Source organism: Phocoena phocoena, chromosome 7 (genome assembly GCF_963924675.1).
Source record: "Phocoena phocoena chromosome 7, mPhoPho1.1, whole genome shotgun sequence".
In the NCBI taxonomy this organism is placed as follows: domain Eukaryota; kingdom Metazoa; phylum Chordata; class Mammalia; order Artiodactyla; family Phocoenidae; genus Phocoena; species Phocoena phocoena.
In genome coordinates, this window is record NC_089225.1 from 56157053 (window position 1) to 56229141 (window position 72089).

Sequence of the window (72089 nt, forward strand, 5' to 3'; positions counted from 1 at the left end):
CAGAATGTTAAAAATTGGGGTTGTGTTCCTCAAATGTATTTTGAATAATAAAAATACCCAAGTGATGATGAAACAAAAAACGCATTTTACCATACACGTTTACCCAACACAAATGATTTTAAAAACATGTATTTAAAATGTAAATACAGAGCTATCAGAGCTCTTCCTTTTCAGAGAGTTTGCCCGATGAGCTGAACCAGGGGAGCTTTCTACAATACAGTGAGTTTGGAAAGTAGACACCTTCCATCCCAGGTCAATCTTGTGGCTGTTAAAGGATACTTTGATGGCTCTGATGATTCTGGAATTGTATTTAAATTAGGGTCATTTGTCTGAAATTTTTTCTTAACCTAGCCTGTATGCCTGACTGATTATAAGTCTTTGGTAAATGATGGTAAATACTGGGAGAACAATGTCCTTGACAAATTCATATTCTTCGAAGATTTCTCACTCTTTTATTTCAAAAAGTTCTCACTGCTCTACCACTGAGTCTAATCATTTCCCTTCTCCAGAATGCTGAGGTTCTACCAAGTTGTTTTCCTTGAAGAACCAAAGTATCCTTTGCTTTCATAGCTAACTCACGTTGCCTCAAATATCATGCTTTATTTCCATAGGGATGTGTTTTCTTAATGTTTTTATTTTCTCTTTTTTGTACCGTATTTCCTCTTCTTAAGTCTGTCAAAGAGTAAAAATCATTTCAAAATTTGAAGCAACTTGGCAAGAAAGAGAGAAATCCTGTGATACAGATTCACTCCGAGGGCAGTCGCAGAATCATTTCCAACTAGGATGCACCCTCTGAGTTTTTATTAGAGTCAAAGTAGCCCTGATTATGACATGAGACTGGACCACAGTCACAAATCAGGTGGCCATCATCTGAGTGCAGCTGGGAGCTTTAATTTCTTTTAAGGTAGTATTTTGCTATTTTGTGGGTGACAAGCAAATTTTGCATTCAAGAGAAGAAAATGGGATTTGTTTTTTAGAGAAGACCCTCCATTTAGTTGGGAGTGACCACTCTGATGAGCCCTTTTAGTCATGTAAATATAATGTGAACACTTGCCCAGTGTTCTCGGGAAGACCCTGAGGTAGAGAAGTGACCCAGAGGCCAGGGCTTCAGCAGGAGAGGTTGAGTATCCTGTTTATAATGTCAGTTGGGCTTCTTAGCAGCACTGTTCTCTGTGGAGTCTCAGCAGACTATCCCCCACACCCAGATTTAGACCACCTACAGCCTGGGAGAGCTTGTGTCTTGTTGGATTCCAGGCATTATCTTGTGGGAGGCTGGGACCTGAGGCTGAACTCTCAGGGATTTGCAGATCATATCTCCTCCTCTCCTGACTCTGGTGACACAGTGAAGACCCTGGATTATAGCCTTGGTAACCAGCCCAGCCTGGATGGGAAGTGTCCCCAACAGGGTATTACCCACAGCTGACTGAGTCCATCATCATAGGGAGATGCATGGTGAACTCTCACTGGGGCCATGGAAAGTCCTTCTGGAGGAAAGGGATCTGCCCACTGTCAATCACCCAGAAGCAGGAAATGAGTGGGCATGCACTGGAGGGTGGCAGGACAGGTTCTCTCTGAAACTGGGAGTTGATTGGACTCCAGGTCTGAACGCCTGGGAATTCCCATTGTGGAGGGTGAGCTGCCCCCACCACTGGGATGCCTGTGGGGATTAGGAAGGAAGATTTTTGGCTCGTGGGCTTTAAGAGCGGCCCCTGCTGATGCGGTGAACCACTCTGTGTTCACAAGCCTGACTGAGTTACTCAGAGGAGAAATAAGGAGGGCAATGGTCCCTCCCCAAGGCTAGAATAGGCATGCGCTGGAGGTGGGCTGGGAAAAGGCAGGTGAGCTCATCAAAGTGGCTATCTCTTGGGAATCATCAGTAGTATGGGCAGATTCTGGCATCAAGACAAGAAGGCTGAACAGAAGGAAAGACTAGAGGGACTTGTTCTCAGGAACACTTGCATCTGGTTGTCAGGAGCCCAGATTTCTGAGCAGCTCACAGTGATAACTGAGAAGATACTTTGAGGGGCCTTCATTTCTGGAAAGAAGGCCAATGGGAGCTCATGCTGTAATAATCTGGGTAGAAAAGGATGGGTTATTTCATTTTGTCACAAAATGGTCAAGCAGTAGACAGATGGGCTGAGTTTTAACAATTACTATGGGGTCTATTTGTGACATGAAAGGTACTAAAATCAGATCACCTGTAAAAGACAGATAAGAAATACTTATTCCTTTTTCCTTTTCTCCAAATTCAGATAGATCTCCTTTTCTGAGATTTAAGAGTAGAACCAAAAGGTCTCTACCCAAAGGAATATGATAGTATGTCAAGACAAAGAATTAATAATGGCCTAGTGCATGTAGTAGAAAATTTATGACATATCATTATTGGCACTTTTTTTTTTTTTTTTTTTTTTTTGCGGTAAGCGGGCCTCCCACCGCTGTGGCCTCTCCCGTTGCGGAACACAGGCTCCGGACATGCAGGCCCAGCGGCCATGGCTCACGGGCCCAGCCGCCCCGCGGCACGCAGGATCTTCCCGGACCGGGGCATGAACCCGTGTCCCCTGCATCAGCAGGCAGACTCTCAACCACTGCGCCACCAGGGAAGCCTCTTTATTGGCACTTCTAATCCCTGGAAGTACAGTACTCTTACCCTGAGTGTAGCCACTCACAAGTGAAGGCGTGCTGTGGGTCACAGTACACTGTCCTTTCACAGATCCTGTTTTTCACAGTCGAAAGCCAGATTCACCAAATATTTTTTGTACCCATACCTTTCATCAGTGAAGAAGAGCTAAGTGTAATACTTAGCTTTGAGAATGGAAGTATAAATAGAATGTTCAGCCACAAAAGATATACACCTTCCCAAAGACAGGGATATAAGGGAGATAAACTTCTAATATCCTCCCTTCTCCATGACTCAGGGAGTCTACTGCTGATTCTACAGCATCTCTGCTTAATTCTGATTTTTCACAGCTAATACAAAGTCAGGTGTGAGTCAGTAGCAGCCAGAAACAGGATTTGCTAGAAATGAGGCCACAGATCTAGAAGCACAGCTCTAGCTAGCTCCCCTTACATTCTCTGTTTCAATAAAATTTTGTATGATTCTCAAGCTCTATAGTATTTACCCCTACATCACAGTTAGATTCATTTAAAGTGAGATACGGTTTTCAACTTGAGTCATCTTTAGGCCATTTGTGGACGAGCTTTGCATAATTCAGGGGGAAGAATGTTCACCATATTGAACAAGTTGGATAAAAAGACACATAGCTTGATTCAATTTTTATTTATTGTCTTACAGCTTTATTGAGGTATAATTGTCATACAATAAACCGCACCTATTTAAAATATGCAATTAAATAAATTTTAATTGATGTATTTACCCATGAAACCATCACCACAATCAAGATAATAAACGTGTCTATCACCCTCCCAGATTACCTCATGCCCCTTTGCTTGACTCAATTTTTAACCAAGGAGAATATACCCACAAGGTCTTTCCTATACTCCCTGCCTCAGAAAGTCAAATTGCCAAGAAATCGATTTCTGAGCCTTATTTGGCTTTTATTTGGACACGTTGAATAAATACACTCAATCTGTTGACAATGCATTCGTGAGAGTACAAGAAATCTGTCTTTAAATTGCATCTTCAAAGAAGACATTTCCATAGTAAACTCTATTTGTCCCGGGAAGTATTAGACTACTTGAAAGATGGAAATTGAAAAGTAAGCAATCATACTTTGAAAGGTCCCTGGTTTTCATCTCTTACAGGTCTGCAAATTTCTCAGAAGCTAAACTTGAGAAAACAACAGATTCCTGACATGGGCATTACAGCTTCTGCCCTGCCTCAGACTCAGTGATGGAGGTGAAACCCCAACCTTGAGTTTTATGTTGGGGAAACCACATTTCCAACTGGCTTCTAGTTAAATGTTATTTAAGAATTGTTTGATAAAAAATGTTACTGTTCCAGATAAAATAATGTCAATAGCAATGTTGATAATATGATAAAATGATATCTTCCTTCTATGGTCTCTGCCTCAGTTGGAATCCAATTTTCCTGGCTCTGCTGCTACTAACTATGAGTGCCCCTAGGTAAGACATTTAACATCTCCAAGACTCAGCTTCCTCGTCTATAAAATGGGATTCATGATAAGATAGGGTTTCCTTGAGGATGAGCTAATATAATAGATAATTAATGTCAACTATTATTGTATATGTATTGCTTTTGCTAACTGTGCTATAGGTTAGAAATGAAAGATAAAAGCCTCAAATTTCAGGGTTGCTGACATTCTGGAGCAAGTATTTACTACCCATCAATCTTTAGTGGAGTCGGCTATCTTCTGGTGGTACCTGGACACCTGCCTATGGCCAAGAGGTAACTTGCTCTCTGGATCATTTTGGTTTAGGGAGAGAAGGAGGGGACACTCACTGCCAGGGATGAAAGTTCCTCCCCAAACTCAGCTTCCTGAGGATGGAAGTAGCCCCATCTTTCCCTGGAAGACCTCGATATTACAGTACAGTGCTCATGTTCTCTTGCAAGGTCCCAAGGAAGCAGTTCTCTAAGTTTGACGTGGTCCCATGGGGGTCCAGCCTGTCCTTTGTAAACAGCCCTGAAAAAAACAGAAAGAGTTCCAGTTGGAACAGCTCTCTTGAAATGTTGTTTCACATTGTAAATTATAATCATTAAAAAGTGTCCATCTTAGTTCTGGAGCTTATCCTAAGGAAATCCTCCAAAATGAGAAACAATTAAAAAAAAAAAACCACATACATAGGCTATACCTCCAAAAACAAAAGGAAAGTATACCCAACACAGAGGCTAACAGTGAAAAATTCAAAAACATAATGCAATATCTAAAATTCTGGCACATCCATGGGCTAGGATATAATGCAGGAATTAAAAATTATGTAGAAATGGAAAATGTTTCTGCTGTAATATTAAGTTAAAAAACATTTGATTTATTGCACAAAAAATCTAACTTCATAAAAGTATATATAATATGAGCAAATGAAAGCAGTTTTATGTTAATAGAGTAGGTGATATTTTTCTCTTATTTTCCAGACTTTCTATAAGGTTTTCTTATTGCATTTTTAACCTGTATAAAAGGGTAGCTTCCCAGATAGCTTCAAAAGAAATTGTGACGTCCAGGATCTTTTCTACAGTAAAGAAAGTTGTATGCAAGTACTTACATGATGTGTGAGTGTTATCGTTTTGTGGACTTTTTTGCTTCATCATGCCAGAGTTTGCCTGGTAACCAAAAAGAATCCCTCAGGGGAAGCATCTCAGTTGTAAGAGATTTGTAACTGTAAATATGGCAGTTAAAAGGTAACCAGAGGGCTTCCCTGGTGGTGCAGTGGTTGAGAGTCCGCCTGCCGATGCAGGGGACACGGGTTCGTGCCCCGGTCTGGGAGGATCCCACATGCCGAGGAGCGGCTGGGCCCGTGAGCCATGGCCGCTGAGCCTGCGCATCCAGAGCCTGTGCTCCGCAGCAGGAGAGGCCACATCAGTGAGAGGCCCGCGTATCACAAAAAAAAAAAAAGAAAAGAAAAAAAAAAGGTAACCAGGAAAAGGGGAGCCTGGCAGATCTGGCTCCAGGCAAAAACAGAGGTAGTTTTGTATGGTGTAGAGAAAAAATGGCTGTGGGGTATTACAGATCTGTGTTCAACTCTGTGACCTTGGGACAACCAATTCTACTGCAATTCAAGTTACTTAACTTATCTGAACCTCAACTTCTTCATCTGTGAGATGTTAGTAATTATCATTATCCTCCCCCAGAAAGCTCTAGTGAGAACTTTAGTTTGGTTTACTGTACTAGTTTCTGGGGATAAAATAATGAATAAGATACCAGCCTTGCTCTCAAGGAACAGACATGGGAAGAGGATTCTAAGCAGAGGGTGAGGCATAAGTAGAGACGAGAAGAGTGATATCCCCGTGCTGTGGACAATTACTAGCACATCAGTATCATACAGTACTGCAGAGCTAGAAAACTATAGAGGTAGGGAGGAAACAGACTGATATGTCCCATACCATTAAACTTTACCCTGAATGTAACAGAGAACCACTAAAGGATTTTGTGCAGGAGAGTTGGAACCTTTGTTTTTCATTGATGTAAACAATCCTATGAAGGATAAGGTTCAAGGCACAGAAATCAAGTGAGAGGCCATTGGGTGGTCCAGTGAGAGGTGACGACCGAATGCGTCCCATCTCCTCCCTACTCATTCCCACCACAGACCCAAGAGCCGCCCCAGATTGGTTAGTGGTTAGTAGCAGCCTTGACTACTCACTCTCACATCCCACATCCTTTCAATCAGCAAATGCTCTAGTTGGTCCCACCTCTAGCTTATAGCCAGAATCCAGTGATTTCTTGCCATTTCCACTGTTTAGCACTCTGGTTGATATACGCCAATATCATCTCTTGCCTGGAATACGGCAGTAGCACCCTAACCATTCTCCCTGCTTCTGCTTCTCCCTCTTCAGGCTTCCTTCAATACAGCAGCCAGAGGGATCCTTTTAAAACATGGCAATCATGTCATTCCTCTACCCAAAACTCCCCAGTGCTTCTTTATCTCTCCCTTGCTTCCTTTTCTTCTTTTCAGCTTCTACTTCTAGGTGATTAGTAGACAAATATATGTTAAAGGAATGATTAAATGGTGAAAGTCGTGATCTAAGTGGTAGAAGAGGGAAACAGTGGAAAAAAGACATTTTTGAACATGACGTTGGAGGTGAAATTGACCAGATTCAATAACTGGCGAAATGTTTAGAATGAGGAGTTAGGACAACTCGCAGGTGTCTCACATGGGCACCTGGATGGGTTGGTGGTGCCATAACTTGAGCAAGGGAGAGAGGCGGTGAAGCAGGCATGAGGCGTGGAACGTCTTGAATGAGAGGGCCCTGGTGGGGGCACAAATGCATGCATCCGGTGGACAGCTGGGGACAGAGGTCACAAATGTCCCTTCTGCCCAACCAGATTTACCCTTGCCTGGGTTCTACATGATAACGGAGAGGGGCAAAATCCAGTTCAGAAAGTCTCAAACTTCAGGGTACATAAGAATACCTCTAGGGATGCTTACTTAAAGTCCAAATTTCCTGCCCTATTGATTCTGATTCAGTAAGAGCTGCATGGAGCCCAGGAATCTGCATTTTATCTAGGGCTCAGGGGATTCTGATGCAGGTGACCTGCAGGCCATACTTTAAGAAACGACGACCTTGATCTTCTCTCTCACTTTGGTCCCCTTCATTGCTCCCAGCTGACTGAAAAATATATTTACATTCCTATCATTAAAAACCTGGATGTTGTCAGATGGAAACACCAACACCTGAGTAACACATAAACTGCATTATTTGCATGTATTTGATAAGGAATTTTATGATAACATTATATGTCATAATTATATTATAGAATGCAATAGCAGATTCCAGTGAGTTACACATAATTATATTAAAAGCAGTATTTAGGGCTATTATATTGTTTGTTGAATTGTTGTAATTTCGTTAAGTATAGGAACCTGTAATGGATTAAATTCAGAAACAGTGACGTTTTACAGTGGTTCCCCTTGAAAAGTATTAAAGAATATGGGGTTTGTATTGTTCTGTTGAGTTCCAGTTAGAGACTAAACACAATAGGGAATTAGCTGCAATTTGGCTTGCACAACCCTCTTTGGTTTTGCTCCACCCTCTCCTCCAAACCTACCACCTTCATTAATCACTTACTCCAGTCTCCCTGGGCCTAATCCCCCACCTCCCAGACATCCTCAGCTTCTGTCTGCTATGCTCTCCATTCATTGAAAAATACAACATCTCATTTTCTCAGAGACTCAAGGGTCCAACTTCAGTTTGCTTTTTCAGAGTATCCTAGCAGGTTCAACGTTAGATGATGACCCTGGTTAGGGAAAGCAAGGCCCGTGTATCAGCAAGATCACCTGCAGCATCACAGCACCTGGCAACTCTTTGGGCCTCTGCAGACTCTCCGACCACACCCAATGCAAACCTACTGAATCAGGAGCTGCCTTTAAACAAGATCCCCAGGTGATTCCTCTGCACCTGCAAGTTTGAGACACTCGCTCAAAAGTCTAGAGTAGACCAACTTTCCAGATGAGGAAACCAAGACCCAAAGAGGTGAGCTCACTGGCCTAGGGCCCTACAACTGGTGGTTAGCAGGGTCATGCTAGAGCAAGAAAGAAGCTTTTACTAGTTTACTAATAGCTACAATTAAGCACCAACTATGTGCTTTACATACATTTTCTCTTTTAAGCCGCCCAACAACCCCACAATGAGGTTATTAGTGCTCCCACTTTCCCAAGCAGAAACCAAGACTCAGAGATGGAAACTTAGTCAAGGTTAGAGTTAACCCAGGTTCAATACCAGATCTTTCCAACTCCAACTCTATTTTCCCAAAACAGTGCTTTTCATTTCTAACCCTTCAAAAACAAATGGTTGGGATACCAGTCAATGAGGCTCATGAAAGAATTATTTCTCTGCATTCGGGGTCTGTCCTTGGCCCTCCCAGCCCAGGACCAAAGGGCTCATGAGCTCTTTTTTCTGAAAGAGACTGATTATGTCTTCTTACATCCACCAGCTCTCTTACTTTTCAAAGTATTTTACATTATTTCCTCCAACTTCCAAGGCTTCACACTGGTGTGGTGGTTAATTTTATGTGTCAACTTGATTGGGCTAAGGGATCCCCAGATAGCTGGTAAGACATTATTTCTGGGTGTACCTATGAGGGTGTTTCTGGAATAGATTAGCATTGAAACAGTAGACTGAATAAAGAAGATTCCTCCTCACCAGTGTGGATGGGTGTCATCCAATAGTTGAGGTCCCAATAGAACAAAAAGGAAGGGTGCAATTTCTTCTCTCGTTTCTTGAGCTGGGACATCCACCTTTAGACTCTAGGACTGCTACCAGTGGCCTTCCTGGGTCTCCAGCTTGCAGACAGCAGATCGTGGGACTTCTCAGCCTCCATAACTGTGTGACCAAATTCCTATAATAAATAAAAAATTTTTTTTAAGATTTATTATTTATTTTTGGCTGCACCAGGTCTTAGTTGCAGCACGCAGGATCTTCATTGAGGCGTGTGGGATTGTTCATTGCAGGGCGCGGGCTTCTCTCTAGTTGTGGCGTTCAGGTTTTCTCTTCTCTAGTTGTGGCAGCAGGCTCCAGGGTGCTGGGGCTCTGCAGTTTGAGGCATGCGGGCTGTCTAGTTGAGGCGCGCAAGCTCAGTAGTTGTGGCACGTAGGCTTAATTGCCCTGTGGCATGTGGGATCTAATCCCCCACCTCCTAGACATCCTCAGCTTCTCTTCTCTACAGATTTTCAACAATTTCAGATATACAGAAGGATGTGGTTATCCACTGTTTGGGACAAACTAGTTTTCACAGAGTAAACTGTCTTTGTGATGTCGATGGTGTTCCTTGAACAGGCCCAGTCCCGAGGCATCATTTCCTCCCTGACCTGAGAATCTCTGTAACCTACTGCTCCTCTGATACACCCGTTTAAGCAGCAACCCTGATAGATCTTTCCTTCTGTATAGGTGAAAGCTGAGAGATCTCTGGCTTTATTACTTAGGTTGACCCCTTCCAAAAGAACATAAGCATATAATGGGACAGCAATAGAAGATGGGACAACAATAGAAGATAAAAAGTAATACAGCTGTTATCAGAAATGGGTGCCTGCCAAATTCTTTTCATTTCATGTCATTAAAGCAAAAAGTGGAGTTTTTAAAATGAAAAGTTCCCTGATTGCTATGAATTTATCTCATTGGTTTTGCTTAAGTAATCAATCTAATGTTTTCATATGGCGAAACGAGTATAATCCTCAAGAAGCAAAAATAAAAGTAGGGATTCTTTCATTCTTTTAGTCAGATATCCTCGTATTACTCTGTAAAGGACAAAAGTTATCCCTATTTAAAACTCTTTTGTCTGTCTTATTGACCACCACCTTTATGCATTTTACTTCCTACCTTTATATGTCCTCTCCCAAAAAAGCCATGTATTTGAAAGAGAGTATACTGATTGCATAATTATTACATTGAAACCCCTACAATAGCCCTCTGTGAGGAAATACACTCAGATTAACTCGCTCATGTAAGATCACAGAGCTCAAAAGTGTCCAAGCAAGGATTAGAACCGCTGTTTCCTCCTTCCAAACTCATAGATCTTAGCGCTACATCACCACTATCCATCTTCAAAAATATTCTGGAAATACATAGAACATACTTAGGAAATTGAGTTTCCTTTGATTTGCGGTTTGGGGCCCAGTTGGTGAAGAGTGCTATCTACTATCTCTTGGAGGTAGTCCTTCTTTCTTGAGTCCATATCACCTGAGCGGATGTAAATCTCTTCTGGAAGCTTTAATTCAGCAGTTAAAATAGTAGAGATTTCAAGGGCTGCCCATAGCCCCCAGTCAGTACTGAATGGGCTGAACCTACCCCTCCCTTCTTCTGCTCAACTTTTTTCCTAGTTCATGAATAAATTGGCCTAACTCAGCTATACTAACATGCGATGTGAGAAAATGCCAACAGTTAATTAGGGATGAGCCTGTGAAAACTTGGGGGAAGCTACATGTTTCAATTATATTAATGAACACGCAAATGCAATCAAATCAAATGGATAAGCATTGTGTCAGGTTTTTACAAGAAGAGAATGGCATTTCACATGCATGGAAGCAACTCTCTTATAACTTACAGAATACGATACTGAAAATAAGCACACAGGAGAACCATTAAAATACTTATTATTTGAGTTAAATTAGAATTCTGCGAGGATGGTTTCATCAAATGATTTGTGTTATTTTAATTTCCTTTCACAATCAACCAGATTCAAATGACTATATCTGTAGGTTACATGGTTAAGCAGATGCTCCTTAAACATCAAACCCGCTTTTTATAACATTCGTCATTGATTTTTAAAAGGTTTAATATCAACCTAAAGCTAGCCACTAAATACCCTCTGATTTTTAAAGTTGTCAACTCTTTCACATAATATTTCATAGATGTTGATCTTAAAGAAAAAAGAGAATATCTCTCAGAGGCAAGAGCTTTATATCTCAAAATATTTTATGATTTAACAGGTGTCCTTGGAATTGAAAAAGATGATGCTAGACTCAGCTAAAATTCAATGCTTGTTCTTTAAAGTGTGCTAACAGCAGCGTGGAGTTCTGACACTCATAGCGCGCATGAAATTCTAGTCCTTCAGCACCAAGAAATCACCCGTGGAGAAGGAACTGCTTCACGAATTCAATTTTATTACCCATCCATAAGCAGCTGTATTTCTTCAAGTAGCTTTGATATTTGTGAGCATTAATAGTGACTGATTGCTCCCTGCTTGGGATTTCTCGGTGCATTTCCTTTAGCACATCTGAGAGCCATGTGCTTCCCTAATGGGAAAATAAAATTTTTAAAAAATTAAATGGGGTCAGTGATTTCATTTAAAACTAGGAAGAGGGCTTCCCTGGTGGCGCAGTGGTTGAGAGTCCGCCTGCCAATGCAGGGGACACGGGTTCGTGCCCCGATCAGGGAAGATCCCACATGCCGAGGAGCGGCTGCGCCTGTGAGCCATGGCCGCCGAGCATGCGCGTCCGGAGCCTGTGCTCCGCAACGGGAGAGGCCACAACAGTGAGAGGCCCGCGTACCACAAAAAAAAAAAAAAAACTAGGACGAATTAGAAATGGACCAGAAGACAGACTCGCTACCGTCCAAAGCCCAACTAGTATGCCACCAGCTAAGCCTGTGCACCGCAACTACTGAGCTTGTGCTCTAGAACCCACGAGCCACAACTACTGAGCCTGTGTGCCACAACTACTGAAGCCTGCACGCCCTAGAGCCCATGCTCTGCAACAAGAGAAGCCACCGCAATGAGAAGCCCGCGCACCACAACGAAGAGTATCTCCCACTGGCCTCAACTAGAGAAAGCCCATGTGCACCAACGAAGACCCAATGCAGCCAAAAATAAATAAATAAATTTATATATAAAAAAAATGCTGTACGTTAACTGACTTTTTGTAAAGAGAATCACACTCCCAATATAATAGAGAATCTTGTTATTTAAGGAAATATATCGTAAATCATTCAGTAGAGAATTCTTTTGGAAAGAGAAAAATTACCCCTGTAATGTATCTTTCACGTGGAAATAGAATAATATGGATATACCAGAGCCTATGTTAGATTTCTTAAGACCAGAAAAATATGCAACTAAGTCTCTGTATAAGTGGGAAGTGATTTTCTTTCACCATAAACATTCATAAACCACCGGAATTAGACACCAACAGAGTGGTAGATAAAAAAAGAAAGCCTTCCCTCTGACAGAATCGTCTCCTTATTACCTCAGGAGATCAAGGTATCTTACTGTAAGCAACCCACACCCTCCTTCCCGGCCCTCAAGCCAGGAGACTGGTATGAGGAAAATGAAGCCAAATGAGAGGTGATTGTCTACAGTTGACCATGGGCATCTTTGCCTTACAGTCCCTACTCTCTCTTGGCTAAATACATACTAAACCAACCAATGTTTATGGTCAATTTTGTATAGTCTTGGTTTCCATTTTCATGCTTGATTCAACATTATGTCATCCTTACAAAGCAAGTTGGGAGAAAAAAGTGATGAGAGACTCAAGTATGTTTGGGGGAATAAGCCAGTTACCCTAGAGATCGAATCTTTTGGATTGATCTTTTTATTTCAAAATATCAATCATTTATCACAACTTGCACACTATATATGCAAGACACTGTGTCAACCACGGTCACATGTCCTTATGATAAAAAGATGTATAAAGAGGTAAAAGATGTATAAAGCAAATCAGAACTATGCAAATAATACAATAAAATGTTAGAAGATAAAGATAACCTTCAACTAGTGAGGTGTGCGAAGAGAGAAAGAGAGTAGAATTCAAGATGGCTCCACAGAGAAGGTGACACTGGAAAAATAGGTAGGATTTGGACATGCGAACATGAAGGAAAGAGACCTGAATGCAAATTATACTCCAGGAGTTTTGCAGAGTACTTTCACACATGACTTCATAAAACCCTTACCTTACCTCCATGAAGAAGTTGGAGACTTGTGGCTGATACTTGCTAGAGGTCCCTAATTGCATTTCTTTCCCTTGCAGTGGGGTTGGAATCGTGTTACTCAGTCTGGTCAATGGAATGTGGATGGAAGTGAAGGATGCCACTTTCAGGCTTGATCATAAAAAGCCATATAATCCTCCACACTTTCTTACTTCTTATCAGCCAGCTGAATGCAAAGAATCCAGCAGAGAACTCCAAGGAGGTCTCAGAATGTGACAGCACCACAAATAAAATGCCCTCAAGGAAACCTGAGTCGCTGCTTATACTAGAATTCCACTCCTCACCACACACACTCTTGTGACAGCTGCTTTAGGCTTCATAAGAGCAGGAAATAACCTCTATTGTGCCGAGCAATCAGGATTTGGGGACTGATTGTTGTAGCAGCTGGCATTAAATGCCCTGATTGATACAGGGAGTTACTACAACCTTCATTTTATACGGGAGAATAAAACGAATCTCACAGAGGGGAGAGCATGCCTAAAGAATAGAAGAAAGTAGAAAAGCATGGTACAAAAGCAAAGAGAGTACAAGTTCAGAGCCCTTCATAATCATACCCCCTCTCAGTTCTCCAGCAGCCCCTGTAGGACTTGCCATGTTCCCAACATGCCATACCTATGCTGTACCACTTCTGCTTTTCTGTCCTTTCCTTCTGGAATTCCCTTCCAAACTGTGTCTTCCAAATATGGACTAATTTTTGTAAAAGTCATCGCATTGATTGACCCTCAATGTGATGTGGCAGAAATAGTGACAAACTGGAGCCAGAAGAGAAGGGTGTAGACTTGGGGTTCACCTCTTACGAACATGACCCTGAGCAAAGGACCCAAACTTTGCGTCTTTTTCCTCTTCTCTAAAATGGATTTAACAACAGTTATTTTACAGGACCATTGTGAAGACAAGGTGAGGGAATAAGTGAAAAGGTGTCCCTGGTACACAGAAAATGTAAAATAAAATTTTCTCCATCTATTCTATAGCCCTTTACTAGTCTATTCATTTATATCTCCCCATGAAGATGGAAGTCCAGAAGAGCAGAAGCCTCATTTTATTCACCTTTATAGTCTGTATCCAATAAGTAGTAGGTGTTTTAGTTAAAATTAGGTAGAGCTACATTTGACACCACCACAACCACCACCACCCCTGAAAAAAAGCTTAAATCCACAAGGTTTTTATCTCTTAAGTAAAACTCCAGAAATAAGAATCCAGGGCTGCTAAGGCAGTTCCACAAATGAGTCAGGATCCCACACTCCTTCCAGCTCTATTCCCTGCCACCCTAAGGATGAGACCCTTGTGAACCTTGTCTAAGATGGCAGGTGGGCTCCAGGTAGCATACTTATACCCAAGTAGTACAGAGGAGGAGAAAGACACGGCTCTCCCTTAACAGACACTTCCCGGAAGTTGCACGACCACTTCTGCTTATCTACCATTGGCCAAAATTTAGTTGTGTGGCCCCACCCAGCGGCCCGGGAGGCGGGGAAATGTAGTCTTTAGTTTGTGCCTCCATATACCCAAGTAGTATTCAAAGGTTCTGTTACGGAGGAAAAAGACAGGATTTCTTAATGGAGACAACCAGCTGCATCTGTTATATGAAACATATGACTATGTTTTGGGAAGTTGATTCTGGCAGTGATGTGGAACACGGAACCAAGGGGCAAAAGCTAAGAGCAAGGAGAATAGTTGGGATGTTATTACAGTAATACTTACAAAAGTGAACTCTTGCTGAGCGTTTACTAGGTGCCAGCCACTGTGGTGAGCTCTTTACTCACATTAGCTCATTTGCCACTTCAGTTTTTCAAAGCAGCATTACAGTTCAGATTTTAGCAAAACATTTATCCTAACTTGAGGTTGTTGGATGGCTTAAAACAGCAATCATGATATCTCATGATTTTGTGGGTTGGAAGTATGGGCTGAGCCAGGTGGTCTCATTTACAGGGCTCTAAATCCTTTATTCACAGTCTGAGCTTAGCTGGGACTGTACCAGAGCACCTACCAGTGGTTTCTCCAGAACAGTGTCAGAGCAATAGGACTTCTTACATGGCAGCTCAGAGCTCCCAGAGAGAGTCCTCCAAGAGACAGAAAGTGGAAGTTGCCACCTTCTTGAGACCTGGGCCCTGACAGTATTCTACTGGCCAAAGTAGTCCCAAAGCCCGACCAGAGTCAGGGGAGAAGGAAAAGACCCCACTTTTCAATGAAAGCATATAAAATTATTTGTAGCCATCTTTAATCTTCCACGGTGCCTTGTACTTAATCAGCATCCAATAATGTTTATTGAGTGGTTCACAGGTTTGGTTCAGTTCTAGACCCTGAAAAAATAATGTAACAGGAAGAGATACTGAGTGGAGGATAAGGATTTCAAAAATGAACATGGATTTGGGGCACAGGATCTGATTCTATATTAGGCAAATAAAAATGCAGTTTATTCCAAAACATGAGGGAAGAAAGTTAACCACCATTCTTCCTCATTTCCTACACTTCACCAACAGTCTGAATTGGTTGATTGCTTTTTGGTATTAGCTGGGAATTTCTCCAAGATTCAAGCCTGATTACTCCTTTCAGTCCTAGAGACAAGGAAACAAAGCCAGACAAGAGTGAGTTATTGCCTAAATGTAAGCTTCCTTGGCAAGTCTTGGATAATGGAGGTAAAAGGCAGTGGCTGGAAAATGCCCCAGGGAGAGCGCTCACGTGTGGAAAGAAAAGCAGTAGCTGACAGGTGTCTTTTCCAAGGTGTTTAGCAACTCCCTCTGCAAATGAGGCAACGCTCAAGACTTGATGAGGCGTTCTTTCCTGCTAGTGACATTTTTACTGACAGCGTGGTACCAACAAGTTTGGAAAATCGCCTCATTGTCATTCAGGACAAGTGGGGCCCCAAATAAAGGAATGGATTTAGAGTCGGTCTTGAAGTTAAAACCATCAGATGCTGGTTCTAATGATACTGATACAAACCCTCAAGCATCCCGGACAACCCACAGAAAACCAAGTAATTGCAATGACGACTCCCATTCATCAAAATCAGACTGGAGTAAGTTCTGCTTGTCCTGATAATGACTTGAAAATGATAAGTTAGTGAAATAAGCACTTAGAAAGACTTTTCCTTTTCACCCAGTTAATTGGCCACGTCATTTGTAAGGGAGCTTTGGCTTTCTTTTTAACTAGCTTTTCACTCCAGCTATTACAAGACTTCCTAGACCGTAAATCTTTCTAGGGTATGGCTTGACCACACTACCGTTGAGACAAGTTCTTTAGAAATGAGTTTCACATCCATTCCTGCCATGCCATGCAAGTCCTTTAAAGGCCATGAAAGCAAAAGCTAAATAGATCCAATTCTGTAAGAAGAATAAAAATGGGCTTAAAGGAATTCAGCCTGTGTATCTTATAAAAATCAGTAGTAACCTTTCCAGAAATATGATATATTGAATAATATTTCTACTGTTTTCACTCGAATCCTTAAGGGAAATCTCTATAGTACATTCACTGAAAGAAAATCAATACTTAATGTTTTTGCTTAGTGAGAATGAAAGGATGAAAAGTTGCTGCGTTTGTTTACAGGGATGATGAGGTACTATAAGCACATGTAGGAAGGACCGATGCAAATTTAGCAAGTCAGATAATAACTGGACAAATATGACTTTTACCATAATGGTAGTGTTGTTTAAGCATGTGGAGAGCCTTGATTGGCTGACCTGAGAATAACCTTCTTTGACTGTGTAAACAGGATCAAACAAGTGACTTCATTGGCCCTGAATAAGTTATAGAAGTAGTTATCCAGCCTACACCTATGTATAAGCAGCTCCTTTGGAAACTTCGTCCTTTCTTGCTCATAGAGATGTTCCTTGACCCAAGTTTTGCCCAATGGTAAGTGTAAAACTTTAGAGGACTGTCACCTAAACTAGCTAGAAGCTGCTCAAAATCTTGTGGGATGGAGAACTTAGACCAAGCATTCCTCACTAGCAAGGCAAGCAGACCGCCTAATACATCCATCTCAAGAAAAAGAGGGCATTGCTCAATCAACCTCACTCTCACCAAAGCAGCTCTCCATTGTCCTTGGATTTCTTGACCTAGATGTCTTTGCTCTCAACTGTGTCCAGATTTACAAGAGAGTTTTCCACAGTGCATCAAAACCTGCCAAACCAGACCATGCTGGACACAATGGCATAATGGTCAAGTGCATGGATTTGACATGAAATTACATGGGATGGAGCCCAGCTTTGCTAGTCTCTAGCTACTACTATAACTCGGGGCAAGTTACTATGCTTTACAGATGTTTCCTCATCTGTACAATGAGAAGCATAAGGGTTGTGAGGATTATGAGAAACCACACATCTGCACATGGTAAGGGCTGAAGAAATATTACCTATCATTATTATTATCAGTTGCCAGCTAATGTTCTGTACTTTGGTTGCCCAAAGGAACAGGGCAGGGGGGTCCTGATTGCACAGCCTAATTCCACTTAGTGACTGAATTCAGGCCCTCATATAAAAACAGCAATGTGTTTTGTGGGCAATAAACATGAAATATTCTTTTTGCAATCACATTTTTTTACCCCCTGAGGTAGAAAATAATACCTCACACAAATATATATATATTTTTAAAGCACATTAAAATCCAATCGTAGTAATACCTGCTGGGCATTCCTGTTCCCATACTTAGTACAGTACGGAAAAGAACAAAACCAAAGCAAAAATTGGGGTGGGAAGGGGCCTCTTCTGAGGTCGTGTCCACTACCAACCATGATTGACAAACTAGTTCAACCAAATTGATGTCTATGACAGGGAATGAGGTACAGTTTAACGATCCTGCTGGCAGACAGGCTAAACAGGTCTTAATTCATCAACATTCTTTGATTGGAGCTTGAATTGAATAGAGATCCAAAGTGATTGCTCAGGATGGTTCAGCTCTCCTGAAGCTTTTTCTTCTCACCTACATCTGTCAGAGAAAATGGTCCGTATTTACCTCGTGGAGAATTTCTTTTAGGATGTAAGTGTGTCAAAACTTAGGTTATGTCAGGATCTTTCAAAATCTCTAGGTATTGCACTTCCTGGGGAACAGCTGAAAGCTACAGACATTCACAGCCTGACTGATTTTAACCCTTCACACTGAGAAGGTGATGTCTCATTATAAATCGGGAGAGATTTCCACCCACCATCTCACACTCTGTGAGAAATATTTACCATCCCCATCAGCCGCTGCTAGCCTTTGAGCTGCTCTGTGAAAAGTGTAAAGGAGGGGGGCCAGGGGAACCAAAATTCAGCTGCCAACCTCTGTAGCAGAAAAGATTTATCCCTTGGAAAATGTAGGCTATCACTGAAGAGATCCACCCCTTAATGGCTTTCAACTCTGCAGAAATTGTTGTCAGGGAGACTGAAGCGGGTGCTTGTCATGCAGAGACCATCTTGTCAGCATACTCGCCCAGACGGGAGGACTCGCTCTAAGTTACTGGTTTCTACATCCCATTTACCCCAGCTCCGTCAGAACCGATATGCAATCGAACATACAAAAGACCTGATGTTGCCGTTAATGATAGATTCACAAAGTGGGCCAGATGAGCCTCACAATCAACTCCCAAAGCAAGTGCCCAGACATCTCTTCCCGGAAGCGAGATTGTCGGCACGAAATGCTGTGAGTTGTTCCATAGTCTCCCGTTCCCGTTCTCTGAATCCCTATAGCACTCATTACCCGTACCACACAATTTAGTGCTTGATTATATACTGTCTCGTATTGTTCTCTAATTGTTTCTCCACCCAGATAAGAGGTGGAGTTTCTTAAGATGTATTTTTTTCCTAACATGATTTCTATAATTGTCTGTAGCTGCTTCCCTTAAACCTCTGCCCAGTAATTTTCTCCCATCATGGTATAAACTTCAAATGTACCTAGATGAGGAGAAATAAAAACATCGACCATCTCCCCTCAAAAAAAAAAAGCAACTAATAGAAAAATACGAATTACCTGCACGCATAATACATACCAAGCAATGGGATCTGTGGAAGAAAATATCACTAAAGGTAAGAAATTCAATCAACATTTGTCTCATTGGCCACCAAAATACCTCGCCTAGTACGAGAACACAGAAAATCTCTTCACTCTGCTGTGTCCTCCTACCCTTTTCAACAGGGAGAGGAAAGTTTCTAAAATAATATGAATGGCAATAACCCGAATCCACCTCTGGATTAAAGTTAGCATCGTATAACCCACACCCATTACTCCCAGAATTGGTTGCTTGAAATGCAATCTGCAGAAACAACTAGGACTTTTGTTTCTAGAAGGAATATATTATCTCTCCCCTCATCGTGGCAAACAAACAACCATTTCAAATATTTTTGGAAAACCAGATGGTTTTCTTTTACTGGGACCCGTCTCGAAGGGCAGAATCGACCTCATTGTGAATTCCTTTTTAAATATGCGGTGAGGCCTGTCATCAGAAATGCTCTCAGCCTTTCCCGGACAACGGTTTACAGCAGCCCTGGCAAGCCTTCCACGTGCCCTGAACGAACAGGAAAGTTGTGCTGGGCGGGGACACTCCCTTGCATCTCCCGGATCATTTCAGGCTGTCACAGACAAGTTTTTGTGAAGTTCAATGCAGGCTATAAAAAGGGAAAAATGGTTTCTTCACAAAACTTTTATGTAACAACTAGAAAAGAAAAAATCCAATGCCACATGGATTCCCTGACCTTCCTTGAAGTTCTCTGTTCTCACAAAGGATTTGTAGACAGGCAGGCAGTCCCTCCAGAATAATGCCCATGTGCCCACCATTAAGCAGAGCCGTACGTTTACACATCGCAGAAGAGTGAGGCTTTATGCCATTTTTAAAACTCTTCAAAGAAAGGGGAATCTACAACCTCCTCCAGTTCATGGTTTATCAACGGCTGTATTAGAAAATGATTCTGCGTACTGACAATTCGTGCTTCACCAACATCTGCCCAGATTGTTCTGCCCCATCACCCCCTCCGCCCTCGGGCAGGACCCGGGACAGGAAAAATGAAAGTACAAGGCCCCTTGTTAAAAACACTAAGATGACAACCGCAGAGCATTAAACCACGAGCAGTGCCCTGTGTGGTCAACCTCAGGGAAGGCTATGCAGAGGTATGGCAATCGCAAGCCCAGTTCAGTCCATCTCTGTCATATTACCTTCTCTTTTTTTTTTTTTTGCGGTACGCGGGCCTCTCACTGTTGTGGCCTCTCCTGTTGCGGAGCACAGGCTCCGGACGCGCAGGCTCAGCGGCCATGGCTCACGGGCCCAGCCGCTCCGCGGCATGCGGGATCTTCCCGGACCGGGGCACGAACCCGTGTCCCCTGCATCGGCAGGCGGACTCTCAACCACTGCGCCACCAAAGAAACCCCCACCTTCTCTTTTTTAAATTTCCTTATGTGTATTTCTTTGTTTACTTATTTACCATTTGTCTTTCCCATTAGAAAGTAAAGACCATTGATCTTGTCTGTCTTATCCAGCACTGTATCTTCAGCATCTATGCTGGGCACATAGTACGTATTCAGTTTGCAAGAAGAAGGAGACAGACGGAAGAGGGGAGGGAGAGCAGGAGGGAGGGAGGAGATAAAGAGAAGGGAGGAAGAAAGGGACCACTGATTGTAGTTCATCCTCGGTCCTCCCCCAGCAACTCATGTATGTTTAAGTGCCTTATCTCCCCTTGCAGTCCTTGGGGCCCCAGCTCTATCCTGACAGAGAGGGATCAAAGGAAAACCTGGAAGGGGTAACAGAATGTAACTAACATGACTGAGCACTTGCTACAAGACCCCGCTCTGCGCCTGTCCTTTAATACACAGAATCTCCTTTGTTTCAGCTGGAATCTTCTGGCTGAGAGAAACAGGCACCCACTACATCTGCTGTGAGACCTGGGCTGGACCAGGACAGCACCCGGAGCAGCAGTTACCCCACCCTCCCACCCCCGTACTTTTGCTTTGGCTGAAGCTCCGCTCTATTGACACCCAGCTTCTCAGATTACCCACAAGGGCTTCGCCTCCTAACTCCAGCTTTCACATGGCCTCTTGGCCCCTGACTCCACTTCATGACTTTTCAGCTAAAGAGCCCACCTTTAGCGACTCATCTCAATATCTGTTAGTCCAAATTCCTAAGAGAGGCATTTGAGTGACCCAGCTGTCTTTCCACAACTAGCCAGCCAGGCCTGTGGACTGTCTGCCCTTGGGTCTTGCTCCAGTCAGCTCGCAGGGGGAGGGGGAAGGTGGAGGCGATCACGTCACGTGATACATAACTCCGCTGCCCAGGGTGTGTGAGCAGAGTAACTCCCATGAAATGGCTTTTGGGGTGGGAAGGTAGCTTCTATGTTCATTTGACAGCACTAGGTCCTTGCAATAACCCTGATGGGGTAGGTGTTATTAGCCCCATCCTACAGGTGCAGAGCCCGAGGACCAGAGATGCTGAGCAGTTGGCTCAAGCCCTCACAGAGGATATGCATGGGTCAGAGATCAGGCTTAGCTGAGACCGCAAAAGGCCTACATGAAGCCGTCTCCAAACAGTGGAACGAAGCAGAGGGTGGCCCGGCATGCTTTTCACCTCCTCTGAAAACCGGGGCTGCTTCTTCATACACAAATCCCAAAAAGCCGGCCTATCCGTGAGTATATTCGTTTGCTAGGGCTGCCACAACAGAGTATCACAGGCTGCACATGGCTTAAACAACAGAAGTCTACTGTCTCACAGTTCTGGAGGCTGGAAGTCCAAAGTCAAGGTACATTCGTCTGTGTATAAATGTCCCCTTTCTCTGAGGATGCCAGTCATAATGAATTAAGCCCCACCCTAAAAAGCTCATTTTAACATCTGTGAAGGTTAAAAAATTTCTCTCCAAATAAGGTCACAGGCTAGCTACTGGGGGCCAGGGCTTCAGCTTATGAATTTTGTCAGGATGCAGTAAGTGAGTTGCAACCCTCTCACTAAGTTCCTGCTCGTTACACCGTTCCTCACAATCCACTCACCTCCACTGCTGCCGGAGCCACTGGAGACAGCTTTCTTTGGAGCCAGGAGGGGACGAGGTTCGCTCTTGCTTTTCCTCCTGCCAGCCATCTCCGCCCTCACCTAACCTCAGGGGAGGCCTCCTTCCCATCTTACTGCCCCAGCCCTCAGCCCTCGCAGACGGCCTGATGGGCGCCAATGTCAGGTCACTGGTTCGGCCTCTTGACGCAGCAGGGGATGCTCCCATGTGCCTCCGTGCACCCCAGGCCAGGCAGGACCCTAACTTTTAACAACTATCACCTGCCCTGTTCTATAAGATAAGCAGACTTAAAGTCAAACACAGGTTCAGGAGACAGCCACCCACAAGGTATGAGTTGAGAGTATAGCAATGAGGCTACAATACATGAGTCGGGGGATCATTCCCCAAAATCAATGGTACAGAACACAGGGATCCTGAGTGGGAAGAAGAGATTTAACACTTTTCACATAAATTGGCTAGTGTCACCCTAAATCGTTGACACAGGGTTTGATGGTCAACCTAAAGTTTTTGGTTTAGTGTCACCTGAAGCCTGGTTCAAATCCCTGCTCCACCACTGACTGTATGACACTGGGCAACGTTTTTAACCTCTCTGAACTTCAGTTTCTTTACGTATAAAATAGGCATAATGACATCTACTTTGCAGAACTGTTGAGGATTAAATGAGGTGATATATATAAAATATTAGCATAATACCAGGCAGTTAGTAAACATTCACAAAGTGGTCATTGCTATCATTATTATCATCATCTCAAATTTTTGCTTACAACTCATCTTAATAACAAGGTTATTTCCTACCACTTCCTAATGTAACTTGCACAACTGTGTAGCGAATATCAATTGAACTTGAACAAGAAATCTAATGGATGGGTTTGTAAGTCAATACCTGCTTGTCGAAATCAATCTATTAAGCAGGGTTTCCCTGGTGGCGCAGTGGTTGAGAGTCCGCCTGCCGATGCAGGGGACACGGGTTCGTGCCCCGGTCCGGGAAGATCCCACATGCCGCGGAGCGGCTAGGCCCGTAAGCCATGGACGCTGAGCCAGCGCGTCCGGAGCCTGTGCTCCGCAACGAGAGAGCCCCGCATAACGCCAAAAAAAAAAAAAAAAAAATCTATTAAGCAAAGATAATTCAGATTCAGCAAACAACCCCTGGGCATCTGCCATCTACCAGGCATATTTTACGTTCTTGGTAAAACCCTTTTCTTTCTTATGGCTCAATCATATTCCATTATATGTACGTACCACATTTTCTTTTTCCATTCATCCACTGATGTACATTTAGGTTGTCTGCACAGACACTTTTTAGTTTACAAAATGCTTTCAAATATGTTATCACGTTTGATCCTCACTAAGGCTGGCAACAGCTCCATTTTACAAAAGAGAATATAGAGTCAGAAGGTTAAGTGTCTTGTGGAAAGCTAAAGCCAAGATTAGAGATTTTATATATATATATATATATATATATATATATATATATATATATATATATATATAAAATCTTCGTGCTGACACTCCACTTTCTCTTATAGTGGTAACCAGGAAGATAGTCTTGAGAAGCCTGCTGGGAGAGGCAAAAAGAAGGCAAGGAAAAAGAAAGGAAAAAAAAAACTTCTGCATGAAAAACAAATGGGAGTTTCAGGAAAAGGGGAGGGAGGAGAGTGCACAGCTGAGCAGTATGAACAAGTAAAGAGATAAACGGTCCTTTAGAAATGGGAATCTCTGGAATTAAAATTGTTAAAGATGTTTGCATTTCTTTGATGTAAATCTCCAAATTCCTAAACCTTTACAAACATCTGCCGCGTACCCCAAAATTCTTGTGAGAGTGGGTTTTAGTAAACAGGCTGAAACGTCACTTCAGACCCAAAAGAAAACTCGCGAAGGAGAGTGAGGTGACCCAGACACTGAAGAGTTCAGCGGATGTCAGAGCCTGGCCAGAGGTGACAAGGAAAACAAGCCACGCCCCAGGGTGCCCAGAGAGCTCATGGGAGGCAGAGGTGACTCCTGCTCTCAAGATGGTATTCAATCCAATTTCATTTGAATTTCAGGGGACAAGGAATTACAAAACGATTTGGCACTTTGAGGAAAGATAGGGTCTAAAACCCGTGACTGATTGCCAGTTTGGGGGAAGTTTTCAGTTTGGAGTTTTATTGGCTGGAGATGGAGATGAGAAGATAATTTGAACAGAATACCTCCTGGCTACAGTTCCAAGGAACCTTGAAAGCCCTTGGACTTCTTTGCAAGGGAAAGATTAGGCAGATGGCTCTCATGACCAAGTAATTCTGGACACTATTAAGTGTACAACTTCCCAAGGACTCCTGTGGCCAAATGCGTTTACAAATGCACATAAGCTTGGAGCTGAAACGATTAGAGCATTGGCTTTCAAGTTTTCTTTAGCAATAAATCCTTTTCCTCATACCAACTCTTACACAGACAGCACAGGAGAATGAGGCGGGGAACACGAAGCCCACCCCCCCCACCCCAGCCAAAACCGGGAAAGCACTTTTTTAAAACCCTAGACATTTAGGGGGAAAATCAATCTTTCCTGGAAAAGTTTATGTTATGTTAATTTTCTGTTACAACAGAAAAGAAAAATCCTCAAAAATATTGTTTTGACCAATCTAAGGTGGAAAAACATCAGATTGGGTTGGGGAGTGTTGGTGGGGATTGACATGGAAAGGGGCATGAGGGAACGCTCTGGGGCATTAGTAATTTTTTTATATCTTGTTGGGGGGTTGAGTTACATTTGTCAAAATACAACAAATGTATATTTCAGACTTGTATATTTCATTGATGTAAATGTTATATCCAACGGGTAAAAAACTATAAAAAATATTGACCTCTAATGATATGCATGTTGAAGTATTCAAGGGGAAGTGTACAGATGTCTGCAAATTACTTTGCAATACATCCAAAACAAAACAAGATGGCTTGATGGATGGATAGAGGGATAGGTATGTGACAAAGCAAGGATGGTATAATGTGAACAGGAGAATCTAGGTGGTTGAGCATACAATTTCAATTGTGCTGTATGCTTAAAATTTTTCCTAACAAAATGTTGGAGAAAAAGAGTCCTTATCTTTTAGAGATACATATTAAATACTTATGGATAAAGTTATACAATATCTGATTTGCTTCAAAATAATGTGGAGGATCAAGTGTGAGGGAGCATAGAGGAAATAAGATCGGCCAACAGATCCTAATTGTTGAAACTGGTAGTGGGTACATTGGGTGGTCTTAGTCAATTCAAGCTGCTGTGACAAAATACCACAGACAAGGTGGCTTAAACAACAAACCTTCATTCCCCACAGTTCTGGAGGCTGGGGAGTCCAAGATCAAGGGGCTGGCAGATTCAGTGTTTGGGGAGAGTCCTCCCTCTGCTTTCAAATATGTTTCAAATATGCTTTCAAATATGATATACCATCTTCTCAAAGAGGAAGCAAACTCTCTCCTGTCTCTTTCTAATCTCCTCATGAGCCTCCACCCTTGTGACCTAATCACCTCCCAAAGACCCCAACTCCAAATGCCATGACTGGAGATTAGACTTTCAACTTATGAATTTAGAAGGGGACACAAACATTCAGTCCACAACAGGAGTTCGTTTTACCATTCTGTCTACTTTAGTGTATATGTGTACAATTTCCATAATAAAACCTTTTTAGAAATGAAGAAAATAATACTGCATTACATATCCTTTTTTAAATGTTTCTCCTAATTTCTATTTTGTAAATATGATAAACTATTGTGTTAAAAAGCTTTTTAAAAAGCAGCAAACGTTTTATTCCTTATGTCCACTAGAGTAATGGGTCCCCATTTAAAAGATCAAGGTAGCAGACTTCCCTGGTGGCGCAGTGGTTAAGAACCCACCTGCCGATGCAGGGGATATGGGTTCGAGCCCTGGTCTGCGAAGGTCCCACATGCCGCAGAGCAACTAAGCCCGTGCGCCACAACTACTGAGCCTGCGCTTTAGAGCCCGTGAGCCACAACTATTGAGCCCACGTGCCACAACTACTGAAGCCCACGCACCTAGAGCCCGTCCTCTGCAACAAGAGAAGCCACCGCAGTGAGAAGCCCGCACACCACAACGAAGAGTAGCCCCCACTCACCACAACTAGAGAAAGCCCGCGCGCAGCAATGAAGACCCAACGCAGCCAAAAATAAACATAATTAATTAATTTAAAAAGATCAAGGTAGAGATTGTGCTCTCTCATCAAATTCGTTTAACTATATTCATGCCTGAAGTGAAGAGCCAGTATCCATTCTGAAAGGAATTCTCATGAAGCATCAGTAGGGAATTCCAAGTTATGAAATTATACCTGACTCTGGTTCCTGACATAGGTGTCCCCGAAACAAGATAATAAGAAGCTGCTCTTTCGGGTGTGGCTGCCGTGCCAGCTTCTGGAGCACAAGCCCCGGCCACCCCGGCCAGGAAAGAACCCCAGGCCCAGGGAGTTCCAGGACTTGGCCGCACAGGAACCCAGGTTTCCTGTGGCCAGAGTCACTGCTCCTACTTGTTTCCACACTGCCTTTCTAGCAAAATGCTAGAACTCTCAAACCAAAAAGAAAAAGGGATCACAGTCTTGCAATTTATCAAAATTAAATTTCTCCTGTATGTTCCCTGTGCAACAAAGCTTGTTTCAAAGCAACGCCCCCACATGCTGACGTTTGGCCAAACCAGCTCAGGCTTCACAGTGGGGTCAGAAACATGACAAAGCCCAGCTAGGTTCCCAGATCGTCCATCCTTCCCGCTCTTAAGAAAAGCTCTCTCACCCCACTCCCTCCTCTGGGCACTCTCTCCCCCGACTTGAACTTTCCTGTGGTATTTCAAAACTTTCCTTATGAACCTGGACAAAACCTGAACAATCGAGGCCTTGGAACGTTGTTTCCTGAACAATTTCAAACCTAAAAATAAATGAGTTACCGTGTGTTCTGAGTTCTGGACAAAAGCCCCAAATGTCATTCTTTTGCCCCTAAACTGGTTCACCTGTACCTGTGCAAGGGAGCCCCCCACCTCCCTGGGTGGAAATAGTGCCAGTTATTGTGCTGTGTGTTTTAAGCTTTGGGTATTATTAGAGAGCATTCCCCTAAGGGCAACAGATGTACCTGGATGATGGAGCACAGAGAACAAAGCGAGCGTGTGGAGGGAGTGATGGGCTCTCAGGGACTGGCGGGTTCAGTGTGAACTGGTCGGCCAGTAGGCTCTGCCCTCCCTGAGGCCCGGTCAGCGCACTGGTAACAGAGCAGGGAACATGCCCAAAAGCTAGAAGGCCGTGTGGGAGATGTCACGGGGAGCGGATGTAGGTCAGCCCTTGGAGATGAGCTGGTACCACACACTGGCTAAGGGAGAGGACTCCGGCGCCAGTCCACCTTGGGCTTGGACCTCGGCTCCCACTTCTGGCTGGGTGACCTTGAGGAAGTAACCCGGTTTCTCCAGGTCTCAGTTTCCCCACCTCTAAAGCAGGGATCATCACAGCCACCTTGATCAAGCACCTTCCACAAGCCAGGTCCTATTCCAAGAGCTTGATGTGCAACCTCTGGACAACCACCTATGTCGATATATTCAATATGCATGTCCCCATTTTAACTGTCTAAGTCAATGTCTAAAGGTCACACAGCTGCTCCGTGGTGGAGCCCAGCCACAAGCCAGGTCATCCGACTCCAGAGCCTCCTCCTTTAACCATTAGACTCTCTTACCCCCATTTTGGGGTCATTTTGCAACAATGATTATTCATAAGATCCTCTGGGGGGTCCCCCCAAAAAATGTTGTAAAGCAATAGCTGAAGGAGCAGGTCCTATGCACCTAAGACTGGAACAAGCAGGAACAAGTTCCCCATGGCTCAGTTAGACTCAAACCAAACTGGGAAGAGAGGAGAGGGCCAGGGCCCAGGGGAGGACGTCCAGAGGCTGATGCCACGAGGACCACCGAGAGACACCAAAGGGGGCTGCCAAACCCAGGTAAAAAGGCCAGAAGGGAGTCAAGGTCCAGATAAAGAAGAGCCTTCCACAGGGAGCCCAGTTACTGTCAGGAAATGTGACTGTCAATCCTGGAAATGACACCAACCCCAAATCTAAGAAGTTCAGCACAGCATCCAACCTGGAGAAGGCTGGACAGAACAATCACCACAGGCAAACCCTGGAGGATTAGCACAATGCCACCTAGAAGGCAGGTGTAGAAAAGGGGATGAGAAGAAGCCCAGGCCATTTGTAACTCAGGGTAAAACCTGGAACAATGCACAACTGCTATTTCTTAGTCTACGTTCCTATCCAAATATGTGTTACTTGTGTCAGCTCCCCTGAGAGACTAACAGTAAGAAGCCCTTACAAATGAAAAATATTGTGCATGTATTTCAGTGACAGCAAGGAAGTAGGGTTGATGGAAAAGACACAGCTTGCTTTGAAGACAGCTCCAGGAGAGGGAGAATTTGGAAATGAGAGGCAAGTGGGCCAAGTCCCAAGGGCTTATCGGATAAAAGAACGAACTATGTGGCAGCCCGTTGAGGCTGCTGAGATGGGTGCAGGGGAGCTAGGAGGAGGGCTTGTGTTCTTGGACTCATTACCTAACCCTTTGGTGACACCCACAAGGCCTGGAAGGGTCTGCAGATAAAACTCAGACCCAGAGAGGAGACAGTCACGGGGCGCTGCCGGCTGAGCACAAGCGCGTGGGAGCCCAGGGCAGGGTCTACACCCTACTTTGCTTTCCCATCAGATCACCTTGTCATCAACACTGCCAGCCTCTGATGAGCCTCCATCCTCTCTGCACCTCTATCCTTGTGAGGAGACATGAAGGGAAAAAGGAGCTCTGGGTCTCTTCAAGACTAAGAGGCAGTCAGAACTGGGGCCTGTAAAAAGTGAGGGGATGGGCTTCCCTGGTGGCGCAGTGGTTGAGAGTCCGCCTGCTGATGCAGGGGACACGGGTTCGTGCCCCGGTCCGGGAAGATCCCACATGCTGTGGAGCGGCTGGGCCCGTGAGCCATGGCCGCTGAGCCTGTGCGTCCGGAGCCTGTTCTCCCCAACGGGAGAGGCCACAATAGTGAGAGGCCCGCGTACCGCAAAAAAAAAAAAAAAAAAAAGTGAGGGGATGGTCTGGGACCCTAGAAGCTGACCCCGAGAGGGCGACCCACGAAGGGATCCTGCAGAGAATGGGTCTCCCGGACTGACCACCATCCAGGCAGGGCGAGAACCTCCCCTCTGGCACCCAGAACCCACACCAGCTAATTCTCCTTCAACGCATGGAGAATAGGCACCCTGGTTGGGGAACTAGACCCCGCAAGAGGAGCAGCACGGCCGAAAAAAAAAACAACAAAAACAATGCTTTGCAAAGAATGACAATTATGCCAAAGCTACACACTCCAATTTCTGGAATGAGGTATAAAGAAAAGGACTACATGAAATAAAACATAAAATATCTTGTGACTGGTTTAGCATGTAAAGTGATCGTTTTCGTGTAACTAATACCAGTCACTTAAAACTTTTATAGATGACTTTCAGTCATGTCACATTTCCAAAATGCTCTAGTGCAACAGAAACATTTAAAAAGCATTGCCCGTTACTCTCTGTTAACAGTGATGTGCTTGAGACCAACTCCCTGATGAAATATCGAAAACATCAGAAGAAGTGCAGATTTCAATGAGACTTGAGTAAGCCATCCCAGAACCAACCAAAGATCTATCTATAAAACCTGGCGTGCGAGGGCTTCCCTGGTGGCGCAGTGGTTGAGAGTCCGCCTGCTGATGCAGGGGACACGGGTTCGTGCCCCGGTCCGGGAAGATCCCACATGCCGCGGAGCGGCTGGGCCCGTGAGCCATGGCCGCTGAGCCTGCGCGTCCGGAGCCTGTGCTCCGCAATGGGGGGAGGCTGCAGCAGTGAGAGGCCCATGTAGCGCAAAAAAAAAAAAAAAAAACCTGGCGTGAGAGCATTGAGACTCTTGTGCAAGCAAAGCAAAACGATGACTCAACCGACATCAAGTGTTGACTCTGGACCAAGGAAAAGCATCACCTGGGCAGTGATTTTGCCCTCTTGGAGAAAAAGGAAAACAGTTCTGTGCTATCACTAGAAAATTCCTTTAATGACAAATCTATTTTTACATAAGTTTCCATAGCAATACTGTGGTTCAAACAGAAAAATAAAAAAATTTTGTATGTCCTACAGGAAGTAATTTTTGAAGTTGTGACTATATTTCTTTCCCCAGCCACCAACTAAGCTTCTCACCATTACCCTGCCTGGGAAAAGAAACATACTGTTTTTGTGTAAGAAGATAAGGTATCAGGCTAAGCTAAAAGCAAACTGGACTCCATCTTAACAGAAGGCAATTTAGCATAAAATTCAAGGGTCTGGGCTTTGGAGTCAGAAAACCCTGCCTGTGGACCCTAGTTCCCTCCTAGATGTCAGACCTTGTTCCTCTTTCTGCCTTAGATGCCCCTCCTGTAAAGTGGTCTACCTTGTAGAATCGCTAGGAGAAATGAGAGAGATTCTTGGAGCTAACACTTAGGGATCTTCAGTGAGATATTCAGCTTGAACACATGTATTTACCTCATTTCCCTTCTCAAAGAAATGAAATAGATAAAAACTCATGAGGATAAGGACACAGTTATGTACAAAAAAATGTCAACAAAATTCAGGAGATGGAAAGTGGATGGGGGAATGGTATCTGACTCAGCAGAGTCCCTGCAGAGAGGGATGCCAATGAGGGGCAAACTGAGTTGCTCCCACAAAACCCCAGGAAGACAAAGGGGCCGAAGCCCCAGGGGCCTAGGACGGCGTGGCTAAGGCATGAGGGGGACACGGAACTGAGTGGAAGGCTGAGGCACGGCAGGGTAGATCCCCAGATTCCCTTTTGACCCCAAGCAGCAATCGCCTACCATTCTACAGATCAAAGCTATACACCCTGGAGAAATTAAGGTAGAGAGGCATGAAGGATGGAGGGAGCAAGCTATAGGACAAAAAATGGGGGTTCCATGAACGTCTGCCTGCTGAATGGTGAGACCCCTGGCTCACTGCCCTGTCCTGCTCCCGGATGCTGGCAGCCACGCACATACTTCCGCCATCCTCCCTCCAACCCCAATCACACCCCAACGAAAGATTCAGGGACTCCTTTATAGAGAAATTGAACAGCTTCAAAGGATAATCCAACATGGGTCCCCCAACAAAAAAAGCCAGCTAGCCACCCAATCACGCTACAGTGAGGAAAAAAGGAAAAAACAAACAAACAAACTGTTGTCAAGCCTCGTGTGTTCGCTCAGAGGTTCCTATCAGCACGTAACACAATTGTTCGAACCTAGCAGGTTCTCCAGATATTTGTTGAATGGGGAAATCAATAAATCTTATTTGTATTCGGGGAAAAGGTATGGCTGCAAATATTCAACAGAACATATAAACCATCGTTTTCTCTCCGGGAGGGGTCAAAGGGCCAAAGACAGTGAGGTTTCAGCTTGAGTTGCTGCTTAAAATATAAACTATAGTTTATATTTCCTTTCATCTGAGTTCTGGTAGAATAAAATATAAGTGTTAACATTATTTACCATTAAGACAACTGGAAACACTGGAGGCAAATATTATAAAATGTGAAAATTTGTTTTCTAAATTGAAGAAAAACCTGATTTTAGAAGAGACGCATATAGTCTATAGGCAGGTCTTTGGGCAAGAACTCAAATCAGAACCTTCCAATTTTGGAGTTTTCCAGAGGGATGGGCTCACTGGGAAAGCCTCTATTTTGCCAAGAGGAGTGAATGCTCTTCTGTGCTTTTCCTTTTACACCAATCACAAGCATAAACAAAAAAAAGCAACTCCATTTAGGTAGGGTTAGTAGTTTAAGAAGCCCCTCTGCCAAATCTCTTTCCCAGCTGATGTTCACGAGCAATAACCAGTCATAGAATCTTTGCACTTGGAAGTCATCAAGTTCAAACTCGTCGCTTTCCAGGGGAGAAAACTGAGGCGTAAGGAGTAAGATGTCCAAGTTTACAGCAACCGTCATGGCCATCGGGGTCTTCAGCTTCCGGCCTGTCGCTAGTGGGAGGAGCTGGCCCTCCTCGAAGCCCCAGCCCACCTGGGCTGGCTGTTGGTTGAGACCTGAGAGAGGGGTGACAGCACCCTCTGGGTGCCAAACCAGACAACGTCTGCCCTCAAGCAACTAACATTCTCATGTGAAAGACAGACCATAGACTGGTAGAGAGGTCAGATAACGTCCATTTCTGACAAACACTGTAAGGGGTAAAATAGGCTAATGTAGCAGAAAATAACTGGGGTTGGAGACGTGAGGGAGAAGCCTTCTCAGAGGAGGTGAGAACTGAGGTAAGACCTGAGTCATGAGGCAGAGTCAGCCGTGGAACGATCAGGGGAAGAACTGCAAACGCCTCATGTGGAAACCAGTTCAGCACATTCAAAGCCAGAAGAAAGCCGGAGCCTAATGGGAAAAGGTAGGAGAGAAGGTCTGAGATTAGATGGCAGCTTGGGCCATGGATGGCTGTGGCAATGGAGATGGTGAGAAGGACGTATTCTGGAGTGGAGCCCACAGGAATGACCAAAGGAGATGTGGAGACAAGAGAAAGAGAAGAAGCAAGGTAACCCCTTGATTTGTGGATGGTGGTGCCACTTACCAAGATGGGCCACTCCTGGGGGAAAGAACTAACAGGTCTGTGTAGGCAGGTTAAGTGTGAGGTGTTTGTTAGCCATCAAGTACCGGCTGAATTTATTTCCACAGTCTCATTCCGTGGCCCCCTCCCTCCGTCATCACATTCAGCCACTCTGGAAATCGTTCAGTGCCTCAAACATGCAAAACTCCTTCTTGCCTCTGAGCCCTCACACATGCTGTTCCCTCTACAAGAACTGTGTATGACCTCTCTTTGTGATCCTTCAGGCCTCAGCTGAAATGTCCTCCCTTCAGCAAGGCCTCTGCTGACCACCCCATCTAAATAAGGACCCCTCTCCTTATAGTCTATTTTAGCGCTCTGTTTCCTTCAAGGTGCTTATGATTTGTAATCATGCATCAGTTTACCTTAATCATCTGTCTTTCCTACTGGAATATAAGTGTTATAGAGACCCAGCACCTAGCACACTGCAAGACACATTATTACTGCTCAAGGAAGAGGTGTTTAAGAGGATTGGGGTTGACAAAATTGTACAAGGGCATTCTGGGAAGGGGCTGTGTAGGCAAAAAAGTGAGTCAATGAGGGCTTCCCTGGTGGCGCAGTGGTTGAGAGTCCGCCTGCCGATGCAGGGGACGCGGGTTCGTGCCCCGGTCCGGGAAGATCCCACATGCCGCGGAGCGGCTGGGCCCGTGAGCCATGGCCGCTGAGCCTGCGCGTCCGGAGCCTGTGCTCCGCAACGGGAGAGGCCACAGCAGTGAGAGGCCCGCGTACTGTAAAAAAAAAAAAAAAAAAAAAAGGGTGCATACTAGCAACGTGCTTATCACTGTTGCTGTTGACCTTGATTATCTGGCTGAGGCGTTATCTGTCAGATTCCTCCACTATGAAGTTACTCTTTCTGCTCCCCTTTCCACACTGTGCTCTTTGGAAAGCAGTCACTGTGCACAGCCCACAGTTATGAGCGGAGAGTTAAACTGCCTCCTTCGGGGGAAGAATCTACATAAATTATTTGGAATTCTTCTGCACAGGACATTTGTGTCTTTCCCTCTGTTTTTCTATTTACCCAATCCTTTATTTATATCAGTATGGACTCTTGGACGTTTATTTATACTTTGGGTTATAATCCAACACTATTTTATCACTCAAAATCTTCCAGCTTTGGCCATTGAAGCTCTTTCAGTGGGTTCCAGTCTCCCTTTGACATGCCCCCCAGTCAATGCGGGTTTGGTTTGGTTTGGCTTTAAGGACTTTCCTACTCTCTGGCACTTCAAGAATCAACCTGTTTCTTAAATCACGTCCTCAGCATACCCTGATTTAAGGCGGCCCCAGAAGTAGGTAATTAAAAGGATGTCCCTGCCTTTTATCCAAGGGAAGGGATGTTTCTAGACTGTAAGGCTCCGAGGAGCTCACTTTTATGAGGCTTTTGCTTTGCATCTCCACCAGAGGTCATTTGTCAAGTGCCAAAGGGCACAGGAAGCCACGGGATATGAGAGGTGCCAATAAAGGAGCCTGAAAGACTGGGATTGGCTGTGGCGTCCATGCTAGCTGAGTTACCTTAGAGACATCTCTGAACCCTGGAGTCCTCATCTATTTGTTGCAGGACTTTGTGAAGATGAGAATAGGCATGAACACCCAGCACAGTGCCGGGCCCAAAGTTGTTGCTTAAAAAATGGTTACCCTCGTAGGAGAAAGTACGAGATAGCAGGTCCACTCAGCAGAGATCCCAGCGCTGGAAGGAAGAACAACCAGCTCTCCCATCAGCCACAGCTCCATCAGTTCAAAACCAAACAAATGACTCATGAATTCTAATCCATTCTTCTACTCTCAGCTTCCCTCCTTCATGCTGGGAGGCCAAATTACAGTATTTTATTATTTTGCCTCTTTACTGTGCATTTTATTTATCTCTTGTTGGGCTGCCTAGTTTTAGGCATTTTTTCAAAAGCCCTACTTGTTCCTACCTGCTATTTGTATTCCCGGTAAAACCACCAATCGCTACAGTGTACCTCTCCCAACCCTCGGGAGGATTTCTATGTTGTATTCTTGCCAAATTGCTAGCTTCATTAATCTGGAACTGAATGCTGAAATTCCACTTACTGTTTTGATCTATATGTTCTCTCAGTATGCTTGTCATTTTCCAGAATTAGAGCTTCTGCTCCGGGATAAGTGGCTGCTCACCATGGCCCCCACCAACCAACCACCAGCTGAATAATGGAACAGCTCTTGATAGAATTAAGGTGGGTTGTATCAGACTTCTAAATTGACCTGAAATCAGGAAGAGCAACAGTGCTGCAGTCAGCCATCCTCTGCATATAGAGCATAAGTTGGTGTCTGGCTTTCCTTCACTAAGCTCCAAGAGGGCAAGCCACCTCTGTCTTGTTTACTGCTGTATCCCCACAGTGTGGCACAGCGCCTGACACATATTAGGTGCTAAATGAATACTGAATGAATGAATGGGGTTTTTTAAAAAGTAGGCACTCCAGTTTTTCTTTCATTTCCTAGTAGATGCAGAAAAAGTGCTCTTTTCCTTACTCCAAAGGTTGGCTCCACTTTATGTGGCCTACCATGTTCACTGTCTTCTAAACTGTAATTTGAGTTACAGACTGGGAGGCAGTGCTTCCAGCCAGGGCCCTGGAAGACAGAATAAAGATGAATTTGAATAAGAATGCTCCAGTCTAAATGTCTGTGTCCCTTTAAAATTCATATGCTGAAACTTAATCCCCAAGGGCATGATATTTGGAGAAGGGGCCTTTGGGCAGTGATTAGATCAGAAGGGTGGAGCTCTCATGAATAGGGATACAGAGGGCCAACTGTGCTGTGCTATTTTTATGTAAGGGACTTGAGCATCTGCAGATTTTCATATCAGAGGGGACTCCTGGAACCAATCCCCCGTGGTTACCGAGGGATACCTATCACTACGGGGTCTTGTGAAAAAGACCCCAGAGAGCTCCCTCACCCCTTCCACCACATGAGGACACAGTGAGGAGACTGTGGTCTATGATCCTGGAAGCTGGCTCTCACCAGACACTGAATGTGCCAGCACCTTTATCTTGGACTTTCCAGACTCTAGAACTGTGAGAGAGAATTTGTGTTGTTTATAAACCACGTAGCCTGTGGTATTTTGTTATAGCTCTCACCTCCTTCTCCACTGAACTTTCCCAACCATCCTAACCATATATAACTTTCCAGGCCTGGCCCATGCCCAACACCAAGATGGACCTCTTCCATGAAGCCTTCCCAGCCCCACTGACTCACCTTCCTTTAAACCTATAGCATGAATGACCCACGAGGTTCCTCCACATGACAGGCATACTTTTTGAAGACACTTCTTGGACTGTCATTTTCTCTCTTATAATCTCACACTTTATGACTATTCCACTTTTCATGTCTTCATATCTTCCAGCTACATTAAAAAATTCCTTGGGACTTCCCTGGTGGTGCAGTGGTTAAGAATCCACCTGCCAAAGCAGGGGACATGGGTTTGAGCCGGGAAGATCCCACATGCCGCAGAGCAACTAAGCCCGTGCACCACAACTACTGAGCCTGCGCTCTAGAGCCCGCGAGCCACAACTACTGAGCTCACGTGCCACAACTACTGAGCCCACGCGCCACAACTACTGAAGCCCACGCGCCTAGAGCCCATGCTCCGCAACCAGAGAAGCCACCGCAGTGAGAAGCCCACGCACCGCAGCTAAGAGTAGCCCCCACTCGCCGCAACTAGAGAAAGCCCGCGCACAGCAACGAAGACCCAACGCAGCCAAAAATAAATAACTTTATTAAAAAAAATTCCTTGAGAGCAGAGACTGTCTCATTTCTTTACAGTTCTCTCTGACGCGCACCACCTCTGGCACGTGGAAAGTTCTTTCTAAAGTCCACCTTCCAGGCACTAGCTTTAATCACTACATCCCTTCATTTAAAAAGTCAGAGAAAGGAGGATGAGGAGAGAAGTTCAGAGAAAGGAAAGCGAGAGGATGGGGCAAGGCAAAGAACAGGAGAAAATCAAAATACAAAGGATTGAGCCAGGACACGCCCTGAGGTTAAATTTGGCTGAAATAGAGAGCGGATTAGAAAATCCGGTGCTGCTAAGGAAGAAACGAGGAAGCATTGTAAACCAACTTAATAACCACCACCACCACCACCACCACCACCCCCCCCGCAGTGCATTCCTCATCTGCATTTCGCGCTGAATAGTAGGACTCTTTACACAAGCTCCAACTACCTGCCTTGTGCCGCAGCTCTGCTAAGTTAATTACTATTCCAAATAACAGACCCTTAGCCACCTGGAAATCCTAGAACATAGGTTTTCCAAGCTGGAAGAGCTATAAGAGACCAGTCAAGGTTACAATACTAAACTTAAAGTCCAGTGTCTCCTTTCAAAATATACATGACCCTCTGGAAATGGTATGAAATATCTAGTATAAGCCCATGTAAACCTGCCTCGGAAAAAGACATAAATTTCATCGGATTCTTAAAGGGGTCAGGTTGCCAAAAGGTTACAGATCACTCCTCGGGGCTAAGTCCTTGATGTTACAGACCAGAAAGGTTAGCAAGTGGACCCACAAAAACGGGGGGCGGGCAGGGAAAGCACCAGAATCCTGGGCCAATCCTCCTGACTTCTAGCTGCCACTTTCCCTCCCGCGCTCACACTCCTCCCTCTTTTGTTGTAAAGGGATTTTCTCTGTGACACCATTTGCTCTAACAGGATTTGACCTGTGGCGTCTGGATGCTTTGCTCTGTTACATTTTAAGTGTCTTCCATTGGCCTGCTTTCCTTCATTCACCCTAATGATGCCCACAGAGATGTAATTTTCTCACTTCTCTTTTTTTATTATCACCTTATCTGGCCTTTGCCCACTCTCTTTTCTGCTACACATGGAATGTCTCTGGGTACCCTTTTGTCCTCCCATCCTGATTTTATGAGAAGTATTTATTTCCATGTTTTCTGTATTTGCCTGGATGTATTCTCACAGAGCTGATGGTAAAACTCTTCTGTCTCAGCGGGAAACGATTGCTCACGGCAATTACGCCTGCTGTCTTCCTTTTCATTTTCCTTCAGCTCTTGATGAAATTGTGTTTCCAGAAACCCTATGAATTCTTTCTCCGACTCTTACATAACTCAGTGTATTCAGACGTTTCTTTTCCATATTGTTTTGTTTGTTTGGTTGGGTATCTGGCTCATTTTCTCTTCAAATAATTTGGTGGCTGTTGTATCTTCGGTTTCTCTCATGCTGTAGAGGATTTTCTGCATCCAAATGAATGGCTCAAGATTCAGTCAGATTTGGTTGGTATTTGTATCATTAGCTGCAAAAATGAGTCTATGAACCTGCCAGTTGTTTGCGAGCCTGTTTTGTTGATTTGATGTTTTGGGGGGACTTTTTGTTGTTTACTCTTTTGGGGGAAGGGGTGTTCATTTTGGGTCCAGTCTTAGGGCTAAAGTTTAGAATGTGTTTTTTTGCCCCAAGTTGTATCCTTTATACCTTTAAAGAGTTTGCCCCATGGGCAAAACTCAACGTGTGTGTGTCTATGTGTGTGTGTTTTCTGGGAATGATTCTAGAAAATATTTCATTGGGGCTGGAATATGGGTTTCAACATCTTCACTATAAATAAATCAACATGTGAGGATAAATTCTCAATTCCACTCCCCCTACCCCACCCAGCCCCATGCTCTTGTCCCATCCTACTCTCAAGGCAAGATTCCAACCCTAAAGAGAAGCAGCAGCAAAATTAAGTCCGAAATCAGGCCCTTAAATACCACATGAGGGTTCAGAAGAGGCCAACAGAGTCATAGAAAGGGGCGGGGGATAAGGAGGCGGGCTGGGGGGTTGCAGGAGAAGATAATCCAAGAGCAACTTGGACACCAGACTATTCTTTCTTTGGGCCAAGGGGTTGACTGATAGTAAATGTACCTTAGGAACAAATGAGACGTAACTGATTGTATCTGTTGGGACAAGGAGAGAGAAAATCCATCCTAAGCCCCACTGAATAAGCAAAGGAGTGAAGGAGGGGTAATACTGAACCTTCGCTATACTTCCTGGCAGGGTAGGACCAATTGTATAAGGAGTTCATCATGATCCCTAGGAAAGGAGTTGGGGGAGGCAGAGGCAGTGAGGCAGGGCCTGACATCCTTAGGGCTTTCACTATGGCAACCGCTTGCATCCCACTTGTTCTCTGTGTGTGTGGTACCCCGGTGAACCTTGAACCCTGCCAGGGGTGCCATCAAAGTTCGATCAAAGTGTAAACTGTACTTTTGCTGTAAATGAGAACACATACAGGCAATGCCTGCCAGATAAAATCTTGAGCTGAATGGGTCACAGTATGCAGCCTGGGGTCTGGTACAAGTTCCTGCCAGTAGAAGGAAACAGGTATAGGATAATGTCAAGCCAGCCTGGAAGAGAGATCCCACGTTCAACGCAACTCACTAGGCCTTTACCCCTACGAATTTACAAGACAGTGTAGCCCAGCCAGTTAACAACGTTATGCAAACAGCATTTGGTGCTAAAAGAGTCGGCAAATAAATAATGTGATAACTGTTTAAAACATTTTTCAATTTTCTTTTTTTTTTCTTTGACCTTCAAGGGTGCTGGCAAAAAATTCAAGTATTCAAAAGGTTGCCATGAATTCGGAAAGAACCAGTGGAACAGATGATAGGATTTTAGAAACCTGGAAATCAAAAAATAAAAATAAGACACATACATTCTCTTCCTCCCTCCTAAGATACTCAAAATGCCACCAATGGAACTTTGAGAGGCAATATAATGAAGCAAACAGTGGTGTCAGAAAATGAAGGCATTGACTTAAGTCTACCTTTCACATGATATAGGTCCCTGGGCAAGTTACCAAACTTCTTAGATTCTCAGCTACCTTATCCATACAATGAAAAGGTCAACCTGATTAGTGAAAGTAGACTTTCTCAGAAAAAGCTAATTAAAGAAAACTAAAGACATCAATGAGCCAAGTGTGTTCCTTTGTTCACTCGGAAAGTGAATTACTGGGTTTCCTTGGTGGCACAGTGGTTAAGAATCTGCCTGCCAATGCAGGGGACACAGGTTCATGCCCTGGTCCGGGAAGATCCCACATGCCGTGGAGCAACTAAGCCCATGTGCCACAACTACTGAGCCTGCGCTCTAGAGCCTGCGAGCCACAACTACTGAAGCCCGCACGCCTAGGGCCCATGCTCTGCAACAAGAGAAGCCACCGCAGGGAGAAGCCCGCTCTCTGCAACTAGAGAAAGCCCACTTGCAGCAAACAAGACACAACACAGCCAAAAATAAAATAAATAAATTTATTAAATAAATATAAATAAATAAATAAGAAAGTGAATTACTTTGATTCCCCATGGCAAAAAGTGAATATTATATCAATTACTTTATGAATAGAAGAATAATAACGAGAATATAATCATTGCATTTACTCTATTAAAATGTTAACAACGAGACGTTTTTGAGAAAAGGCAATAAGGACACAATTTTCTAATCTTTCCATCCTTCCAGCTGTTTCCATTGCCTCTCAGCCCCCACTGCCATGACTTCATTTCTTCCTCCAAGACACCCTGGGAGAAAAGCATATTCATCACCCTCATTTTACGCATGAGGAAACTAAGGACAGTGAATTGAAAGCAGAGTGGAAGCTAGAATTAGTTCATTATGTTCAAAGCACGGCACAAATGTGGGGAGTTTTTTATACTGTATAACAGAATGTGTCAACATTTAGAAGATGTGCATAGCTCAGTGGACCAATATTTCCCAAACAACCAATGAAAAACAACACAACATGCATGGGCAAGAGATCCATTCAAAGTACAAGACAGATCAATGAGTTTTAACAGAATATGAAAAGTTCATTGATCTATTTTCAGATTTCATATTATAACTAACCTGTAAGGAACCGCCCCTTGTTGAGTTTTAGAGTAGTATCAGAGATGAACGTACATGATTGTCTGAAAAGGCTGTGACAATGCTGCTTCCTTTTCCAACGACATATCTATGTAAAGCGGGATTTTTTTCATATACTTCAACTTCAACCAAAACAACATATCCCAACAGATTAGATGCAGAAACAGAAATGAGAATTCAGTCATCTTTGAATAAACCAGAATTTAAAAAGATTTACAAAGATGTAAAGCAATGCCACTCTTCTTGCTAATTTTTTTTGTTTCAGAAAACAGAACTTTAAAATTTTTAAAATGTTATGCTCACATGTAATGAGTTTATTACTATTATTTTTAATGAATTAATAAATAATTAATCTTTTTTTAGTTTCTAACATGGTAAATATGGATAGATATAACCCATACAAACATAAATCTCTGGGGTTCTCAATAATTCTTAAAAATGTAAAGAATCCTGACCAAAAAGTATAGAGAAGGCCACTGTATCATGATAAAAGATTCACTTCACCAGGAAGATAGAACAAATCTAAATGTGTATACACTTTAAAAAATAGTCCCCCCCCAAATATATAAATCATAGAACTTAGCAAGTCCACTGTCATAATGGAAGGTCTCATCCCACCTCTCTCAGTTCTTGTTAAGTCACACAGCAAAAATGAGTCCAGAGACTGTATCAGTCAGATCTTAGCAGATCTGAGCAGTGATGCTACACTCAGATGAGGTGAAGAGAGAGAGTTTAATTAAATATTCACAAGGTATGGGTGAGGTTAAGGGACCCCAACCAGGGATGGGTGCAGAAGCACATCCAGGGCTAGCAACAGGGGCAGCTTACCCCACCTAGGCCTAAAGGACTCGGTCACCAACACCAGTGAGAGCTGTAGCTGAAGGAGATGGTGCCTGACATGCTCGGTGGCCTTCTTCAGAGGACTGCAGTCTTTGCTGAAATGCCCAAGAAGGAAGGAGCTGGATGAGTTAATATTCTGACCTTTCTCTCTACCTCTTTCCAATCTCCTACCCACATCCCCATTGGCTGAGCCAAGGAAGCCAGGGGTAGGGAGTCCTTGATCTAGTGCATACTGTCAGCCTCCTGCAGCACAAAGCAGGGTGAGGAAACTTAGACAGAACGTCTGGAGGGGCAAAGGAAGAAGAGCCAGCACAGACATAGCTGATCTGAACAACATCATTTTTAGGTTTAGTTCACTGGATGCAAACAGAAGCCTGGATCCAACAAGTAAAGAACATACATTCCTCCCAAGTATCTGCATGGGACATTGATAAAAACTGACCACAATTCTAGGCCAACAAGCAAGTCTCCGCAAATTTCAAAAAATCCGTGTCAAATAGAACCTGCCCTCTGACCACAAAACAATTCAATACTGAGGGATCAGAAGTCAATCACAGAACGATAGTGGGGGCCGGGGGGGACCTACACATTTGAAACTTTTAAGAACAAATTTCTAATAACTCAAGAAAAAAGTCATGGAAATTTAGACATACTCAGAAATTAATGCTAACGAAAACACTACCTATCAAACCTTGTGGATGTAGCAAAAATAGTACACAGAGATGTATATCCTTAAATGCTTATGTTAGATCATTTAAAAACCAAAAATTAATGAGCTAAGCATCCAATTTAGTACATTCGGAAAAAAAGAAGTTGATAAAAATATAAGTGCAGAAATGAATGAAATGGAAAACACACAAAAATAGAGATGATCAACAAAGCCAAGTGTTGGTTCTATAAGATTAAAATGAAGAAACTCTTTGTGAAATCAATTTTTAAGAAAGATGAGCAAACAAGAACACACAAAGTTTCATCTCTGCGTCCCTCTTCATGGCCTCAGTCCCTACATGTCCAACCTCCAGCCATCATTTCTCTTGCTTTATGTGAGCTGAAAGGGCGTATGTGAAAGTAGAGGCTAAATGAGCAAAGTACACAGCTGATTAGGTGACCTGACAGCATCTGTTGACATTCTTACAGATTCTGCTGCGTCCCTGGGCTTAGCAACAATGGCTCTGGGTTCTGTGCTCCTGGGTCCTGGAGGGCAGGCTTTGCTACCTACACGAGGATTAAAAGAGCAAAAGGGATGCTCAGTGCCTGAAGTGGAAAAAGAGTAGAAGTGAAGCTCCTGGGGGGGCGGGGTGGGGGGGAGGACAGTGCTGACCTGGGAGGCTAAACAAGCCGAAGACAAACCAGAGACCGGCATCGCTATTTTATCTAGAGCCGGCTCTGCACTCAGCTGTTCGTGAGGCATGTGAATGAACACCGCTGTTCAGGTGGGATTTTGGGTACTGAAGGGCTCTCCGTGGCTACAGAAAATCTTTTTGTTGTGCTGTTGGGGGAATTTTCTTTGGGTTTTTGTATTTTCCATTTTTCTTCTGCCGCTTTATAATAATACCTTTTCTGCAGGGACCACAAACACCCTCACAGTGTTCAGGCACCTTTATACAATGCAGGCCCGTTGACACATCCTATCTCAAGATGTGTGGACCAGAAATAAACATTCCCCCAAATCAACCATACCCCAGGGTTTTATATTCATGGAAGACTGTGAACAGCAGAAAGAACCGTGAACCAGGTGCAAAGAGTCATTTCCAGCTTCATAATTACTGAAGGGAAATGGCATTTCTAAACCTTAGGTGTGGAAATGAAGTTGGCATAGGACAGAGGTGCTATTACACAGGTTAAATAATGCCAACTACACTATAAATTAATAATATCAACACTCTAACTTTGAAATCTATTATTGTTAATGCATCTCAAACTACAGCTGAATAAACGCTTAAAACGGAAATACAATGGCTCCTTTCTCTCACATCAAAAGTTGGTTCAAGTCCTTTTCACTCTTGAAATGATTGGTCATTAACAACTAAAATATTCCATGTAGTTGGAGAGAAATCCCTGCATTCCAATTTATTGGAAACTCAATTCAGAATTCAATTGAAAATATCAATAGTCTTCATTCAGAGAAACAGCTCCCAAATAACTCTTTCATCTCCAACTTTAATTAAAAGAACTGTCTACGAATTGCATGTTCTGTTGCTTTACACACCCATTAAAAACCAGAAATGGACTGAAAGGGATTGATATTATCCTTGCAGTAATTACTTTAAAATTTTCTCGCCCTGGTCATTTATAATCACCATAAATAAGTGAAATACTTGTCTCTATTTGTTTAACGCCTAAGGAAAGAGACCTCATCTGTTCTCCAGTCATTTCTTCAACATGATAGAACTCTGACTTGAAAAAGAATTTTCTTCCGTTTCAATATCGGGGTATGATGAGATCTCCGTGGACGATTATTATTCTTTTGTTTTTTCATTTTAAATTTGGATTATTCTTGTATATGCATGAAATCATACTCCATGCTTTTTAACTCTACGACCCAGAAATCAGAAACAATATTTATAATCTCTGAAATTGCCCAGTAAATACAATACATAATGATTTTACTGTTCCAAGGTTTGCATTATATTGGCATTTGTATTACTACTATCAACCTAAGACATAGATAAGGTAATAAACCTCTAGGCTAAATCTTATTACACAAGACCGTAATTCTTCTGAATTCTTCTTAAGAATTACCATATGCAAAATATGAATGTTTTCTTGTTTCAACCTATTTTTCCTCCTTTGAAACCTGGAAATTATTTTTGTTAAAAATTGTAATGTAATTCCATGATAAGTCTTACTCCACATGGGGTACAAGGGGCTCATCTTATTTAAATAAAAACATGGCTCCCATGCAAAAGCAATACTGAATTTTCACCCAAAACTGCATGTAAATGACGTGTAAATGAAGTGCTCCCTGAAGAGGCATTAATGAGCATTAAGAGGGAAGACCATAAAATTCCATCATTTCAGTGGTCCCAGCCCAAAGGCGCTCGAGTCGCTTTGACACATTCGAGTGTGACAGCTTCATAGACATTGTTTCAGGCTGCTGGGTCCAAACTCAGTGGAAAAGAGGGAATGGAAATAAGTCCAGAGAGTCACTGAAGGTTGTAGCCCATGCCCTTGGCTCCAGCTCACAAAGCTGATCACTTTCCCAGACTGGACTGGCCTCCTCCTTGAGGAAGGAGGGCTCTATGTAATTTTACTTTAAGTAGGTGATGAGCAACAGATAAGCCAACCAGTTAACTTTTTGTTTGAATCCAAATCTTGAGCGATGTTCGCGAGATGCTTCCCAAAGGACAGGAAGTGGTTCCTATCCCTCCTGGAACATCTCAGAGAGAGCAGCCTCTCCAGAGTTCCTACTCCAAGCTTTGCGTCACGTGCTGAAGGTGTGCAGGGTGAATACCTAAAATGCTCTCTGCCTTTTGCCAGCCAAAGACTACTATCTGTAGATTTTTCTCCCATAAAGGAGACCCCATGCAACAGTCCGATCTCAGTAAGAATGCATCTGATCACATAGGAGAACAGATCCAATGCTGTTATGGGATCTCCACATATCCCAGTACCTATCAAGCCTTGAGCATGGTAGATACTCAAAATTACGTCATACAAGTCAACCTTAGGTATTTCATAAATATCAAGGGTGGATATATGCCATCCATCCATGTACTTGTATCCAATCCCCTAGGCCTGAATTTGCACCATGTCTAGCTGGAGGTGGGAGTGAAATCTATGTACAGAACACAATGTCATCACTCAGTTTGTAAGAAAATTACCCATAAATTGGCCTCATTAATATCATTCCCCACTGATATCATCAACCCACGGAATGTTCTACTTCTCAGTTATTTTGTTGAAGGAATATATTTTATATCTAATAAGGAAATTAATATCTAAATATTGGGATCAAAGAATATATTTCCAGGAAATAAATAAATATGTATGTATAGGCATACACACACAAACACATGTATATTACACACACACACACATACACACACGCTATAGTCATCTGACCTCATGTATTAGTTTATTTTACAAATAATCGTTTCTTTTCGAAAATAAGTCTTGATTTTTATCATTTTTATGACATTTCTTTTTTAATATGTGAACACAATAATGTAATTTAAACTTTTCTCAATATTTAGGGTTGACCCTAGAACAGAAGTTATGTTCTGTGGTGTGATGAATTGGGAGATTGGGATTGACATATATAAACTAATATGTGTAAAATGGATAACTAATAAGAACCTGCTATATAAAAATAAATAAAATAAAATTCAAAAAAAAAAAGTTAATGTTCTGTCCTGTAATACAGCGGTACTCTTGGCGCCTGTCAATGTACATAAAACTCTCTTTTGGGGGGGTTACACTGAAAGGCTTCAATCTCGGGGTCGGGGGAGAAGGTGTCTATTTTTGGTTATGTCTTTGCTTGTTTGGGGAGTTCTGTCTCCTCAAGCGAGAGAACGAGAGACCATCATCACCTCTCCCTGCTGTCATGTGTCATCTGCCTCTGACTCTCTTCTTTCCTCCTCAACACATACCCCACGACACCATTGCATCTTCTGACGCTAAATGCTTGTTGGAATGTTCATTCACTCATTTCTTCATCCTACTAGCACTTAATGAGCATCTCCTATGTGCCAGGCACCATCCTGGGGATAGTGTAGAACCTGTTCTCGTGGAACCCACAGCCAGTGGGTGCAGACAGACATTAGTCAGAGAATCGCACAAATGAATGCAACATCCCCTCTGAGGAATGAGAGACTCCGATGCAGTGGAGAACCCGGAACTGGTCAGGGAGGCCAGGGGAGGCTTCTTTGAGTAAGTGGTGTTTGAGCTGAAATCCGGAAGTGTTGACTCGGTGAGGAAGAGCCTAGAGAGCTTTCCTAGCAGTGGGAAACATGTGTGCAAAACCCCTATGGTCTAAGAGAACAAAAAGGATCCACGACACAGGACCCCCATGGCCGAGACCCAGGCCTTTCAGTCTCCAGTCTAAGAGCAATGGTGGCAGCTGAGGTACAAGTGAGTGGGGGACAGGTGACAACAAATTTTGCATTTTGGAAACACCACCTTGGCCACAGAATGGAGGATGGTTTGGACGTGGGCAAGTGTGTACATCCAATAGGAGACTGTGGCAGTACATCCAGTGGCTTGGACTAAGGCTTGGGCTCCACAGAAATCTGTGAACTTGGGTGGGAAAACAAGCACTTCTTTACTTTCACCAACTTCTGTTCCAAATTTAATATTTCCTTCCATGATGATTGTAGATAATAAACCACAGTAGTATCAGCAGCATCTGTGACCCTGCAGCCAAGAGGAGTCACAGGTGTGTTCAGATCACATTACAGCTGCTGCAGATACATCAAGATACCATTTACGCTCATCACTACTTGAAAATTACTGTAGTTGTCAGGCCTGCCACTATATCATATTATACAATGCATTAATAAAGAAGCATGTATTTTATTATAATTCAATTTTTAAATGTTTTCATAACTGCATCCTAACATAATTAATTTCCTTTGTAATCCTATGTACTTTACTTAATGAATTTCAGTCTTATTCTGAAAAGGGGCCCATGGCCTTCACCAGGCTGCCAAAAGTCTCCATTGCACAAAATAAATGAAGAACTCCTACGGGTGAAAGGGAGCAGACAGTTTGAGAACTATTTAGAAGGTCAATGCGGCATGGCCTGGATGGGTGTGCTAGGATGAAGGAAGGAGCCTGGGATAATTATTAGAGGTCTGGCTCATGCAAGCAGGTGGACAGTGGCACACTAGTTTACTCAAGCGAGAAAACACCAGAAGAAAATCACAAGAACATCTATGGATAAAGTGCAAGGGCTTTAGTTAATGGACGTGGGGACGTCTCGTTCAGCCAATTTTTTCTCACTTTTTGAATCATGGCAAAGTTGCAGATAACTGAGGAACATTGATAAGTTAGGTGTCACCACAAACAGACACACGTATATAATAGAAATTGTTATCAAGAAAAGTACAAGCTTCTATTAACAATGTCCAGTTACAAAGTATTTTTAATATTCACAAATGAAACAGTTATCAAAAAGTCTGCCACTTCCTCTACAAGATTATTTTCCAGGGGATTGAACTCCTTCTCCTGGAGGAACCCAGGAAACCCTTTAGTTAAGGAATGGATGTCATCCCCCAACATCTTCTTTCCTGGACTCTTAATCTCCTTTCTGTTTATTTAAGACCAAAACATTCTACTGCAGCTCCTTCAAAAAAATCGGAAACAGCATCAACCCAAATATCCTCATTATTTCTACTTCCACCCATGAACAACATACTGACTTTGCCAAAACAATTAAACAAACTTAAATCATGAGTCACTAGCCAAACAGTTCCCTCGGTGACTTCATCCAAGCCTCTTGCCAGCTATCCCATCAGGCATCTGTTGAATTCCAGGCAAAGGAAGGGTTGCAAACAGGGAGTTTAAATTCAGTGTATGTCTCTATTCCTGTTTACCTTCAAAGTTGTACAAACCTTCTAAATACTTATGCATTCAGAATAAAGTTTTAAATATGAGAGTCAGGGGATGCAAATATTGGTTTGCCCTTAGCTCTGCATAACTTGATAGAAATTTTCTGCTCTTTTTCCTTTTGCTTGTGGAAAGAACACTTCTGGCAAGAATAAATTCCAAAGATGGTAGACGGTATCTGAGAAAAAGTGGTTTCCCTTGCCCCTATCATGCCCAGGTGTTCATTCACATTGTGCCAGCATTATAACTCTCGCGATCATTTTTTTCTTTTCATTTTCTTTTGTCCGCTCACCAGGCCTCAACTCTCTCCTGTGGAAAAATCTCACAGGAACCAAAGCCATGGAGATTTTCTTTTTTTAAGTCCCCTCTCCCATCAAGAACTCTATGATTTACACTACACTGTGTAAAATCCATTTCAGTTGTCCTGCCTTCAAATTTCCAGAATTTAATACAAAAGGTTATATTTGATTTGATTAATGTACCTATTCAGTGTTCTATTACTACTTTTGGTCACGTGCTCAAGACAAAAACATTTTTTCCCCCAAAGGTGTTAATTACTATGAATAGGTTGCTTTTTGAGAGAGCCGGTTCTTCTCTGATCTATAAAGCATTTCAACAAAAATGTTTGCATCAAACTGGTTCGTTTTAAAAGAAAATTTCCAGATTAAAGTCTGTCTGGCAGACTGGACTGCGTGGCAGTTGCATGAGCTTAGCCAGGTGGCTCGGCACATTTCTCAAACGTTATTTTTCTAATTTCCTATTACATAAATGATATAGAAGAATTATTGAAGTAGGAGAGAACTTAGAGGAAAAAAATATAGCGTGCCTGTACATATCTGCCTCATGCAGACAGTGCAATCTACATTCTAGGGTAGAGAAGGTATATTTGCTTAACTTGTTTATCTAACAAAGCAAAACAAAATCTGCATGCTAGAACTGTTTGGTTCTAACAAAGCGTTAGTTGGTTGCAAAACTTCAAAACACAAACTAGCAAAAAAGAAAAAGAATAGATCCCATTAGCCAATACCAGACCACAGGAAGAGGGGGTGCCTCCTGAGCAAGAGAACCAGATCCTCTCACACTGTCAAAGATCTCTCTCTACCCACTCCTCCTCCTCTCTGCTCCTCTCTGCTGCCGGCCTTCATTCCCTCGGATCACCTTTACCTCCAGGCTACAACCGGAGCCACTTACAGTTCACACAGTTCCACCTTCCCAGCATCCAGGCAGGAGGGTAGAGTACCACTTCCTCTTTCCTACGGGCTTCTGTTTTTCTAAAAGCCAAGGAAAGACGCTGATTGGTCTAGCTTACGACGCATGCGCATTCTCGGAGCAATCCTTGTTGCCCGGGAATCAGGTGCTGTGACTGGCCCAGCTCGCGCCAACTTCTCGCTTGGTGACGAGCACAGTGCCAGACAGTTGAGGTCAAATTAAAAAATGCAACTCTCTTTTAAATCATATATTAAACCAGCAGCTTCCCGAAATACAGTCTCAGAAGGGGGAGTGCTAAGCAAACAAAATAACAAATGCTCACCCCATTTATGCGGCAGTCACGACCCTACAGTCTTTGCCAGGTAAGATTTTGCCCTCATTTGACATTCAACATGCCAGAGTTTAAATTATTACAAATTATTTTATATCAGAGGCCTTGTTTCCCCAAAATACAATTATAATTGTATGAATCATTAATTACGATGTAACATGAAAAGGAATAATTCTAGGGGGCAGAGAACTGGGGAGATGTCTGGTCAAAGGGCACAAAGTTTCAATTATGCAGTTTCAAATATGAATAAGTGCTGGAGATCTAATGTACAGCATGATGACTAGCTAATAATACTGTATACAGTACTTGAAATGTGCTGAGACATTAGATCTTAAATGTTCTCGTTACACATACACACACGAATGGTAACTATGTGAGGTGATGGATATATTTATTAGCTTGATTGTGGTGATCATTTCATGATGTATACGTATATCAAAACATCACGTTGTACATCTTAAGTATATACAGTTTTTGTTTGTAAGTTATACCTCAATAAATCTGAAAAAAATAAATTGATATAGTTCATTTTTAGCACTTCTCTGATTAAAGGAATAATTCTGTAGTGACATTAGTTGAACTTTCTTTTTTTCATTTCTAGCATTCTCTTTTATTCAAGTAGGTCTTTGTGGAAATAAAACACTAAAGAGTTTTCTCATCATTTATAATAGGCTACATTAATAATTTTAGAGTGCCATTAATAATCTTTCCACATAAAAATAAATTCTCTACAATTGTTCTAATTCAGCAATGTCAGCAGCGCCCAGGACACTAAATGAAAACACCACAAACACCTGTTATTAGTGGAAATGGCTGTGTCCTTCATCATACATAGCCAAGCAATACTAGGAGCCAGTATAAAGGTGTCTTTTCTGCTCAGTGTTGGACACCATAACCAACTGACACATAGGACTCGGACTCTGAACCAGAGAGTTGGAGGTTATTATGGCAGGCAGGTGACCTCACTACTCCCAACCATCATTTCCTTGGCTTTTTGTGTGTGTGTGTGTGCGGTACGCGGGCCTCTCACTGTTGCAGCCTCTCCCGTTGCGGAGCACAGGCTCCGGACGCGCAGGCTCAGCGGCCATGGCTCACAGGAACAGCCGCTCCGCGGCGTGTGGGATCTTCCCAGACTGGGGCGCGAACCCGTGTCCCCTGCATCGGCAGGTGGACTCTCAACCACTGCGCCACCAGGGAAGCCCCTTTCCTTGGCTTTTAGAATGACAGATTTGGGGTAGATAAACTTTAAGGTGCTTTCCAGTTCTAAAATATTATAATTCTAACAGAAAATAGCTTAGTATAATTGGGACATCAAAGAGCCATTTGTTTTATCATTTAGAGGAAAGCCAGTTTTCAGCCTCTCACTTATTAAATGTTTACACAGCCCCTTGCCGCCCTCTGGGCTGGGCGTCAGGGGCACAGAATGAGTACCTTGCAGTCCTTGTCCTCAAGGAGCACACAGGCTGGGGGTGCAGAGGGGAGACAGGTGTGTAAACAGATCGTTAACATGCAATGGCACAAGGGACCTGGCAGAGGAGCAGACAAGGAACAGACGGGAGGAAGTGACTAACTCACCCTGGGAGATGCCCAACAGAGGAGGCACTGTTCACGATGAGCCTGGAAAGGTGAGTTCAATAGATCGTCTGTGCAGAAGGCCAAGTTAGAGGGAAGAAAATCTGGGCAGAGGAGAAATCATGTGCCAAAGGAGCCCAGGATGTTCCAAGAAAGGAAGTCTGGTAAGAATGGGAGAGGCATGGGGACTTTCTCCTGTTGACGGGAAGAACCACTGAAGGGCTTCACATAGGAGTGAGGCAGGCTCAGACCTGCCTTACAGCAAGCTTCCTGGTACTGGTGTGGAGGGTGGACCAAGGGAGAAGGGCCTGACGGCGGGGACACTGAGCCTTTGGGAAGCTCCTACATTAAGAGTTGAATGAGCTGGTGAGGGTCTGGGTTAAGGCAGGGGCAAGGGAGAGAGAAGACAGGTGCTACTGAAGGAAAAGAAGTTTTTCCCAGGGCCCATGAACTGAATTACATTTATCACGTTGAGGAGGAAAAACTTTTCTTATGCTCTCTTAGGTTCAGTACCTAGGGGTCTGTGAATTAAACCAACACAAAACAGATTAACAGGAGAAAAAGCACAGAACTTCTGTTAATATTTAAACACATAGGAGTCCACAGAAAAGAAGTGAAACTCAAAAAAGCAATCAGACTCAGAGGCGTATATACCATTTTAACAAAGGAAAGAGTGTTTGGGCTTCAAGGGAGGATAAATCATGGAAAAGTGACTAGGAAATATATAGGGGAACCAATGGAAGATAAGTTATCTTAGTAAGTTTTTTTTTTTTTTTTTTTTTTTTTATTTATTTATGGCAGTGTTGGGTCTTCGTTTCTGTGCGAGGGCTTTCTCTCTCTAGTTGCGGCGAGCGGGGGCCACTCTTCATCGCGGTGCGCGGGCCTCTCACTATCGCGGCCTCTCTTGTTGCAGAGCACAGGCTCCAGACGCGCAGGCTCAGTAGTTGTGGCACACGGGCCTAGTTGCTCCGCGGCATGTGGGATCTTCCCAGACCGGGGCTCAAACCCGTGTCCCCTGCGTTGGCAGGCAGATTCTCAACCACTGCGCCACCAGGGAAGCCCTCTTAGTAAGTTTTAAGTCTGCAAGTTTATCTGGGTATCGACTCCCCATCTTGGTCTTCCCCTCCTGGTGGTGGGGGCAGGTTAGGGTTCTTAAAGGAAAATTTATGCCCTCCTGTTAGGCAGATAAAAGAAGGGTAGGGGGCTTCCCTGGTGGCGCAGTGGTTGAGAGACCGCCTGCCGATGCAGGGGACACAGGTTCGCGCCCCAGTCTGGGAAGATCCCACATGCCGCGGAGCGGCTGGGCCCGTGAGCCATGGCCGCTGAGCCTGCGCGTCCGGAGCCTGTGCTCCGCAACGGGAGAGGCCCGTGTACCACAAAAAAAAAAAAAAAAAAGAAGAAGGGCAGGAACTCTTCCTGCATCTGTTGATTCTCAACCGCCTTCAGCTCAAGAGGATCCTTATGCCAAATTGGCATATTTCAGGGTGGCATATTCTGATGCTCTACGTGAGTGGTTTTGAATTGAACCTCACTGAGCCTCACTTCCCTCACCTCCCAAATGAAGATAAAACTTTGCAGATTTACAGTTCAAATAAAATGACACAATCCATTTAAACCACTCAAGACAATAGTAAGTTTCAGCAAATATAAGTCAACATCATCTTAATTATCATGCACTACGGTCCAGTCCTCCCTGCGGAAACAGGGCCGAAAGAAGCTGGCCAGTCCACTCGATCTTGGCATGAGGTCAATGCAGACTAGGGCTCAGTGGGCGAGGGAACCCAGAGTGACCAGGAGTCAAAGAGCTAGAAAACCAGGGAATAAGTGTCCTTTGGGTGTCAAGGGTCAAGGCTAGAAAAGCCAAAATCTGTCATCAAGGTTAAGGGACTAGGATGGAGGCCAAAGTAGGAAACAAAGGCAAGAAGGTCAGGAAGATGCAGGGACTGAGTAAGAAGCCTAGAGCAAGGTTTGGGGAGAGGAAAGAAGGTTCAGAACAATTGCCTCGTGGACAGGGCTGAAGAGCCCAGGGTGTGGATGGCCCCGAGGAGTCAACTCGGTTTAAAAGACAGGATGGACTGGAGCAGACACCATTGACCATCACCCACTAGTGACCTTGAGGACACCTCCCAACAAAAGACCCGAGAACCTTGTAAAGAATCTCTTCAGGGAACTCCCTGGTGGTCCAGTGGTTAGGACTCTGTGCTTTCACTGCCGAGGGTGCCGCGAAGTGCGGCCAAAAATGATCATAAAAGAAAAAAAAAAAGAATCTTTCCAGTTTCAAGGTAACAGTGGCAACATTCAGTTCCTGTCATTGTTCTTCCCCTCCAAGACTGAAGACATGCGGGAAGAGATCATTGCACAAAATAAGAACGTTTATCTGACTCGCCAAACCTTGTTCTAAACGTTTTCCTGTATTAATCCTGTCATCCCCGCAACCTCATGAAGTAGACACCATCCTCATCCCCATTTTACAGATGAGTCAGATGAGGCTTAGAGATAGTGAGCAACCTGGGTGAGGTCGTCCAGCCCATAAGATCCCTGCTGCCTGACGCCAGAGACCCCCAACCACTCGGCTCTACTACCTTGTGCTGGGGCGAGACCGTGGGGGGCGGGAGGCAGGAGATGAAAGCTCAGCCTGGACGACTGATGCCTCTTCCTGAAACAGAAGGGAAAGCGGGGAAGGTCAAATAATTTGGAGTTTCCGGGAGAGGAAGGAAGTTGAGGTTGTTGAGACTTGATAGCTTATGTTTTCACTGAAAAGCCAAGCTTGGTTTGTGTGAAAGAGTTGGCAGGGTGATGGTGGGGAAACATGAGGCTTAGGATTTCCTGGAAGGGGCTCAGGACACTGACATGCAGGGAGAGGGCTGGCGATGGGCACTGCCCTAAGCAAGACCTGGCTTTCCTGGACCAGGTGCTGCTTCTAAAGTCAGGAAGCCCCGGGGGGCCTTTAACAAGACCCAGCCCAGAGCGCTGGCCATTTTAAATGCTGATTTGGGGAGTCCAATACAGACAATACATGTGGGGGCCCCTCTAACCTGTGCCCATGGAGAAATGGACTAGAACCTGGCTGTTTCTGATGCAGCCCCAGTTCAGCAGCAGCACAGGGAATTCGTTGCAGACTCTGGCCCACAGTCACATTTACTGAATCAGGATCTTCATTTTAACAGGTTGCCCAGGTGATTCGTGTGTGCATTCAAGGGTGAGAAACACTGCTCTAGAAGGCAAAATGCCCAACTCCAAAGCGGCTGTTCAAGCCTCAAAGTCACTGGGGGTTGAGAGTCTCATTACCATGTTTCTCATCAAGATGAAAACCTCTGGAGAATCAGCAGTGCTCGAGCCTGTGCCAATGATGCTAGAAAAAGTCTCGATTTCAACGTTCAGATGAAAGATGACATGGGATGACTCCGTATGTTCTCTGCAAGGAGAAGGAAGCTGGTCTGAATGTGTGGCCTCGGGCAGGAGAGCATTCCTGTCTCGTATCCGGTGGCCTTGGGCAGTGGTCCCAGCACCATCCAGTCCTAACTGAGCACCTACTAAGTGCCAGGCGCTCTCCTAGCAGCTGGGGAAACCACAGCGAACAAATCAGGCAAAATTCCCTGCCTCCAAGAAGCTTACATTCTCCTGGGGAAAGAAAATAAATCAAATAAGTAAAAATACCTAGTCTGCTAGATAGTGTCAGTACGATGGAGGAATGTAAAGCGGGAAGGAGTGCAGACAACATCAGTGGTCTTTGCAGTTTTAGATAGTGGAGACCAGGTAGGCCTCCCTGAGAAGGTGACATTTAGTCAAGGCCCAGAGGAGATGAGGGAGCAAGCTCGACAGTGGTCTGGGGAAACAGCATTGCGGACAGAATAAACAGTCCATGCAAGGGCCCTGGGGCAGGAGTATGGCTCGCTTGCTTAAGGAACAAGGAGCCTGGTATGGCTGGAGAGGATGAATAAGAGGAGTAGGAGGGGCTCCCCTGGTGGCACAGTGGTTGAGGGTCCGCCTGCCGATGCAGGGGACACGGATTCGTGCCCCGGTCTGGGAGGATCCCACGTGCCGCGGAGCGGCTGGGCCCGTGAGCCATGGCCACTGAGCCTGCGCATCCAGAGCCTGTGCTCCGCAACGGGAGAGGCTACAACAGTGAGAGGCCTGTGTACCGCAAAAAAAAAAAAAAAAAAAAAAAACAAGAGGAGTAGGAGGATTGGTCAGAGAGTCAGCACAGGGCCAGATCCTGTTAGGCCCTGTAGAGTGCAGCTGGAATTTTACCAGGAGTGAGATGGCAGGCAAAAAGGGTCTTGAGCAGAGGTGTGATGAAGGCTGACCTGGGTTGTAACAGGATCGCTGTGTCAAGGATAAGCAGAAGCAGGGGAAAAGGTCTGAGGCTCCTGAAAGTGTCCAGCCAAGACATGCTAGGGACTTGGAGCTGGGTGGTAGCAGTGGCAGTGGTGAGAAGAGGCTGGATCCTAGATATTGAGCGAAGGTAGAGCCAAGAGAATTTCCTGGCCAGTTTAATGTGGGATGACTCCAGAACTCTTGGCCTGAGTAACTGGAAGATGAAGTTGCCATCATCTGAAATGGGGAAGACTGAAGGCAGAGCAAGCCAAAAAAAAGAATCTGGAGCCACAGAGCCTGGTGCGAGCGCTCAAGGAGAAACATGTCATGTTTTCATTTCATATGTCTGGGAGTAAGTGGTTTGTAGTTTCTGTTGGGAAATTAGTTAGGTGTCTCCCACTCCCCCGCTTAAAAGGATAAACTAAACTATCGGATTACCAAGTCCTCGCAAACGTCCACAGTTGGCAGGCACCGAATGCATCTGAGCTAGTACATCACCCTGAGCGCAAACAGTGAAGGTCCAGCTCATTGCGATGGAAATGGAGGGCCGGACGGGACCGGGAAATCAGGTTAGCGCCGGAAGTCGCACTGCCTGGGACCGCCCTGGTCCCATCCTCGTTCTCTCAGAACGAACCTTTAGTGAAAGCCACTTGGTGCTTGGCTTCTTCAGGCACAGAAGAGAAGAGCCTTCCTCTGCCTACAGGGCCACCAGTGAGGCCAGGAGAAGACCTGTCCAGGGCACAACGTGGCCAGGCTTGATCAGCAGCTGGAGACCTCTTTATTCCCCCCAGCTTTACTGAGATATAATTGATGCGTCACGTTGTGTAAGCTTAAGGTGTACGTTGTGATGATTTGATACACGTATACATTGTGAGATTATTGTCATAATAAGGATAATTAACACATCCTTCGCCTCACATAATTACCATTTTGTTGCTGTTGCTATGGTGAGAACCTTAAACCTCTACTCTCACAGCAACTTTCAAGTATACAGTACAGTAGTGTTAACTAGAGTCACCAGGCTGTACGTTAGATCCCCAGAACTTATTCATCTTATAACTGGAAGTTTGCACCTTTTGACCAACATCTCCCCATTTCCCCACCCCTCAGCCCCTGGAAGCCCCCATTTTACTCTCTGCTTCTATGAGTTTGCTGTTTTTAGATTCCACATATAAGTGCAGTCATATGGTATTTGTCTTTTTCTGTCTGACTTATTTCACTTAGCATAGGCTAAGTGAGGCTCCTGAAAGGGACCCTCAAGGTCCATCCATGCTGTTTCAAATGGCAGGATTTCCTTCTTTTCTTTGGCTGAGCAGTGTCCCATGGTGTATATACACACCACATTTTGTAAATAATGCTGCAATGAACATGGAAGTGCAGATATCTCTTCAAAATAGTGATTTCATCTCCTTCGGATATATACCCAGAAGTGAAATTGCTGGATCATGGGGTAGTTCTATTTTTAATTTTTCGAGGAACCTCCATACTGTTCTCCATACTGGCTGCACAAATTTACATTCCCACCAACAGTGTACGAGGGTTCCCTTTTCTCCATATCCTTGCCAACATTTGTTATTTGTAGACTGTTTGATGATAGCCATTCTGACAGCTCTGAGATGATCTCTTACTGTGTTTTTGATTTGCATTTCCCTGATGAGTACCGACATTGAGCACATTTTCACGTACTTGTTAGTCATTTGGGAAGATGTCTATTCAGGTCCTCTGCCCATGGGATTGTTTGGGTATTTTGCTATTGAGTTGTGTGAGTTTCTCACAGATTTTGGATATTAACCCCTTATCAGACATATGGTTTACAAACATTTTCTCCCATTCCAAAAGTTGCCTTTTCATCTTTTTGATTGTTTCTTTCACTGTGGAGAAGCCTTTTAGTTTGATGTAGTCCCATTTGTTGATTTTTGCTTTTGTTGCTTATGTTTTTGCTGTCATATCCAAAAAGTCATTGCCAAGATTGATGTCAAGGAGCTTCTCCCCTATGTTTTCTTTTAGGAGTTTTACAGTTTTCGTTCTTACACTTAAGTCCTTAATCCATTTCGAGTTAACTTTTGTGAGTGGTGTAAGTTGGGGTCCAATTTCGTTCTTTTGCACGTGACTATCCAGTTTTCCCAACACCATTAGGAAAATGGAAGAGACTATCCCTTTGCTGTTGAGTATTCTTGGCAGTTGGGGACCTCCTGATGGAACCTTTATGAAAATCAACAACGAACATGCCAAGGTCACCTGACATTTGTTGTCCTTTTAAAAAATTCACTGAATTTGTACACAGCCCTATGAAGAACATTTGGCTTATATCGTGCAGTTTCAGCACTAGGAGCCTTAAAAATCATCAATTTGATGATTTTACAGATGATGAAAAAGAGTCTATAGGTTAGCGGGAGTTACACAGCTAGTCAGGGGCAGAGCTGAAACAGAGATCCCACCATCCTGACACCCCCGGGGCCATGAGTGTGCTTGGGGAAGCCAAGAGATGGCAATGGTCCACCAGCTCTTGTAGAGAGAAAACTTTGAACCTGTTTCTTATGTATACAGTTGAAATTATATTCGACCAGGATTTGTAGAGCCCTCCCTGGAAGCATCCTAAATTCCCAATTATTATTTTGACCTGTGAGACTTCAGGGTAGCATCTGCCTCCACACTGCTACATCTAATGTGGCCACATTTCACAGCACCACCCCCTGTTGTGTTGCTCTGACACTGCGGGTTTTGTCAGTGCCATGATGTGAGAAGGGTCTAGAACTTTTCCTTTATATATATATTTTTTATCTTTTGATAATTTTAAAATATATCACTGTTGGTAGAATCTACTTTCCAGGTCATCAACCCCTTGACAATCATATTTCTTAAGAAGCTTGGCTGAGTACTTCCCTGGTGGCACAGTGGTTAAGAATCCGCCTGCCAATGCAGGGGACACGGGTTCGAGCCCTGGTCCGGGAAGATCCCACATGCCGCGGAGCAACGAAGCCCGTGCGCCACAACTACTGAGGCCGCACTCTAGAGCCCACGAGCCACAACTACTGAAGCCCGCGCGCCTAGAGCTTATGCTCCGCAACAAGGGAAGCCATCGCAATGAGAAGCCTGAACACCGCAACGAAGAGTAGCCCCTGCTCACCACTACTAGAGAAAGCCTGCACACAGCAACGAAGACCCAACACAGACCAAAAAAAAAAAAAAAAAAAGCTTGGCTGAGAGTCATCTTAGACCAGCCTTTCCAAGGGCAATGGAAAGATGCTCAGCGTGGCCCACGATGGGAGGAAGGAGGCTGTACCTCTCAGGCTTCAGCCACAGTGACAGGAACCCGTGAGGAACACTCAGCCTCCATAAGGAAGGCGGCACCTGGACCTCCTTTAGACTGTGATTGATTTCCTTGTGATATATGTTCTGAAGCTCTGAAATTCTTGCATTGTTTCTCGAAGTCCTTCTTCATTCGAAGTGCATTTTTTAGTCTTCTAGATCCCATTTTTTTTAAATCTTAGGAATAAGGTATGTGTGAGGCTGGCATAAAGAATCTGTTCAATAAAATGAATAGTTTTTGACTTGTGTGAACGGGAAAGGAGATCTTTTTTTTGGATTTCTCCTGAGGGCTTGATGCTAACACTAAGTAGAGTCTGATTTTAACTCTTAAATGCAGCATATTGCCGTGCACATTTACAGAGTCTTTGCTGAGTATCTGTGTCCTGATTTTTTTTCATGCTGGTCATGACCTGAAGGAAATTTATTAGCACGTATACTGTATGTCAGGTGTTTTTGACTTGATCATGATCAGCTCTGAGGTGCCACTTTGTCTCACATACTGTGTATACCTGTGCCTCCCCTGGGGAGGGCCGCAGTCCGTAATCATGCTGTTCAACTCTTGTGCACAAGTTCTCTTGTTCAAATAAAATTTATTACTAAAATCTATACAGAGAGATAGATACACTTTTGACTGTTTTCTAGATATCTGCAAATAAATGCAATTTGTGACCTGTCTTAATGATTTTAGCATCAAACGGGAAAACTAGATTAAAATATGTCTTTTAACTAAAAAAATAAAATAAAAAAATAAATGTGTGTTGAAAGCACATTGTAGTTAAAGGATACAAAGTCGTATGATAAAATAAGTGATGGTGCTCATTATCGGCTTTAACTGAATGTTTCATAGGACTTTTCTAAGTTGTAAAAAAAAAAATAGTAAATGGGTTCATTCAGTAAAACAAAACAGCAAATATTTGCTAAAAGGTTACCTTTAAAAAAAAAAAGATTGAGTGAGACTAAATTCAGCAGGTATCATCCGTGCGTTATCACCAGAATGGTGTGATGTGATATGTAGATTATTTGCTTAATAATCCACAGAAACAACCCAAAATAACCAAATGGTAGACTGTCTCGATCACCACTTTATTTTTTATCCAAGGATAATGTAAACTACATTGAAATTACTGTAATACGTGGAATACTGGCAAAGCCTTCTAGCTAGCAGTATGCAACTGTAAATGAGACGAGCTTGTCCACTTTGTTCCACTGTGCTCACCCATGGGATCTCAATTGTACAGAGTACTTGCTTTCTTTGGAGAGTTATTGAGTTGAAGGTTTCATCTCTGTTCTTATATTTAAGGTCCTCCTTTGCTTCTTTTTTGGGGGGAGGGGAGAACTAGAGGTCCGCAGCATGTCACGTCATATGGATATGCAATCAATATTAACCCCAAATCATTAAAGAATATGTTCTTCATAAAATTAGGCCTTTGTTACTCTTTATACTCTGAGTAAGCATTCACACACACACACACACACACACACACACACACACTCTATATTGTAAATCAATGTACCTCAATAAAAAATATATATATATATGTCAAAATAAGAAAAAGCGACACTCTAACCACCTACAAATTAACTATGTGAGTTTCCAGGAGCATTCACAAAAGCAATACCATAGAATTATTCTAGCCTGAATTCCTGCCCCTTTACCACACAAACACACAGCCAATTCATCCCACCTGCCAAATGACCAGTTTGATGCCTGCCAGTGAACTTCTGGGAATACTGTACTGTATTTGTGAAAACATATTCTAATCCTTACCCACCACCCCATCTCTTTGTATTACCAGGGATCATGCTAAACTGCCCTTTAATCTGTCACCCCCCCAGCATGCCCAGTGATCAATGGTGCCTCCACGTGAAGCCTCACTGTTCCTTTTTTTTTTATCATAATCCTCTTTTTTTAACATCTTTATTGGAGTATAATTGCTTTACAGTGGTGTGTTAGTTCTGCTGTGTAACAAAGTAAATCAGCTATACGTATACATATACCCCCATATCTCCTCTTTCTTGCATCTCCCTCCCTCCCTCCCTATCCCACCCCTCTAGGTGGTCACAAAGCACCGAGCTGATCTCCCTGTGCTATGCTATCCTCACTGTTCCTTGACTGGAGTATACAGATGACTCCTCAAGGCTTAGCCCCCTTGCAGTTGGGCGTGGCCGTGTGGCTAGTCCTGACCATTGGGCTGGGAGGAGGAGGGAGTGCCCTTTCTGCGAGAAAGCACAGAAAAACCCCATGGGACCCTCCAGGGCGATGAGGGGCAGCTTACTCCAATGGGCTTCTAAGTGGCTGTGTGGGCAGAGCCTCCTGCCGACTGAGGGGAACACGTAACAGGTGCAGGAAATGAAGGTTGCTCTGTTAAACCCCGGAGCTTGGGGGGTGCTTGTTTCTACAGCATCCTGATGAATCCAGAGACTTTAGCTGGCATTGCTTCTAAGCCACCTGGACCAGGTATTGTCCCTATAAATGTTCCGGACCTTCTCCAAGAAGCTCTATTTTCCGGCCCTGTGGAAGGACACATAAATTTAGTTGCACAGATAGAGAACTTCTCCAGGAGGTGCCTTCTACCTCAAGAAACACAACCTTCTTCTGGCCCGCCTCACGCACCCCTCTGCTGCTCTTCCCAAACACGTTCGTGAGCATCCTGGAAAGACAATTGCTGGGAATCCCTGTGCAGCTCTCTTCCAGGACGTTCCTCCTGAGCAGCTCATACCCAGAAACCAGCTCCCTCGGGAAACTAACCTGCCCTTAGCTGGCCTCCTGGCTCTCCTCCAGCCTACGCACTGAATTCAATTCACAGCCCACCTCTCTGCAAAGCAGACTGAGACTCGCCTCGGTACCTAGGAGAGACGCTACGTTCTCCCTCAGTTCATAAGCAAGCACCTGTATTTCTGTATTTCTCTCTCCTCTACCAAGGAAGGAATCAGCTGCTTTCCACTGGGAGCGAGAAGCAGAAATCTGAAATGCAGTCCCGAGGTCACAGGGATGATCTCACACATCTTATCATCCATTCCAATGCAGGCAATTCCTGGGTACATGCTTCCAGCTAAAGCTCTTCCGTGCTCCACTTCTGAGTTGCCAGGGTTTCCTTGCCTGCCGGTTTCAGCCTGCTCCCTCCTGTTATTTTTAGATTTGGTTTTACTCCTTATAAAGGGCCAGGGGTGGAGATGGGGAGAACATTTTTCCTTTTTCATTGGAAGTAGATGACAAAAGACAAGTCACTCATGGGGATAACAGGAGTCGCACTGTCTCTGTCCATTCCCTCCACCAGCTGCCACCGAGCAGAAAAGCAGCCATGCTAATCCAGTCTCCCCTGACTTTTCTAGAAGATGCGCATTATCTAAGCAGGTGCGTACTGAGATGCCATCGGAAAACGGCATATGGTGTTCCCTTTCCATTCCTGCTCGCAGAATGATTGCATCTTAGAGCTGGTAGGGAGCATCTGTGATTGTCTTCACGTTACCAGGGAGGAGCCCGGGGCAAAGGGAGGCCAAGGGAGGTGACCGAGAAGGTCTAGCCGCTTGAGGTCTCTCCAGTTCCACCTTGCAAACACTGAGCCTGTCTGCTGAATCCACGTTTCTCCGCTATCAAAATAAAGCAAGAGCTCCTTCCAGGGAGGAACCCCTGCCTTGTATTTTCTGTTGCTCAGGCCTCAGGAACTAGCCCAGGCAGGTAATGGCTCAGGGCGAAGCACTCGGCCTTCGCTCATTCTCCCACGCACACTTCTTGTTGTTTACCTCCTTTCCAATGACTTTTTTCTGTCTCTCAACCAAATGTAGCCTTGTGCATATTCTGTAAGCCTGGATATTTGTTTCCTTCCCTGTTTCTTGACTCAAAGATAGTTTAATTCCAGATTTTCTTCCAAGACTTCATTTAGACCCCAAGTTCCATTATTAAATGTGTTTACAGTTGAGACGTCCCAATATTGGATGTAATAATTCAAAAGTCCTGGTCTGTGTGCTCAGGTAAGTCACGCAGAGCAAGCACAGTACTTGTGGTCATAGCATGGAATGCAGTTTGCTACTGTCAGACTCTTGCCTTTCTTTCTTGTTGCCCCAAACGTAAGAAGAAGGCCGTGGGGCGGGTATGACCAGATGACATCACTTACAGGTTATCCGCGGGATTGAGCCAGGGAAGGCCTGGTGAGGACAACCTCCGTTTCCTGTCCTACAGCTGATGGAAAAGGCGTGCGTTCTGGAATCTCTGTGCTTCACACCAGGAAGATTAGGGCACTCGGCTGCAAAAGACAGAAACCCAAACTAGCTTGAGCGAAAGCGCAAACTTACTGGAAGGCTCACATCCCCGTCTGGAGTCTGGGAAGGGCAGGGAGGCCGCTGGACGTCAGAGGGGGCGGGGCCCAGGGCCTCACAGCCCCCATGTGCTCTCTTTCTCTCCCTCTCTCTCTGAGTCAGCATTATTTCTCCCAGGAGAGCTTTGTCCATGGAGTGCAACCACGACCTCTCCCTCTCCCCAGTTCCAGCTACAAAACCCCCAGGGAACGATTCGGTTGGTCTGCCGAGGGTCAGGTGCCTCCCCTCGACACCTGGGTACTGCGGGCCTTTCTCAGATGAGGAGAAATCATAGCCGGCCCCGCAGCTACCTTGATTCACTTCCACGGCCACATGTGGCGATGGGCAAATTCCTTAGCTTCCCTGAGCCTTGCTTTCTTCACTGTAAAATGAAAAATTAGGGTTTTTTTGGGGGGGGGGGGCGAGGCAAAGATAATCGCTTCTTCAAAGAGCTGTTGATCATTTTACATAGACAACCAATGTCAGTGGCTGGTGCAGAGTCTGGTGTATATGAAGCATCAATAAATATTCATTTTCTTTCAAGGTGAGTCTTAAAGTCAAGGAAGAAGTCAGTGCGTTAAAATGGAGAGGAGAGGGCTTCCCTGGGGGCGCAGTGGTTGAGAGTCCGCCTGCCGATGCAGGGGACACGGGTTCGTGCCCCGGTCCGGGAAGATCCCACATGCCGCGGAGCGGCTGGGCCCGTGAGCCATGGCCGCTGAGCCTGCGCATCCGGAGCCTGTGCTCTGCAACGGGAGAGGCCACAGCAGTGAGAGGTCCGCGTAGCCCAAAAAAAAAGAAATGGAGAGGAGAATTATTTGGAGCACAGGGTACCAAATGGGAAATGCTGTACAATTCAGAGTACGAGGCACTATAGGCATTGTTAAAAGGAGAGTAATTGAGTCTTAAATCATTCCTACCCTTAAATCACACACAAGATCTGTATTCTAGAAAAAGGGGGGGCCAGCATCAGCTATCGGGAACCTGGAATGTCAAGGAGATCAATCAATCTGTAGTTTGTGAGACATTCTCCGCTATCCAGGAGAAGATTATTTCAGTCAAGTAACATTTTAGGGCCAACATAAAAAGAATTGTAAAAGGTTCGGATTTTGATGAACTCCAAGAAGTAGAAGGTGCCTTTGCTCACATTCCCTCTATAACTTTTTGGAGTCAGGCCAATGAACGGACCCAGCTGTACAGTAGGATAATTTGAATTTACTACTAGTTCTACAAAAATATACCCTGTGTTGTCTTCCCTCATACATTTCATCCTTAAGTTTCATGAGAGGAAAAATAGACTTCATATTAAACATTTCTTAGGTACGATTGCTACACCAGGGCACCAGTGGAGCACTGAAATCAATAGATTGTAAAATTTCCAGTTTTCCCAAAGCTTAGAGAGTTTAGTACACCTAAGATTTGGTGGGTTTTGCATTTGAATCAATTTAACTCACACCAGCATCTGCTCTTGATAAAATACTATGAAATTTAACATCTTCCTGGTGGCACAAGATCAAACTCTCTCCCCTCTCCCTACTCTTCATCCCTTTCTTCCATAGTCTCCACATCATCTGCTCTGCCAGTTTGTAAATGACCATGACGTCTGACAACTCACTAGAATTCACCCACCCCAGGACACACTTGCGGTGTGTGGCGTCCTGCACAGTTCAATCTCCACACCTGTCAGGTTCATCCCACCCCCCTGAGCTTTAACTCAGCCCAGAGCCTGGCCCTAAGACCCAACCCCTCAATGAAAGCATCCCTTACTGTCCCAGCACAAGGCACACTCTCCTCCAAGCTCTTACTTAACAGCATCAGTACTTTGATCTTAATCAAAGGCTGCCTGGTATTGCAATTTCATCTTTACGTGCCTATGTCTGGGACCTTGCTGCGTACTTGTTCCCTGGTACCCAGCACAATGCTGATAGACGGTTGAGGCTCCATAAATACGTGCATGCATGAATGAGTGAGTGAATGGGATGCTTTTCTACACAGCTTGGCATTTAAGTCTTTGGGAATTGAGGTCTATGTCATATTTAGGTCTAAAGACAGCAGATTTTGGCTCAACCCTGTCAATTTCTCTTATAACAAATTGCCTCATGGATCTGGAGAAGCTAAGATCAGCATATGGAGATAGAATGAAACAGGGGGCTGTGAAGGATGAGCTGTGGGCAGGCACAGGTGTGGGGATGGTGACACAGGATGGGGCAAACACCTCAAATCCTTGTCCAAGAACCACATGACCTGTATTCTGCCCCTGGTCAATCACTAAAAAGCAGGTTCTGTGATCTAGGGCAAGTCACTGAATCTTCCTGAGCCCAAGAAAATTCATAGACATCTACCAATGTGTATATAAATTCCTCCTCTTCATTGGCAGAACAAATTCCAGCATCCATTTGAAAATCTAAGTCATGGACCCACTGTCAACCTGGCAGGAGACTTGCTACCCCAGGAGAAAATCATATGCAGACCTGAGGGCTGCTGGGATAACCATGACAATGTGGGCAGGCCATCAAGATCACTGACAGGTGACCCTCCTATTTAAGGATCAGCTATTCCCACTCCCTTGACACACTGGACACCTGAGCATCCCCCTACGCCAGAAACCAGATTGGCTAGAAGAGGAGGAAGGGGGAGAAACTCCCAACGTTTGAGCATTTACCAGTAAGACCCTGAATTAACTGTTTTAAAGCAGAAAATAGAGATATCAGTCTACAGTTTTCAATCAAAAATGTTTCCCCATCCCCTAAATCATCTGTGAGATGGGGTTCAAAAATAAGTTGAGGTAAGTTATATTCTATACAGAAAAGCCCTACAATGCTGACCAATGTTCCACAATAGACCCACTGCTTTAGCTGAGTCATTCTATACCATCCATTAGGAGATCCAGTACTAATGCCCAAGGCTGAGTTTGGGATGAAAAGAGGGGGGAAGTCCTAAAACACTTTTAGCGTTTTTTTATAAATATATTTATTTCAACATTTTTTTTAAAAATTGTCAGCAAAACCACCAGCAACTCCAAAACTCAAATATTTATTTTTCTAACATAGGCTTGTGGGTCTCCTTCTGTACTTCATGTTGCTTTAAGGCTGCGTTTCCAAACCTCCCCAAAGATAAGAGCCATTAGATGCCTATTAACAAAACTAAGCCCAAACCCCTCCCTGGACAGTCAGGTACAGCAGGTTGGGGCAGGACCCAAGATCCTTTGTTCCTTAACAGGTACCCAGGAAAGGAGGGGAAACACTGCTTTAAGGCAGTGGTTCTCAAAGTGTGGTCACTGGACCAGCAGCAACAGTGTCACTTTGGAACTTGTTACAAGTGCAAATTCTCCTCCACCCCCAACACACACACATTTACTGAGTCAGAAGGTCTGGGCGTAGGGCCCAGTGATCTGGATTTTACCAAGCTCCCCAGATGATTCTGATGGGGGAAGGGGGGGGAGGGGAGGGGAGGGGAGGAAGAAGAGGAGGGGGAGGGGAGGAAGAAGAGGAGGGGGAGGGGAGGAAGAAGAGGAGGGGGAGGGGAGGAAGAAGAGGAGGGGGAGGGGAGGAAGAGGGCGGCAGGAGGAAGAGAACTAATGTTCTTGAGAGGTTCCCATGTGCCAAGCTCCAGGCCCCAGTCATTTTCTTATCTCCCTTTTGTAGAGGGCGATCTGAAGCCAGGGCAGGGTACGAACTTGCCCCTGGTCACACCTGTGAGTAGCAGAAGCTCTCACCAGTCAAGATGTGAAGGCTGCTGAGGGATCAAGGATGCCAAGGGACAGGAAAGAGACTCAGACAGGGCAGACGGAGGATGCTTGAGGCTCACTGGGGGCCAGATCTGTGACACAGTGACACTTTACAAATTAACCTTACCAGCCGGTTTAGTCTAGGCATGACATTCTGGATCATGGCGGAGCGAAGGGAGGCTTCCCGTGGGGTCCAGAGCAGCTAGAGTGAGGGAGAGGGCTTGGCACAGGCGCTTGTGGCAGCGGCATCTACCAATGAGCACAGATAGATCTTCACAATCAAGCAGCCAATACACACATGAGTGTGTGCCAGCAAAAGGTGAATCTCGGTTTAACCCAGTGTGGACACAGAGCATAAGGTTTTTTGTGGTTTAGGAGATTTAACTTTTTCAAAAGCCATTTGGCATCCTCCTTAACCCATCTTTAATGAGGTCCCAGATGTCTCAATTGGGCCTCGAGCAGAAGCACATCCAACTGCATCCAAGAGAACACGGCTCCCCTCCTTCCACCGTAAGGCCATCCTGGGGGCTCTGATTGGAACCTGAGGTGAATAGTCATTGCACGTGAAGAACTAGTAGGTAGAGTGGTAGGGAGAGAGGGGGAGAGATTCATGAAACATTACCCAGATTTATCTCAACTTTCACATTTGAGCTTGAAAAACACACCCAAAACAACAAATAGGAGCAGCTCATTGCTTCAATGTTGCAAGTTTCCAGTCTGCTAGGCACGGGCATCACAGTTTTGTCATCTTCAGAGGAAATGTCATCCAGCTGGGAGGGAGGGTGAGTGGGAGGAGGGAGGGGCGAGGCCCACAGGAAGGTCAGAGGATTATGACAAAGCTGGGAGTCTCGGGAGATTTCAGTGAAAACAAATCACAAGTTTGCCACTTCAGAGATGTTAACCAAATTATGGCACAAAAATTCCTCAAGAAAAATGTGGACTGAAATGTATTGTTTCTGCAATGCTCTGGCAATCGTTTTGCACAGATTTAAGAAAATCAGAGCATATGGGCTTCCCTGGTGGCGCAGTGGTTGAGAGTCCGCCTGCCGATGCAGGGGACACGGGTTCGTGCCCCGGTCCGGGAAGATCCCACATGCCGCGGAGCGGCTGGGCCCCTGAGCCATGGCCGCTGAGGCTGCGCGTCCGGAGCCTGTGCTCCGCGACGGGAGAGGCCACAACAGTGAGAGGCCCGCGTGCCAAAAAAAAAAGAATAGTAGCAAACAGCACGTGTGGAAAGTTTATCTCGTGCAAGCACGTCCTGACTATGTTCTAGATGCTGGCTCGAGTAACCAACGTGGCAACCTGTCCCCAAGTTACAAGGGAGGCCACACGAGTGGCACAAGGAAGAGCCAAGGAGTGACCTCAGGCAGCCTGATTCCAGAGCCCATCATTTCTTTACAGTTATGTGCTCTTTGCTTATGCTATAAATCAGTGACATTTCCAGGCACTGTCCTAAGCAGATTACAGGTATTAGTTCATTTAATTCTCATTGTTATGAGATACTATTCACACAGTTTTCTTTCATTCTTTCTTTTTTCTTTTCTTTTCTTTTTTTTTGACAAATGAGAAAACTGAGGCACAGAAAAGAGATGTAAATTTTCCCAGGTTTCATAGATAGTACGCAGTGGAGCCAGGGTTCAGAATTAGGTAGCCTGATTCTGGGCCTCGTGTTCCTCACCAGCCAGTAACTGCCTAAGAAACACACACATCAGTGTTGAGGAAAAGCTTTCATTGAAAGCGTGAAAGCAGGAAAAAATTCTGCTGCCTGAAATCTAATCATGGTTGTGGATGGGGAAAACCTCCACCTGACTGCCCGCATTAAGGCCAAGGGAATCATGGGCGCTCACCCCTTGGTGTTGCTGCCGTGTGAGCCCGGGTCCCAGTTTAACATGCATAGCTTAGCGTGGATACCACCCTCTCAGCACAGATGGGATGGGTCTCCACCCAGGTCAGGGCATCCCTGAACTCCTTTGGTTTTCTCATAAAAATGGTCCCTCTCTTTAGTTTCCCAAGCAGGTGAATCTGCCCCAACTAGCATGTTGAGTAACCAGCGCTCCAGCCGTGTCAGGGAACCTAAGCTCAGACTGCTGCAGCCTGCTCCAACCCAAACCCGCGGGAGGAAGTGACGTTTATGGAAAGGTATACTTACTCTAGGTCCCAGCCTTGCATTTAGATGCACCAGCAGAAAGCTGAATCCCTGCACTATGTCACCCTCGTCCCTCGTAGAACGTCTTTCCTAGAGCTGCATTTGGATATTTTGCTGTCAACATTTACCAAAAGTCCTTTGTGAAGCGGTCAAATGAAACGCTTTACAGCATCTGCCATGGGAAAATTTTTGAGGATATTGTCCACTGTATCACCCAGGCCCCAAAGGAAAAGCCCGCATAAAAAACTTCCTTTTTTTTTTTAAGCTGAGAAAAGCTTTATTTATCTTGAGAAAATAATATGTTTTGTCATTTCTGAGCATGAAAATTATGTCCTAACTGTCCATCACTCTTTCTGTCTCTCTCATTTTTTTTAAGCTTCTAGGAAGCTCAGAATCAAACTTGAAGTTGTGGGCCTTTATAGCCTATACCAGGGGCCCCAGAACCTTTTTTTTTTTAATCTCACCATCTCCATAAGGGAAAAATTTAAAGATAAATCCCTATTCGGTATAGGGATTTATCTTTAAATAAAAGATAATATAGGGCTTCCCTGGTGGCACAGTGGTTGAGAGTCCGCCTGACGATGCAGGGGACACGGGTTCGTGCCCTGGTCCGGGAAGCTCCCACATGCCACAGAGCGGCTGGGCCCGTGAGCCATGGCCGCTGAGCCTGCGCGTCCAGAGCCTGTGATCCACAACGGGAGAGGCCACAACAGTGAGAGGCCCGCGTACCGCAAAAAAAAAAAAAAAAAAAAAAGATAATATAAATCATAATATACACAGAGCTTGAAGTTCATTGTTAATGAATGGGGATATAAATGCATATTTCAAAGGGTCTTCTAATAATTTCAAAATTATTTTAGCCTCTTCTTTCAGCCCCAACTAGATTATATTTACTTTTAATTTTATTTATTTATTTATTTATGGCTGTGTTGGGTCTTTGTTTCTGTGCGAGGGCTTTCTGTAGTTGTGGCGAGCAGGGGCCACTCTTCATCGCGGTGCGCGGACCTCTCACTATCGCGGCCTCTCTTGTTGTGGAGCAGAGGCTCCAGACACGCAGGCTCAGTAATTGTGGCTCACGGGCCCAGTTGCTCCACGGCATGTGGGATCTTCCCAGACCAGGGCTCGAACCTGTGTCCCTTACATTGGCAGGCAGATTCTCAACCACTGCGCCACCAGGGAAGCCCTATAATTACTTTTAATGAGTCTAACAAAGAGCTTGCTCAGGCAACACCAGTACCTTCTTTGCTTCAAGATAATACCAGTATGAAGCAAAACCGGCAGTTTCTTTGCAGAAATATTTTTAAGCTACTATCCTCCTTTTATGAGGATATACTTAAACATGGGCAATACAAACTAGAAATCCACTTAACTGGACGCACGTGTGCTGCAAGATGCCCCAGCCTGCACAAGGAAGCTCTGGGGTTCTCTGGTTGTAGGGCGTCTGCCCAGTGTTCCTCAAACGCCTTCCAGAAGTGTCAGGGGCCAGCTGAGGGAAGCACATGACAAACACATGTTAGATGGCACTAAATCTTAACACCTCTCATTCTAGATGAAAAATGTCTCTCAACATTCTAATGTATTTTCTTCCCATACCACCAATGTTCTCATATACGCACACCTCTCTGGAACCTACCTGTACCTCTGTCCGTTTTTATCTTTTCCTGGTCCTGACTCCCTACTTATGCTTTTCCTCACCCTCGCTCTATTCTTATTTACACTACCCATTATTTTGGCCTGTGTTCTCGTTAAATCCTCTGTGGAATGAGAGTGTGTGTACATTCCTACATGTTGTGAACAGAACGGATACGAGAAAGTGAATGAAAACACTTTTCCTCAAAGTCCTTATTGTTATTTTAGCTGATCATATATCTGAGAATCTGTAAGTTTGGGGTTATTCCATACACCTATGTCTCCGAACATTTCAAGGCCATGTTCAAAGGAATAAATGTGAGCTGGCATTGATTATCAGCTGAGATGCAAATATTTCGGCTTTAACGAGATGTTAAGTATCTACCTAATCAGGATTAGGTTTGATTAGGAAACCCTGAGAAAACAGTGACTTTAACCCACTAGGTTTTAGCCTTTCATGTAAAAGAAGTTCAGAGAAGGTTTCTCTAGGGTTAGTCTGGCAGCTCCACGAAATTATCTGGGACGCAGCCACCTTCAGTTACTCCCAGGATGTGGTCTTCATCCCTGTGCTCTAAGACGGCAGCTGGGGCTCCAGCCACCTCGTCCGCTTTCCAGGCTAACAGCAAGAGGAAGAGGGGAAGGGCGTGTGTCCCTAAGGACACAACGCAGGGGGCTCCACACCACTTCCCTCACATCTTCTCAGCCAGGACACAGTGAGACAGCAGGTGGGAGGGAAACGGAGGCACTAAAATCAGGGAGAATGGATACTGGGAGAACAGCAAGCAGTCTTGGCCACAAGCGCTTTAAAATTTGAGCTTTTCATTAGCCAAGTACAGGATCCGATACTAGAATTGCATTCAACAGAATTCTAATTCTAGGCCATCAACTTATAACTGATTCCAACCTTTTCTTTTCTTTTTCTATTCGAAGAACTATTATCCATTGCTACCCAAGGGTATTTAAAAAAAGAATCATCCCAGGAATACATCGTACATTGTAGAAGCCCTGAAACATGTCTCTGTGAATGCACAAGTAATACAGACATATCGAAAGACAAACTTTTTCTGCCTAATAGAAACCACAGTAAGTATCTTCCTAAGACATTGTTTTGCATCAGGTTTTGCAAACCTGATCCTCCTTCAAATGCATCAGGAAAGTCAGCTACTTCATGGAACCCACAGTGAATGTGAGGCAGGGATTTGGGGGCGGGGGAGACTCCCATCTTATAATGTGAATAGTCACGCTCTAAAACATCTGTATCAGAATCTGAAATGTTCACTTATCAGATTTTCCTAAATCAATACAATCTCACAGATGATTTTAGCAAACTAAAAGAAAGCCTCTGAAATAAACCCCAAATGTGAATCTCATCATGGGTCATCATTTCCCTTTTTACGTCTCATCTCAGCCATTGCCGTGTGTTCTCCAGTAAAGGCCCCACTGGGAAGACAGTCAGCGGATTTTGCTACTTTCCCATCGACTTGACTTCCACAGTGGGAGATGCAGGCAGACGCTGAGTGGCGGTCTTGCTGAGAGGATTCATTGTGCGACCATGCGCACCTCTCATCTTTCAGATGCCAAATGTTCCAAGTAGAAAAGTACCTCAACTGGTCACTGAGTGGAATAAGACAGGCGGTGTTGCATTCATGAGCTCACACCTCATGGGTGACATCACACTCTAACCAGGAGGGCCTGCGCAGTTTATAACT